Genomic DNA, 72,089 nt, shown 5'->3' on the forward strand with positions numbered 1-72,089 from the left:
TATCGAACTCGCAACTTTCCCCCTCCGTTTCATCTGTCCGAAAATGTGAAACATCGGGAATACTTTCCCGGATGTCCCCCCCCCCCTTCGCTGGTACCACCTACTGCCGCGTTAGGGCACACCTAGCACCGCTCATTGTCATGCCACGCATCGTCATGCTTATGTTTGCATTGTATTTACTGTTTCTTCCCCCCTTCTCTCCGGTAGACTACGAGACCGAAGCTGCTGCTGCCCAGTTCGACTACGGAGTTGACGACCCCTCCTACTTGCCAGAGCAACCAGGCAAGCCCCCCTGATCACCAGATATCGCCTATTCTTCTCTATACTGCTTGCATTAGAGTAGTGTAGCATGTTACTGCTTTCCGTTAACCCTATCCTGATGCATAGCCTGTCCTTGCTACTACTGTTGTTACCTTTACCTGCAATCCTACATGCTTAGTATAGGATGCTAGTTTTCCATCAGTGGCCCTACATTCTTGTCCGTCTGCTGTGCTATACTATCGGGCCGTGATCACTTGGGCGGTGATCACGGGTATATACTTATATACTCTATACATGACACCTGTGGTGACTAAAGTCGGGTCGGCTCGTAGGAGTACCCGCAAGTGGATCGTTGTGGCGGAGCGAAAGGGCAGGTTGAGACCGCCTAGGTGAGAGGTGGGCCTGGCCCTGGACGGCGTCCGCGGTTACTTCAAAATAACATGCTTAACGAGTTCTTGGTATTTGATCTGAGTCTGGCCATTTGGTCTATACGCACTAACCAGCTACGCGGAAACAGTTATGGGCACTCGACGTCGTGGTATCAACCGAAGCTCTTCTTGACGTCAGCGACGGAGCGGCGCGCGCCTAATTGGACTGGAACGCCTGCTAGGCTAGGTCTGCTTTCGGGCGCCCTTGCAACGTGCAGGTGTGCAATGGGCGATGGGCCCAGACCCCTACGCGCATAGGATTTAGACCGGCGTGCTGACCTCTCTGTTGTGCCTAGGTGGGGCTGCGACGTGTTGATCTTACGAGGCCGGGCATGACCCAGAAAAGTGTGTCCGGCCAAATGGGATCGAGCAAGTTGGGTTATGTGGTGCACCCCTGCAGGGAAGTTTATCTATTCGAATAGCCGTGTCCCTCGGTAAAAGGACGACCCGGAGTTGTACCTTGACCTTATGACAACTAGAACCGGATACTTAATAAAATACACCTTCCAAGTGCCAGATACAACCCGGTGATCGCTCTCTAACAGGGCGACGAGGAGGGGATCGCCGGGTAGGATTATGCGATGCTACTTGGAGGACTTCAATCTACTCTCTTCTACATGCTGCAAGATGGAGGCTGCCAGAAGCATAGTCTTCGACAGGACTAGCTATCCCCCTCTTATTCTGGCATTCTGTAGTTCAGTCCACTGTTATGGCCCTTTACACATATACCCATGCATATGTAGTGTAGCTCCTTGCTTGCGAGTACTTTGGATGAGTACTCACGGTTGCCTCTCTCCCTCTTTTCCCCCTTTCCTTTCTACCTGGTTGTCGCAACCAGATGCTGGAGTCCAGGAGCCAGACGCCACCGTCGACGACGACTCCTACGACACTGGAGGTGCCTACTACTACGTGCAGCCCGCTGACGACGACCAGGAGTAGTTAGGAGGATCCCAGCAGGAGGCCTGCGCCTCTTTCGATCTGTATCCTAGTTTGTGCTACCTTCTTAAGGCAAACTTGTTTAACTTATGTCTATACTCAGATATTGTTGCTTCCGCTGACTCGTCTATGATCGAGCACTTGTATTCGAGCCCTCGAGGCCCCTGGCTTGTATTATGATGCTTGTATGACTTATTTATGTTGTAGAGTTGTGTTGTGATATCTTCCCGTGAGTCCCTGATCTTGATCGTACACATTTGCGTGCATGATTAGTGTACGATTGAATCGGGGGCGTCACACCTGCCCCGGCCCCCACCGTGGCCGTCGCCGATGCCCTCGCCGCCCCCGCCGCCGCCCTCGCCGGCCGCCCCCGATGTGAGCCGCCGCCGCCACGGCTCTGTTCAGTGCTTTTTTTAAATATAATGTGTATTATTTTTTTGTTCATTGCATTTTTTTTCATATATATATATAATGTATATATGTATGTGGTAGCTATGTGATGAATGGATGTGGCTATGTATGTATGAATATAATGTTCATAGCATTTTTTGTTTATATATGTTATTTTCATATATGTATTAATTTTTTATTTAGGTTGTTAGTAGATATCGATTTTAGGTTAGTGTAGAGGAAAAAGTAAAATTAGTAAGTACTACTTGATTTTAGAAGTAGTTTATTTTTAGTAAGTACTACTTTATTTTATTTATAGTAAGTGCTTAGTAGTTGAACTAGTTTATTTAATAAAACTACTTTATTTTACTATATGTTGAAGTAGTTTGTTTTTAGTAAGTACTATTTTATTTTATTTATAGTAAGTGTTTAGTAGCTAGTTGAACCAGTTGATTTAATAAAACTACTTTATTTTTACTATATATAGAAGTAGTTTATTTTTAACAAGAAAATTAATAGAACTAGTTTATTTTTTTAGTTAAAGCAATTATTCCCGCATCGACGTCGACGATGCCAATCCCGCATCCTCGTCGTCGACTCGGCGGAGGAGGCCGGTTTGATCAGAGGGGCCATGTCCGGGACTGGGCTCCGCCGGGCTGGTTTTGGGAGGTGCTACCTTCCGGGGGGCGTAGGTTGGTGAGGAGCCAGGCCGTCGTTGACCCGATCCTTGTTTGGTGGCGGTCGCGTGGGCCAGTGACGGTGCCAAGGCTTCCGGACACCGCGGAGGTGGTACGTCACCGTGTCAGCACTTTGGTGTAATGAGAGGACGAAGAATCCCGACTGTTGTCGTGGGGGTCGCTTCTCCTTCATTCCCGTGTGCTAGACATTTTGGTGTAATGCACTCGGGGATGAAAGGAGGAACGACCATCACCAACGGTCGAATGTATACACCACGTGAGCTGAGAGTTTTCAAGAAAAGACTCCACAAACCGATAGTCAACCCGTGATGAATAATAATGATCTAACTTAGGTTTTTTAGTACATATATTTAATTGTAGACGTTTAATATTTGAATTATGAACATAGGAAATGTCGTACTCGGACGACGAAAGTCTCCCGGGGGAGTGCGACTGGTGCCACGACGACCGAGGTCTGTGCGACAGGCCTCACCTGGACGAAGATCGGCGCTTCAGTATTAAGCTGGAGGAGACCTTCGATGTTGAAACGGTACACAACGACGACAAGTGTTATTTTTTCGTAATTAAGCACGACTTCAACTATTTCAACGTGCATTTTTCATCTTTTACAATTCGACTAGCTTATCCCATGCCATGCAAGACGCTACGTCTTGGAGAGGATGGGTTTTGAAACCATGAAAGTATGGAAACAAAGAAAATTCACCTAAGGACCCATCATGATATAGATTTTGAAATAAATCTGTATAATTCTGAGAGCGTAACCCATTTTGGTTGCAAAAATTGGGAAGCATTTTGCAAGATGTATGGTTTTGATGAGGGTATGCTTGTCACCATGGATCTTGGTGATCCTGACATCGAGTAAGACAATATGGACATTTGGGTCCTTGTTGATACGCCTCCAATTCTACCGCTATGTGAGTTTCTCAAACATAGTTATTAGCTAATTTATATTGTTCATTTCAAAATAGTTGACAGCTTATTTTCATTGACAGCTTATTTTGATTGTTCAAACAATGTGCGGAACATGGTAGACAGAACCTACTACACCGATGGCTCTGAGTTAACTTATAAGGAGAAAACTCATCTGGTCGGATTTTGTACTGATATTGAGAATTACAATATCTACAATCAAACTCCTCATCATTATGGTCCTCCATACGTGCCACTAGTGCACGTGTTGAACTACGGTAACTACTATGGAGATACCCTGGTAAGATTTCTTACTATTACGACATCCGTGCATATTTTGCATAGTTCTAAAACTAGTGCATTATCATTGCTAACTATGAAGTTATTACTATGTTTCTCAACAGATAATCCCAGAGGATTGTGTGCCTCATTTGATGTATCAGAATGGTAGCCTTGATGTTTTGAACATACAACCAGGTCATCCTACGAATCTCAACTGTCCATACCGGATTTCTAAAAGAAGTGGAGACATGAAAATCAAAGAATGGAAAAAATGTATGGACAGTCGCAAGGAGGTTCTTGGAAGCAAAAGGAAGCGAAGGGAAAAAATTGGAGATAGGATGATCTCCATTCTCCATAATGGAGAGTCGGGGTCTATATTATTTTATGCTATTTTACCTTAAAGAGGGTATTTAGGTCCTACCTAATACTGATGATCATGTGCTAAGAACAATTAAGTAGGGTTGGTTCGATGACTATGAGGATGATGATCGTATGACTTGTTATTAATAACGAGTAGAAGTTGTATGATGATGATTAGTAGGACTTGTTATTATGATGATGCATGATGCGGGCATGAAGAGTTATTATATATCAGTGGGTGAAATGAACATGGATTGGAATAAAGTGAAGGCAACAAGCATGTGGTGCATGTCGAAAGTAGTACTAATCCAAACTTGATAAAGTTAGGATTAATATTACTTTCGACATGCACCACATGTTGCCGTCACTTTAATCTAAGCCATGTTTAGGCATAGAAGTAGCGTTGGTAAATCAAGCACGGAAATAAGAGAGGACAGTTCTCTATGTTAGCTAGCTTACACACCCTAAATTACCCCCTAAACCCTCCCCCTTTCAAAAAAAAACAAAAACCCCAACCACTGAAATGCTGACGCGTGGATGTCTTTTGGTCCCGGTTGATGACACCAACCAGGACCAAAGGCCCTCCTGCCTGGGCTGGCCGCAGCGGCCACGTGGAGGCCCATCTGTCCCGGTTCGTGTAAGAACCGGGACTAAAGGGCTAGGGCATTAGTAACGACCCTTTAGTCCCGGTTCAACAACCGGGACAAAAGGCCCTTACCAACCGGGACAGATGACCATTTTTCTACTGGTGAGCGGTTAAGGAGTTGCAGATTGTTTTCTAGCTAATCAATTACTCCACAATGGTCTTTTCTACCGAGCTACAGAAATTGCATTGGTACATGGTAATATATTTTTGGTCATATGCTATGTTATCATCTACCTCTAATTACACAACATCTGAGTTGTGAAGAAGCATGACAAGACTTGAAGTATATCAAAAGTTTACAAATAATCTAGCTATTTGAGTGCTTAAATAGTAGGCACATCTTCCAAATCTGTCCACCTTATTTTCCAATATAGTCATCGTGCAAAGATATAAAGGCTCGACTCATGATTGAAGGACGGCGTGGCAAAGCGCGCGTCATCCTCTAGTACCCTCCAATGAGGCTCCTCTAGTACCCTCCAATGAGGCTAATCTATGCCTGCACTGATTAGTTTCATCTAAACACACATCCTAATATATACACCACCGATTAGTTCCACTAAAACTTATGTACTTAGCCACATGATGTCCAAAACTAGGAGTGCTGCAGGTTAACGTAGGACAACATGTGTCATGGGCGTTTGTCATGGGCGTTTCTTTAATAATCGGATATATATATATGCTATAAAAGTGTTCCGATTTGGCTGCTCTTGTCAGTGGGTAATGGTCGTCTCGTCGTAAGCGTGTTCCCTTTGCAGATTTTTGGGAGGCCGTAGAGACCAAGGGCCCCCTGCAAAGTGGTATGGAAGAACCCCTGCTCATGATTAGAGCCTTGGGAGGTAGTATGACCCAGCAAAGATATTGTCGTGATACAAAAATGCTGGACGGCAGCATAAAGGGAACACCGTTCTTATAAAATGCGACTCCATGATGTGGGACCCTTGCCATATTAAATTGTTTGATGGCTACGAGGTACCTAACCAAATTAAATTCCCTAGGACGCTATGAGGTGAAACGGCTCATGGGCGCACAGTTCATCGCTTCTCCTGTCCCATCACAAGTCAAACAGTGAGCCAGGTTGTGGAGTTTGAAGCTAAAGTTCATGTGCGCTGTGTTTGAAGCTAAAGTTCAGTGTGTCGAACAGTTTCTCATACGTTAGAGCAACTCTAGCGGTGGCAGCCTTCATAATATACATGCTTTATACTCCCTTCGTTTTTAAATATTTGTCTTTTTAATGATTTCAAATAGACTACCACATACGAATGTATATAGACATATTTTAGAGTGTAGATTCACTCATTTTGCTTTGTATGTAGTCACTTGTTGAAATTTCTAGAAAGACAAATATTTAGGAACAAGGGGAGTAATATTTTGAAGACTGCGAAGGTTGTACAAACACAAAGTTGTCATAATGTCGAGAAGGGATTTCCTGTGCCGTTTTGAGGACTGGACTGCACTCCACATTCTCACCACGTGTCCTTCACAATGGGGTGCCCACCTCCCCCCCCCCCCCCCCCCCACCCCGCGATCTTGTATTGTAGACGATTGCAGCAAGGCGACCCTCCGTCACCGTTGCTCTTTGTCCTCGTCATCGACCCTCGGAAGCAGACCGTCGATGTGGCTATGGAGCAATACCTTCTACACAATATTGGTGGGCGAGAGACCACTTTCTGCACCTCGCTGCACGTGGGCGACATCACGATCTTTGTTGCTCCTATCAAGCAAGACATCCAAAATTTGGCGATCATCCCGAGTTCCTTTGGCGAGGTCACTGGGCTTTCCACCAACTTCCAAAAGAGCTTTGTTGTTGCTATTCGATGTGGACACCTCAACGTCGATGACATCCTTCAAAATTGGCCGGCCACACGAACATCTTTTCCAATCACATACCTTGGCCTACCTCTCTTTGTGTGGCGACTAAGGAGACTGAATTTCCAACCGCTCGAAGAAGATCGCGGCCAAGCTCCCACCTTGGCAGGGGAGAAACATCGCCACGATTGGCTGAACCGCTCTGGGAAATTTACCACACCACCCCTCTTGTCATCCCAAGTTCTCAATAGTGTCAAAAAAGGTGGAAAGGACCTTCCTGTTGGGGAACGCGGTAATTTCAAAAAAATTCCTACGCACACGCAAGATCTATCATGGTGATGCATAGCAACGAGAGGGGAGAGTGTTGTCCACGTACCCTCGTAGACCGAAAGCGGAAGCGTTATGACAACGCGGTTCATGTATTCGTACGTCTTCACGATCCGACCGATTCTAGCACCGAAAGTACGGCACCTCCGCGATCTGTACACGTTCGGCTCGGTGACGTCCCACGAACTCTCGATCCAGCTGAGTGTCGAGGGAGAGCTTCGTCAGCACGACGGCGTGATAACGGTGATGATGAACCTACCAGCGCAGGGCTTCGCCTAAGCACTGCAACGATATGACCGAGGTGGATTATGGTGGAGGGGGGCACCGCACACGGCTAAGAAAATGTATGTTGTTGTGTTCTGGGGTGCCCCCCTGCCCCCGTATATAAAGGAGCAAGGGGGAGGCCGGTCGACCTTAGGGCGCGGCAAGGAGGGGAGGAGTCCTCCTCCTAGTAGGAGTAGGACTCCCCCTTTCCTAGTCCTACTAGGAGGGGGAAGGGGGAAGGAAGGAGAGGGAGAGGGAGAGGGAAAGAGGGGCCGCGCCCCCCTCCCCTAGTCCAATTCGGACTCCCTTGGGGGGCGCCACCTCCTGGATGCTGCCCTCTCTCTCCCCTAAAGCCCACTAAGGGCCCAATAACTTCCGGGGGGTTCCGATAACCCTCCGGCACTCCAGTTTTATCCGAAACCTCCCGGAACACTTCAAGTGTTCGAATATAGCCATCCAATATATCAATCTTTATGTCACAACCATTTCGAGACTCCTCGTCATGTCCGTGATCATATCCGGGACTCCGAACTACCTTCGGTACATCAAAACACATAAACTCATAATACCGATCGTCACCGAACGTTAAGCGTGCGGACCCTACGGGTTTGAGAACTATGTAGACATGACCGAGACACATCTCCGGTCAATACCCAATAGCGGAACCTGGATGTTCATATTGGCTCCCACATATTGTACGAAGATCTTTATCGCTCAAACCGCATAACAACATACGTTGTTCCCTTTGTCATCGGTATGTTACTTGCCCGAGATTCGATCGTCAGTATCTCAATACCTAGTTCAATCTCGTTACCGGCAAGTCTCTTTACTCGTTCCGTAATGCATCATCCCGCAACTAACTCATTAGTCACATTGCTTGCAAGGCTTATAGTGATGTGCATTACCGAGAGGGCCCAGAGATACCTCTCCGACAATCGGAGTGACAAACCCTAATCTCAATCTATGCCAACTCAACAAACACCATCGGAGACACCTGTAGAGCACCTTTATAATCACCCAGTTACGTTGTGACGTTTGGTAGCACACAAAGTGTTCCTCTGGTATTCGGGAGTTGCATAATCTCATAGTCATAGGAACATGTATAAGTCATGAAGAAAGCAATAGCAACATACTAAACGATCAAGTGCTAATCTAACGGAATGGGTCAAGTAAATCACATCATTCTCTAATGATGTGATCCCGTTAATCAACTGACAACTCATGTCTATGGCTAGGAAACTTAACCATCTTTGATTCAACGAGCTAGTCAAGTAGAGGCATAGTGACACTCTGTTTGTCTATGTATGCACACATGTACTAAGTTTCCAGTTAATACAATTCTAGCATGGATAATAAACATTTATCATGATATAAGGAAATATAAATAACGACATTATTATTGCCTCTAGGGCATATTTCCTTCAGTCTCCCACTTGCACTAGAGTTAATAATCTAGATTACACAGTAATGATTCTAACACCCATGGAGTCTTGGTGCTGATCATGTTTTGCTCGTGAGGGAGGCTTAGTCAATGGGTCTGCAACATTCAGATCCGTATGTATCTTGCAAATCTCTATGTCTCCCTCCTTGACTTGATCGCGGATGGAATTGAAGCGTCTCTTGATGTGCTTGGTTCTCTTGTGAAATCTGGATTCCTTTGCCAAGGCAATTACACCAATATTGTCACAAAAGAATTTCATTGGACCCGATGCACTAGGTATGACACCTAGATCGGATATGAACTCCTTCATCCAGACTCCTTCATTTGCTGCTTCCGAAGCAGCTATGTACTCCGCTTCACACGTAGATCCCGCCACGTCACTTTGCTTAGAACTGCACCAACTGACAGCTCCACCGTTTAATATAAACACGTATCCGGTTTGTGACTTAGAGTCATCCGGATTAGTGTGAAAGCTTGCATCGACGTAACCATTTACGACGAGCTCTTTGTCACCTCCATAGACGAGAAACATATCCGCTGTCCAGTGATCCACTCCTGAATTCCTTTGGTAACTCCCTGCTAAACAAATAGCAAGGCACACATCAGGTCTGGTACACAGCATTGCATACATGATAGAACCTATGGCTGAAGCATAGGGAATGACTTTCATCTTCTCTCTATCTTCTGCAGTGGTCGGGCATTGAGTCTGACTCACCTTCACACCTTGTAACATAGGAAAGAACCCTTTCTTTGCTTGATCCATTTTGAACTTCTTCAAAACTTTATTAAGGTATGTGCTTTGTGAAAGTCCAATTAAGCGTCTTGATCTATCTCTATAGATCTTGATGCCCAATATATAAGCAGCTTCACCGAGGTCTTTCATTGAAAAACTCTTGTCTAAATATCCTTTTATGCTATCCAGAAATTCTATATCATTTCCAATCAACAATATGTCATCCACATATAATATTAGAAATGCTACAGAGCTCCCACTCACTTTCTTGTAAATACAGGCTTCTCCGAAAGTCTGTATAAAACCATATGCTTTGATCACACTATCAAAACGTTTATTCCAACTCCGAGATGCTTGCACCAGTCCATAAATGGATCGCTGGAGCTTGCACACTTTGTTAGCATCCTTTGGATTGATAAAACCTTCGGGTTGCATCATATACAACTCTTCTTTCAGAAATCCATTCAGGAATGTAGTCTTTACATCCATTTGCCAAATTTCATAATCATAAAATGCAGCAATTGCTAACATGATTCGAACGGACTTAAGCATCGCTATGGGTGAGAAGGTCTCATCGTAGTCAACTCCTTGAACTTGTCGAAAACCTTTTGCAACAAGTCGAGCTTTGTAGACAGTAACATTACCGCCAGCGTCAGTCTTCTTCTTGAAGATCCATTTATTCTCGATGGCTTGCCGATCATCGGGCAAGTCAACCAAAGTCCACACTTTGTTCTCATACATGGATCCCATCTCAGATTTCATGGCCTCAAGCCATTTCGTGGAATCTGGGCTCACCATTGCTTCCTCATAGTTCGTAGGTTCGTCATGGTCAAGTAACATGACTTCCAGAACCGGATTACCATACCACTCTGGTGCGGATCTTACTCTGTTTGACCTACGAGGTTCAGTAGTAACTTGATCTGAAGTTATATGATCATCATCATTAGCTTCCTCACTAATTGGTGTAGGAGTCACAGAAACTGATTTCTGTGATGAACTACTTTCCAATAAAGGAGTAGGTACAGTTACCTCATCAAGTTCTACTTTCCTTACACTCACTTCTTTTGAGAGAAACTCCTTCTCTAGAAAGGATCCATTCTTAGCAACAAATTTCTTGCCTTCGGTTCTGTGATAGAAGGTGTACCCAACAGTCTCCTTTGGGTATCCTATGAAGACACATTTCTCCGATTTGGGTTCGAGCTTATCAGGTTGAAGCTTTTTCACATAAGCATCGCAACCCCAAACTTTCAGAAATGACAACTTGGGTTTCTTGCCAAACCACAGTTCATAAGATGTCGTCTCAACGGATTTAGATGGTGCCCTATTTAACGTGAATGCAGCCGTCTCTAAAGCATAACCCCAAAATGATAGTGGTAAATCGGTAAGAGACATCATAGATCGCACCATATCTAGTAAAGTACGATTACGATGTTCGGACTCACCATTACGCTGTGGTGTTCCGGGTGGCGTGAGTTGCGAAACTATTCCGCATTGTTTCAAATGAAGACCAAACTCGTAACTCAAATATTCTCCTCAACGATCAGATCGTAGAAACTTTATTTTCTTGTTACGATGATTTTCCACTTCACTCTGAAATTCTTTGAACTTTTCAAATGTTTCAGACTTATGCTTCATCAAGAAGATATACCCATATTTGCTCAAATCATCTGTGAAGGTGAGAAAATAACGATACCCGCCGTGAGCCTCAACATTCATTGGACCACATACATCAGTATGTAAGATTTCCAACAAATCTGTTGCTCGCTCCATTGTTCCGGAGAACGGCGTTTTAGTCATCTTCCCCATGAGGCATGGTTCGCAAGTACCAAGTGATTCATAATCAAGTGATTCCAAAAGCCCATCAGAATGGAGTTTCTTCATGCGCTTTATACCAATATGACCCAAACGGCAGTGCCACAAATAAGTTGCAATATCATTATCAACTCTGCATCTTTTGGCTTCAATATTATGAATATGTGTGTCACTACTATCGAGATTCAACAAAAATAGACCACCCTTCAAGGGTGCATGACCAGAAAAGATATTACTCATATAAATAGAACAACCATTATTCTCTGATTTAAATGAATAACCGTCTCGCATCAAACAAGCTCCAGATATAATGTTCATGCTTAACACTGGCACCAAATAACAATCATTCAGGTCTAAAACTAATCCCGAAGGTAGATGTAGAGGTAGCGTGCCGACGGCGATCACATCGACTTTGGAACCATTTCCCACGCGCATCGTCACCTCGTCCTTAGCCAATCTTCGCTTAATCCGTAGTCCCTGTTTCGAGTTGCAAATATTAGCAACAGAACCAGTATCAAATACCCAGGCACTACTGCGAGCATTAGTAAGGTACACATCAATAACATGTATATCACATATACCTTTGTTCACCTTGGCATCCTTCTTATCCGCCAAATACTTGGGGTAGTTCCGCTTCCAGTGACCAGTCCCTTTGTAGTACAAGCACTCAGTCTCAGGCTTAGGTCCAGACTTGGGCTTCTTCACTTGAGCAACAACTTGCTTACCGTTCTTCTTGAAGTTCCCTTCTTCCCTTTACCCTTTTTCTTGAAACTGGTGGTCTTGTTGACCATCAACACTTGATGCTCCTTCTTGATTTCTACCTCCGCAGCCTTTAGCATTGCGAAGAGCTCGGAAATTGTCTTATCCATCCCTTGCATGTTATAGTTCATCACGAAGCTCTTGTAGCATGGTGGCAGTGATTGAAGAATTCTGTCAATGACACTATCATCAGGAAGATTAACTCCCAGTTGAATCAAGTGATTGTTATACCCAGACATTTTGAGTATATGCTCACTGACAGAACTATTCTCCTCCATCTTGCAGCTGTAGAACTTATTGGAGACTTCATATATCTCAATCCGGGCATTTGCTTGAAATATTAACTTCAACTCCTGGAACATCTCATATGCTCCATGACGTTCAAAACGTCGTTGAAGTCCCAGTTCTAAGCCGTAAAGCATGGCACACTGAACTATCGAGGAGTCATCAGCTTTGCTCTGCCAGGCGTTCATAACATCTGGCGTTGCTCCTGGAGTGGGTTTGGCACCTAGCGGTGCTTCCAGGACGTAATTCTTCTGTGCAGCAATGAGGATAATCCAAAAGTTACGGACCTAGTCCGTGTAGTTTCTACCATCATCTTTCAACTTAGCTTTCTCTAGGAACGCATTAACATTCAACAGAAAAACAGCACGGGCCATCTATCTACAACAACATAGACATGCAAAATACTATCAGGTACTAAGTTCATGATAAATTAAAGTTCAATTAATCAAAATTACTTAAGAACTCCCACTTAGATAGACATCCCTCTAATCATCTAAGTGATCACGTGATCCAAATCAACTAAACCATGTCCGATCATCACGTGAGATGGAGTAGTTTTCAATGGTGAACATCTCTATGTTGATCATATCTACTATATGATTCACGCTCGACCTTTCGGTCTCAGTGTTCCGAGGCCATATCTGCATATGCTAGGCTCGTCAAGTTTAACCCGAGTATTCTGCGTGTGCAAAACTGGCTTGCACCCGTTGTATGTGAACGTAGAGCTTATCACACCCGATCATCACGTGGTGTCTCGGCACGACGAACTTTCGCAACGGTGCATACTCAGGGAGAACACTTGTACCTTGAAATTTAGTGAGAGATCATCTTATAATGCTACCGTCGAACTAAGCAAAATAAGATGCATAAAGGATAAACATCACATGCAATCAATATAAGTGATATGATATGGCCATCATCATCTTGTGCCTTTGATCTCCATCTCCAAAGCACCGTCATGATTGCCATCGTCACCGGCTAGACACCTTGATCTCCATTGAAGCATCGTTGTCGTCTCGCGAACTATTGCTTCTATGACTATCGCTACCGCTTAGTGATAAAGTAAAGCAATTACATGGCGATTGCATTTCATACAATAAAGCGACAACCATATGGCTCCTGCCAGTTGCCGGTAAGTCCGTTACAAAACATGATCATCTCATACAATAAAATTTAGCATCATGTTTTGACCATATCACATCACAACATGCCCTGCAAAAACAAGTTAGACGTCCTCTACTTTGTTGTTGCAAGTTTTACGTGGCTGCTACGGGCTGAGCAAGAACCGTTCTTACCTACGCATCAAAACCACAACGATTTTTCGTCAAGTATGTGCTGTTTTAACCTTCAACAAGGACCGGGCGTAGCCACACTCGATTCAACTAAAGTTGGAGAAACTGACACCCGCCAGCCACCTGTGTGCGAAGCACGTCGGTAGAACCAGTCTCGCGTAAGCGTACGCATAATGTCGGTCCAGGCCGCTTCATCCAACAATACCGCCGAATCAAAGTATGAGATGCTTGTAAGCAGTATGACTATTATCGCCCACAACTCACTTGTGTTCTACTCGTGCATATAACATCTACGCATAGACCTGGCTCGGATGCCACTGTTGGGGAACGCGGTAATTTCAAAAAAATTCCTACGCACACGCAAGATCTATCATGGTGATGCATAGCAACGAGAGGGGAGAGTGTTGTCCACGTACCCTCGTAGACCGAAAGTGGAAGCGTTATGACAACGCAGTTGATGTAGTCGTACATCTTCACGATCCGACCGATCCTAGCACCAAAAGTACGGCACCTCCGCGATCTGCACACGTTCGGCTCGGTGACGTCCCACGAACCTCGATCCAGCTGAGTGTCGAGGGAGAGCTTCGTCAGCACGACGGCGTGATGACGGTGATGATGAAGCTACCGGCGCAGGGCTTCGCCTAAGCACTGCAACGATATGACCGAGGTGGATTATGGTGGAGGGGGACACCGCACACGGCTAAGACAATGTATGTTGTTGTGTTCTAGGGTGCCCCCTGCCCCCGTATATAAAGGAGCAAGGGGGGAGGCCGGCCCCCTAGGGCGCGCCAAGGAGGGGAGGAGTCCTCCTAGTAGGAGTAGGACTCCCCCTTTCCTAGTCCTACTAGGAGGGGGAAGGGGGAGGAAGGAGAGGGAGAGGGAGAGGGAAAGAGGGGCCGCGCCCCCTCCCCTAGTCCAATACGGACTCCCTTGGGGGGCGCCACCTCCTGGCTGCTGCCCTCTCTCTCCCCTAAAGCCCACTAAGGGCCCAATAACTTCCCGGGGGGGTTCCGATAACCCTCCGGCACTCCGGTTTTATCCGAAACCTCCCGGAACACTTCCGGTGTCCGAATATAGCCGTCCAATATATCAATCTTTATGTCTCGACCATTTCGGGAATCCTCGTCATGTCCGTGATCATATCCAGGACTCCGAACTACCTTCGGTACATCAAAACACATAAACTCATAATACCGATCGTCACCGAACGTTAAGCGTGCGGACCCTACGGGTTTGAGAACTATGTAGACATGACCGAGACACATCTCCGGTCAATACCCAATAGCGGAACCTGGATTTTCATATTGGCTCCCACATATTGTACGAAGATCTTTATCGGTCAAACAGCATAACAACATACGTTGTTCCCTTTGTCATCGGTATGTTACTTGCCCGAGATTCGATCGTCGGTATCTCAATACCTAGTTCAATCTCGTTACCGGGAAGTCTCTTTACTCGTTCCGTAATGCATCATCCCGCAACTAACTCATTAGTCACATTGCTTGCAAGGCTTATAGTGATGTGCATTACCAAGAGGGCCCAGAGATACCTCTCCGACAATCGGAGTGACAAATCCTAATCTCGATCTATGCCAACTCAACAAACACCATCGGAGACACCTGTAGAGCACCTTTATAATCACCCAGTTACGTTGTGACGTTTGGTAGCACACAAAGTGTTCCTCTGGTATTTGGGAGTTGCATAATCTCATAGTCATAGGAACATGTATAAGTCATGAAGAAAGCAATAGCAACATACTAAACGATCAAGTGCTAGCTAACAGAATGGGTCAAGTCAATCACATCATTCTCTAATGATGTGATCCCGTTAATCAAATGACAACTCATGTCTATGGCTAGGATACTTAACCATCTTTGATTCAACGAGCTAGTCAAGTAGAGGCATACTAGTGACACTCTATTTGTCTATGTATTCACACATGTACTAAGTTTCCGGTTAATACAATTCTAGCATGAATAATAAACATTTATCATGATATAAGGCAATATAAATAACAACTTTATTATTGCCTCTAGGGCATATTTCCTTCACTTCCTTTGGGTAGCATCTGATAAGACCACTGGTGCGAGACACAAGGTCAACTATGAAACGGTCTGCCACCCCGCTCACCTTGGGGGCCTTGGTGTGCTCAACTTAGAAAAAATCGCAATGGCACTGCAGTTACGTTGGCCTTGGCTCGAGTGGACTAATCCTAGCAAGCTTTGGGTGGGTGTGGGCAATCCTTGCGATGTCGTCGACATGAAGCTCTTATACGCATGCACTAGTATCACCATTGGAAATGGGGCCAAGGCGATTCACCATGGCTGAATGGTACAAGGCCGAAAGACATTGCCCCGCTCGTCCATGAAGCCTCCATGCGGAAGAAATGGACAGTTGGGAAGGCTCTTGCAGGCAATGCATGGATCCAACAGATCAAGTTAACCGACGATTTTACCATGGAGCATTTATTCGAGTATCTTGAGCTTTCGAAAATGATCTCGCACGTCCAGCTCAATAACAATGTGGAGGAGGCAATCTCCTGGAGGCTGGCGGACAGCTGTACCTACTAGGCAAAATCGGCCTACAAAGCCCAATTTCTCGGTGCCACACTTACTTCTATGAACAAGATCACGTGGAAGACTTGGGCTCCTCTCAAAGTCAAGTTTTTTTTTTTGCACGGTTAGCCATTCAGAATAGATGAACCTTTCACCGTCTGGCTAGGAGAGGTTGAGATAACCTTGAGCTATGCCTCCTTCAATAAATTTCTAGAAGCTACCCCATTAATTCTCGAAGCTAGTGAGGTTTCACACCTACGTCGGTTCCCAAAGCTAGCTTCTTTTCACACCTATCCATAGGGATAGGGATTGTCCCTGGTTATAAAACTCTATCTCCCCCATCCTTTAGAAAAATATTTTGTCAAACCATTCAGATACAAGCCTATGCAACAAGACTGCTAGAGACCCAAGAGTTCCTTACTACCTTTGCTCTCTGAGTTCATCTGGATTCGCGAGAAGGAGCCTCTGGTTCCCCCTAATTCGTGCTCTACGTTTCCGGTTGTTCTGTGTGGGTTAGTACCAGTTTGTGTTTCTGCGATTGTTCAGATAGCGGATTGAGTTTTGCAGCTCCCGTCAGCCATCCCCAACGTACGAGTCGCATCCAACCTTGGCAGGTACAAAACTAGTTATTCCGACTGCTTGCAGCTATTTACCTTGCTATACATACATTTCTTTTTTGCCTGTTGGCTATGTATTTTATATGAAATCCTGGAAATGTGGTAGTTTTATATATTTTTCTATTTTTTAGCATGAATTTTTTTATATTTATAATATGTTTTTTTTATGGAGAATACATGATCCATTTGAACATGATGGAAGTTTTATTATATATATCATGGTTATATGTTTTATGTTGTTTAGCTATTTTAATTCAAGTCAAAATCCTAGTGTTTAAGGCTTGGTGGTGCGTCACAGGGAAAACTTGGCTTCATGGTCCAGAATGGACACGATAATTGCTGCGGGCTGGTTTTAGTGAGAGATTGCGATGTATTTCTGAGCAAACGGGATTGTTCCTACCTCGTGTGGGACAATCGTCCGCTCGGGTTACTCCCATGGAGGAACGTCGTTCTATTTATAACGTCTGTTAAACAGATTACCTGTATATAAGACAGTGGCTCGTGGGCCGCTCGAGATCGACTCGTCGTTTGGCTCGATCCAAGGCCGACTCGAAAAGAAAAGAGTCGAATATGATCACCTTATGTAGCTCGACTGGTATAATATAATTATATAAAACAATCCTTATATTAGAAGGAAATAGGATAATTTATTCATATATTTTGTGTATGATTTTTCTCCATTTATCTAGTACTCCCTCCTGTTATTTTTACTCCGGATACAAGATTTGTGTCCAGTGAAACTTTGCAATTTTCGACCAAAATTATCTTAAAAATTGTCAACATCTGCAATAACAAATATATATATATAATATGAAATTTAATGGCATTGATTGGGTATTGTGAATGTTGATACTTTTTCCTATAAATTTGATCAAATTTGAGGTACTTTGACTTCGGACAAAATTTATATGCAAACTAAAAAGGACCGAAGGGAGTAGCAAACATGGAAACTTAGTTAAGCACGGAGAAAAAAAATTAGACCTCAATATAGTACATGGTCAGACATGTGTGAAATATCTTGTTGTTTGCTTTTTTTTTTACCCAAATTTGAGAGCAGGCGTACATTTGTTTTCTTCTTTTGCTAGTTCATGCATGATCTCTTGCGATTAAGCATGGAAAGAATAAGCCAAACTACCTTGAAAATTATATCATCGTTTTGATTGTAACGATATTTTATAATGGTTTCTTATCTTGTGGTGTGCCCTGTTTTGTTTGAAACATTGGCATGAATTATTTTTAAAAATCAAGTTATTTAACTCTAAACTAGCTCGAGATCGATTCGAGGTACAAGCCGAGCACGAGCCACTTCCTACAGGTTAAACTGTGAGCTTCGTTTAGTTTGAGCTTGCTTGAATTTTAATATAAGTTGAGCCCGGTCTAGCCCAATTGGCTGGAGCTCGACTCGTTTACAGCCTACCTGTACAGCAAAAACCGAAGCGTGGCACGACAAAGAGGCGGTTGGCCTCGCCTCACACCACGACCACAGTGCCTGCCTTTGGCTCATTTGCGTTGGGTTATTCTCGCCGTGCGTGAGGACCATGGATCAGATCGATCGGTCAACCTCACCTCGCACCCACCGGACACGGCAGGAGGGCGCCGGATTACACCGCCGTGCTTTGTCCCTCCTCCCTTCACCGCCGATCGACTGCAGCAGCAGGGGGGGCCGGGACAGGAGAACGAGATTTCGCTGGGCTAGGCTAGACCTAGCTAGCTGCCTCCGCGCACCGGCGTGACCGCGACGTGGACGTACTTCGATCAGCTCGGCTGACACGTCCTCCCCCGCAAAAACCTCTCATGGCAACAGCGCTCTCGACGCGCCACCAACCGCCCGGCACTCGACCGATCGCGCGCCCAAACCCGCGCAGAACGTACGTACGTAGCCAGCACCCGCCCGCCACCCACCAGCCCACGTACGTTCGTTCGCGCCCGAGAAGGCGAAGGCGATCGAGAGCCACCTTATAACAGCCCGCACACTCCGCAGCTCGCAGTTCGTTCGCACACTGTACCTCTCAGACGGCAACGCCGGAGCTCGCCATCGTCTCCATCGATCGCTCCATATAATCCTCTACGCCCGCGTCTGCCTCATCGATCGTCCTAAGTTACTAGCAGGCGCGTCCACGCGAGGCCGACGGAGCACCGGGAGCTGAACGGGAGCCAGGCAGGCAGGCATGTCCGCCGCGGGGCCCAGGGTCGCCGGTGCAGCCCGCAGGCCGTCGTCCCCGAGGCCGCCGTCATCCAGCGCCGGGGGGAGGGAGAGGCCGCCGTCGGCCGGCGCCGGTGGGAGGGAGAGGCCGCAGCCGACGACGCGCCGCGGCGACGAGGACCCGCGGGCGGCCGCCGACAGCAAGGCCTCCAACTCCAAGAAGCGGCTGCCGTCCGCCGCGGCGGCCGCGAGGGGCGCGCTCCCGTCCATGCTGCTGCGCCGGTCCGAGCTGCTGCGCCGCGGCGGGAAGAACGGGAACATGCAGTCGCTCAACGTGTCGTGCGCCTCGGAGGCGTCCGACGACTCCTTCTGCAGCCGGGCGTCCACAGGCAGGATCGGCCGGCCGGCGGGGGCCGCTGCCCGGCGGAGGGCGGCCGGCGGATCGTCGGCGGGGCCCCCTTCCGCTCGGAAGGCGGCCAGCGTTGCGCCGGACGGTGCAGGAGCCGCCGCTGCGGTGGCACTGGGTTCGATGATCGGAGAAGCTGCGGCGGCGCCGGGGCCGCCGAGGTGCCCCTGGGTGACCCGTAACACTGGTAGGTGGTGCAAATTAATCCCGACACTAATCATGTGATTATGGCTTCTTTTCATTACGGCAAGGACAAATTAAAGGCGATGCTAAATGCAGTTAGTAGATGTATAAGTGGATAATTATGCTTTCTCCTTTTGCTATCATGCATGCTATTAACTTCTATATGTTTATACAATCGGTAGCTCATTTTCTAGCTGCGAATAGCAAGTGTATCGGTAGCTCATTTTGTAGCTACGAATAGCAAGTATACTCGTGGTCACACTACTATTAGGAGTACTCTTCTTCTTACAATCCACAAATAGTACTCTTTGGCGTATCCTCTATACCCTAAATACCCTAAATACCCTAATACTAGTCAATGAATTAGTATTTTCTGTTCCCCTAAAGAAAAGGCGAATTCCTATATTTTGGGCACTAAATCAAGATTGAGGTAGACTTCGCAGACTAAAAGCACAAGCAAGATTGGGCACTAAATCAAGATTGAAACTACCTTTTCCGACAAATTTCTGCATATGATTTTCACATATCTACCTTGCACATGTTTTTAGCAATATCAGCACTCAAGAAACTGAAAGGAAAAAAAATTCTTTCTGGGACAAATTTGCACATACGATGTCCAAACGACGACTTTTGGGAACCAGGGGAAGTAATGTACATAGTAAGTGCAGTTAACATAAACCCGCTGACAGTTAGTAAGGATGCACGAGGTCTTGATAAGCTTAAAGGAGAAAAGATAATTGACCGCTCATCAAGGCCTCATGCATCATCATTAGTAACCGTCAGCCGGTATATTCAGCCGTACGTACTATCTAGCTAGCTTAAAATTTACACAACTCTACACGGGGCCTTTCTTTTTGAAAGCTAGTCTGCCCTAGCTATAGCTTTTTGGACCAGGATTATGAGTGGTTGTGACTTGTGATGTTTCCGAAGTATATATACATACATAGTACCCCTCAAAGCAATATATCCGATTTCCTCACGTTTTCAGAATACAGCACTGCGTCTGCTACAGAATTGTACATCGTATTTTCCATGCTAGATCACGTCTATCGCACTGTACGTACGTACTCATGAGAGAGAGACCCTTTGCCTCCGTCTATATCAGCCTGTGAGCTCACGTCCAAACGGAGACCGCTGCATTGATATCAGTAGTATTGCACTGACGTGAACGTTTTACCTCTCCCAGGAGAAAGGGAAAACACCTCTAGGAGTATCTTGTACTAGTACTATAATTAGCATTAATCTGGGGCCGATGATTGCGATTAATTAGACCATATGGCATCATAAACGTTTGGTGGTGCACAATTGACAAATGCGCAATCAATATAAAGATGCACTCAGATGTTTGGTGGCGCGTCCGCTATCCGGCGAGTACTTGTCAATTTTATCTCCCCAAAGGATTCCTTCCATTACCCACTAGCTTGTCGGCACAATATTTCTGAAATCTAATCAAGTTGTTAAACCCTCGACTTAACAAAACCAAGTGGCATGAACTCCTTTCTAGTAGTCCTTAACCGGAGAGCAAGTGTTTCTCTTCAGTGCGATTGGCCAGTGAGAAATTTTAGGTGCAAACACAAATTCGGTGTGGTAAGCAGGCTTAGCTTGACCTGGAATTTCGCATTATGTCGCAAACTTGCGATGCGGAGATCGATGATGGTGGCCCGGGACTTTCACCCCTCTCTGATGTTCCAAGAAAAGAATGGCGTCCCAGGCCCCAGGATATATATCTTTTCTTCTTTGTTCCTTTTCTCTTGGTGGCGATACTGATGTGCTTATCATTGCTCTTCCCTTTAAATTTATGCCAGTTGAGCTTTGCATCTTTTCTGCAGCGCATTAGGCAGCGGAAACGTATTTAATTGCTCCGGTTGTACTCCATTTGCAGTTCCTTTAATGTTGTTAATTTGCTTGCAGCTTTAATCTTCCTATTTGTAGATTTTTGGCATCCTTTAGTTTCACGTACTTTAGCAAGAGCGTAGGACGACAAGAGAACCGTACAAACTACCACATAGTACTTGTTTGTAGCATTAGAAAAGCTGTGTTGCCTTTTCATACTCAACAGTAGTACTACCTGATGTCTGCTGATCATACACCTAATTAACTGTTAGGCTGGGACCTCTGGCCTTTTGGACAAAAACATTCTGGTTACTGTAGCCGTCTAATCAAAACTCTCTCGTCCTTGCTCCAATCTTGCAAACTTTCTAGGATCTTCAACTTTCCGTCACAATCCACCTTGTTTTTCACCTGACTAATGAAATCTTTGATTTTACATCTGTAACAGATCCATGCTACACTGCCTTTCATGACCAGGAGTGGGGAGTCCCAGTGCATGACGACAGGTATGCCCTAAGCCTAATCAAATCATCTCAAGTTAAAATGCTAACAAGCAAATTAATTATATAAAGTTACAACTTTCAGTTCTAAATTCACAGGAAACTATTTGAGATGCTTGTTCTGTCTGGTGCACTAGCTGAGATGGCATGGCCTGTAATCCTCAGCAAGAGGGACGCCTTCAGGTAAGCACTCCTTTTTACCTCTTAACATCCCACCAAACACTCAAATCTCATCAAACACCATGCATGCATTTCACAGGGAAGTGTTCATGGATTTCGACCCTCTACTGGTGTCGAAGCTGAACGAGAAGAAATTCCTGGGGCCATGCAGCCCGGCCAGGTCCCTGTTGTCGGAGCACCGGCTCCGAACCATCGTCGAAAACGCGCACGAGTTACTAAAGGTAATTTCATCCATCATGTCACTCATGCTATCCATATCTGTCCAGATCTTGATCTTGATGGCCTAAACAGCATTGGCAGCCAATTCAATCTGCCCAACAACCATTTTGTTTTCTCTTCTTAATCTTAGACTTAATGCCTCCCACTGTTTCTTTCTGACATTAAGTCTGAACCTCGCTGTTGATAGATCATAGAGGAGTTTGGGTCGCTGGATGAGTACTGCTGGGGCTTCCTCAACTACAAGCCCATGGTCGGCAGGTACCGGTCGCCCCGGGAGGTGCCGCTGCGGACGCCCAAGGCCGAGGCGCTCAGCCAGGACCTGATGCGGAGGGGCCTCCGCGGCGTCGGGCCGACGGTGGTCTACGCCTTCATGCAGGCCGTCGGCATGGCCAACGACCACCTCGCCACCTGCTACCGCCTCGACGAGTGCGCCGCTGCAGAGGCCTCCGACGGCGGCCATGGCGGCACCCTGGTGAAGGAGCAGGAGATGGGCAAGATGTGCGGGATGATGATCGAGTGCGTCAGCCTGGAGAGTTCCATGGCCGCCGCCATGATCAGCATCTCGTAGGCCGTAGCGGCAGCAGCCGGAGATCGTGGCTGTGACTTGTGTATATGGTTGTTTGGTTTGAGGTTTGAGCAATGCGTTTGATTGATTGAGTAGTTGATGTTGAGCTTGTGTGCGTGCGTGTGTGTGAATGAAAAAGATAAAAGATAGGTGTAGCTTTGACAGGGGAAACGGCGGGACGAAGGTTTGATCCACGATTGACGTTAACAATTCGCAGGGTGGTGGAGCCGTCCCGGATATTGTAAAGTTGAGAGATTGTTCTCTGATTGATTGATCTATATATACACACTGAAAACAAAGGGGGTCTGATTCTTGGGCTTTTGTTTGTTTGATCGCTCGGATGTCACTGAGTGAAGATGGAGGCGGAATATATGATAGACTATGTAGGTAAAGTGGACCGTTGCAGCGTCGACGTCGTGCATTTTGGCGCCTTTACACAAATGGAAGAATGGAGCGCAAGAGCAGGACCACGTTTAGGGCAGGATCACTTGGATGTACTCTCTCTAGTTTTAAATCAAGATATAAACCGGTGTTTCGTACAAGGTTGGTCCCTATAAGACACAACTTTGATCATCAACTTGAGTTATTTGTGTGTTTATTTATGCAGCTTCAATCATTTGTGTGTTTATTTATTTTACAGTTTGATAAAATTATGGCATCATGGAAGTATTTTTCAGTCGAATAGCATATGAGTATCAGGTTTCAGTTTGCCTTCGGTCCGTTTCTGCAGCCTAAGACGTAACTGTGGTACTGCCACTGTTAAATTGTTGCATCGAGACACACACAAGCGCGCGCGTGTGTGACCGGAGGGCCCGGGGCAGACCCAAGGGTCACATCACTTTTGTTTCCCTATAGTAAGAAGCAACGGGTAGAAACGTGTAGGACGTGTTTGGTTGCTAGCAATCATTTTCGCCATCTTACATTTGTGGTTCGATTGAGCTTAGCTGAGGTAATACAGCCTCTCCGCCATGTTCTGTGATATGTCTGGTTGCCCACAAAGCAGAAGGCTGTATTAGGGAAGCAACAAAGCCTCAATGTTCGGTTCCTGCGTTTCGGGATTTTGGGCTGGCCTGAAGCGGTTCGATGTGTTCGGTTGCACACATTTAGCTCAATGTTATTATCTTGTACGTCAATATGGCGAGCTTGTAAGTATCATCCTTATCATCGTTGTCATTTCATGTCAAATACGATCACATGTAATAGCAATACGACAATGATGACGAACTAGACGACGAATATCATGTTCTTCAGCCTATTGAACCCGACATGACATACACCCTTGCATCTTCATGATTACTCTTCACTTTAAGAACAGACCTGAGAACAAACCTGGAGTAATCATCATCTGCCTCCTCCCTAGTCTTAAATTCTTTATAGCGACTGTTCTTGTATCCATTCACTTGTTCATGGCATGTCTATCATGAACCGTAGGCTCCTGGAACCCTCCCTGAGTACGCCACATACCACTACATCTAGCAAGATAGAAGAACAAAATCTCAACAAGCTAGACAAGTACCACAACCTATGGGACAAAAGCAACATAAGCATTCATGATTCATATACTAAGTCATCACAAGTTCATCCTACCTACTATGGTGTCATGATACTACCATAAAAAAGATGGTGGAATCCTACCACCACAAGTTCACCATCACCATGTGAGGGGTTAGTATCTACCAACTCAACAAAAATAGGCTATCAAGAGTTTCCATGCCCAAATACCACAAAATGTACATCATCATGCATGCATGCATGTGGCCACCACCAGAGACCCTTTGCACTACACGTAGTAGTGTTTGCTTAGCTAGGTCTTAAGCCATAGCGTTGTGTGCTCCATTGGCATCCCAACAAACCCAAGACCTTGTGCCATGTTGAGGTGGTGGTTAAGAGCGACCGCTATAGCCTTCTCACCAAAGCCAATGTTGTCATGATAGAGCTGTAGAGGGAAGGGTGCACGTCAACATGCTTGCTCTCCCTAATGCAGATGCCACCTCCTTGATGGTGTCAGTCATGCTGCTAAAATTAAAACGCTTAGCTCCTCATCCATTAAGGCACCATCTACCTCTTCCTCTCAAGAGTAGGAGCGTGATCAGTAGAAATCCATTAAGGATGATGGTCTCCGACTCTTGGGTGCATGGATACTCGGTAATAGGCAAGCAAGAGGCTCACTGGAGCCCATGGCATGCTTGTCAATAGATCACTGTAAGATCAAGCAAAACAAGTGTTAGGTTAGCCAACCGCGATGTATCCTTGGTAGTGCTCAACCTCCAACAGAATCGTGAACGTGTCCTGATCCCATTATGTGACACTAAGGTCTCTAAGATTGGACACCTGGATCAATGTCGCACTCCACTTCCTAAGATGGTTATGCACCTGTGTTGAGGACACCTCTGTGCCATACAACTCAAAACCCTTCTTGGCAACAACGTCCATGTGCACCTACTTGAAGCCCTTATTAGCCCTCATCACACTGACAATGATATCATACATCTTGTTCAGAATGAAGGTGGATATAAAAGTTATCATCTCTGAAAGGATCGATATAATTGACTAGAGGGGGGTGAATAGGCAACTAACAATTTTTAGCTATTCTTTACCAAATTAAACTTTGCAACAAGATAGGTTGTCTAGATATGCAACTAGGTGAACAACCTATATGATGCAACAACAACAAGCACACAAGCAAGCAAGGGATAAAACACAAATAAGCTTGCACAAGTAAAGACACGAGATAACCAAGAGTGGAGCCGGTGAAGACGAGGATGTGTTACCGAAGTTCCTTCCTTTTGAGGGGAAGTACGTCTCCGTTGGAGCGGTGTGGCGGCACAATGCTCCCCAAGAAGCCACTAGGGCCACCGTATTCTCCTCACGCCCTCACACAATGCGAGATGCCGTGATTCCACTATTGGTGCCCTTGAAGGCGGCAACCGGACCTTTACAAACAAGGTTGAGGCTCTCTCCACAACTTAATTGGAGGCTCCCAACGAAACCCCGGAGCTTCACCACAATGGAATGTGGCTCCGAAGTGACCTCTTCCGTCTAGGGCGCCCAAGCACCCAAGAGTAACAAAATCCACACAAGAAAGTATGGGGGAATCAAATATCCTTTGGTGGATGTGTAGATCTAGGTCTCCTCCTTCAATCCCTAGCAAATCAACAAGTTTGGGTGGCTAGGGAGAGAGATCGGGCAAGAAAGCTTTAATGGTAGTAATGGAGGAGAGAGAGAGGCAAGAGGTAGGTGGGAGGTAGGAGAAGCAACTCCTTAAATAGGCTCCCCAAGATCCAACCGTTATGTGCAGAAATGCATGGGACCGGTACTTCCGCACTAGACACCGGTACAACCGGTGAATGCGGGGAACCCCTCCTAGGGCACCAGGGCGGTACTTCCGGTGGCGCACCCGGTAGTACCGGTTTATCGGAATAAACCGGAACTGCCGCTCCACTACCGCTCAACTACCGCTTACATCCAGAAGGTTTACACCTCAGGCCGGTAGTTGGAGCGGTAGTAGGGCCGGAGCTACCGCTGGGCCAGCAGTTCCTGGGTGATGGAGTTCGAGGCGGTACAACCGCCCTGGACACCGGTAGTACCGGTTTATCAAGACAAACCGGAACTTCCGTTCCACCACCGGTCTACCACCGTACCCGGTACAGAAGGGAGTCACCCCTGAGCGGTACTTTGAGCGGTGGTCAGACCGGAAGTACCGCCCAGCGGTACTACCGCCATGGGCAAGACTGCACAGGACAGGGGCAGTGGGGAACCTCTCTCTCCTCGAAACGGAGGGTATATGGTGGGTGCACAGAATGTGTACGTGAAGTGATTCACCCAATATCTTCCTACGTGGATTCCCTCTTAATAGTACGGATATCCTACGACCAAAGGAATAAAAAACGTCGGAAACTCCGTCTTCGATCTTTTCCGCATAGAGGGAAGACCTAACCGTCTTGCGCCACACCATGTGTACCTAAGAAAACTATGTCGCACGATTAGTCCACGTGTGTTGTCATCATCACCAAAACCCTAAGGCAAAGGATGCCCTTACAATCTCATTGTGTTCCCCTTCGTTGACCTCCTCATGTGTGCCTTGCAAGTCTAAATGGAGACCTTAGTAGTTATCGCAGGCATCGCCACCACTAAAGATGTAGTGGTACCATCCCTCAAACACATCTGCATCATAAGGCATTTCCTGGAATCCTCAACATAAGAGGGAAAGATTTGGGAGTCAAACAGAACAATGGCTTGACTAAGGTCTTCGTTGGTCATGTTCTACAATGATTAGCATCAGGACTACTGAACAAGAACAATGCATCTATCATAATACCATACTACTCATGGAATGATCATCAAGCTCAACACACAAGCACATCTAGCAAACTAGCATGGATTAATCATGAAACTCAACACACTACTACATGTACCATAGTACCATACTATTCATACTACACATGGACCGATCGTCAAGCTCAACACAGTACCACATCTACCACAGTAGCATTGAAATCAAAGACGAAAAACATGTACTCCCTCCGTTCCTAAATATAAGCCTTTTAGAGCATCTCCAACAGGCGCCCAAGAGCTCCACGCACTAAAAATTCATTTTTTGAGCGCCCAACAGCTCCAGCAGATGCTGTAGCGCTAAAAAAAATTGGGCGCGCGCTGAAAAACGCTATCACGCGCAACATATTTTGGGCTCCGGATTACGCGCGCTTCACAATTTGCACTGTCTGCTTTTTGGGCGTGCGTCTTTGGGCGTCTGCTAAAGCAATGTTGGTCCCGGCGCATTAAAAATGCTACAGTGGCACGCTATAACTTTTATTGGGCACGAGATTTTTATGTGGCCGTTGGAGATGCTCTTAGAGATTCCAATATAGACTACATATGGAGAAAAATGAGTGAATCTGCACTCTAAAATATGTCTATATACATCTGTATGTAGTCCGTATTAAAATCTCTGAAAAGCCTTATATTTAGAAATAGAAGGAGTACATCTACCACAACAGCGTTTACTTCATCAGTGCCGATACGCAAAACCTACCATGTTATCACTAGTATATGATCTACCACGTCCTCACACAACATCATGTGTAGCATATTAAGCAACAACAAGTAGAGAGTGATTGAACTTACAACCATCAGAGGAGCAAGGAGGAGAGGAGGAGGAAGAAGGATCGCCACCGCAAACCGGAGAAGATGGCGATGCTCGTCGATGAAGAAACTTCCCGGGAGAAGATGGCGATGCTCGTCGATGAAGAAACTTCCCGGGAGGAAGAGCTTGAAGGGATGAAATGGGTGGCGGGGGTTGGGGCAGTGAGCCAAAGGGGGATAAATAAGGCGAGGCAATCGACGAGACGTGACCCTGTTACTCCTGCCAATTTTTCGGAGACGTGTGCAAGCTCGTGCCATGTCCCCGCTCGAACAAACTCGGCGCCACGTTCCCCTCTCTGCACCGAGAAAATATGCAAGTGAAAACTGCTGATTCGATCGTTCCTCGCGAGCCAACTGAGTATTGCCTTGCAGGCTGAATAATGCTCACGTGCTGTCAAACGGGCAAAAATCACACCACCATGGCTTCACAAGACGTGTGCTGGATAGGGGACCAGGGCAGGATGCACACAACCAAAACACGCCAATAGCTTCTAAACAACACCAGTTGCCCAAGTACAAACTCACAGCCTTGCAATATACGGAAATCTGCTGTATAAGATCCGGTCATCATCAAGCAAAACGAAGCACAAAATCAGTCAGGCCAACTGCAGACACATGCATTACTGCACCACTGCAACACACAGGTTAAAATCTGCATGAAGTTCGACACAAAGTGTAAAACTGCTGATCTAACAAGGGCACAAAGTGTAACATCACCCAGTGCAAAACTGCTGATCTGACTACAGCAAACGAGGGAAATTTACAGCTTTGCAGATGAACCACACCAGTTCGAGGGGACGATTGTCTTGCACATCTCCAGTCCGAGGAGGTGATAGCCTACTTATTTCGTGGATGCTAACCTATAACTATGTACAAAGCCTGAGTTTGTTTGACCTTCACTAGCGGTTGCAATTCTTACAATAGTGAAGAGCTTTACTCATTGGAGCAGAGCAATGGTAACAGAAGTACTGTTTACACCTTCAAAAGAGACCAAACAAAAAAACTGTTAGTGATGCTATGAAGTCTGAAAACATATCAGATGTGTTTACTGCTTAAAGAACATGTAAGATTTTATAACGAAAAATCTTGCAGATTTTCTTTTCAAACATACTATGAATGTAGATTTGAGATTTATAAATAGCCCTAATGTTTGATTTAATATTTAAACAACCCCAATTGGTCTGACTTTTGTTCATGTGTGATGGCAGGTAGTCCTGACTTGTTTACTCAAAGTTAAAACTGCTGAGACAAACTGTGGCAGTGGAGATCTAATGTAAGATGAACCAAATCAACAAACTCGCAATAGGAACTATGCGAGATAAACTAAAACAACAAACCCCAATACACTCCCAAAGGAACTAGCAAAAAACAAATTTCCAGAACCGTATAACTTGATAGGTAATGCTTAGTGTAAGAAAAACTAAAATAAACAAACTCCCAACAGGAACTATGCAAGAAAAACTAAAACAACAAACCCACTACACTCCCAAAGGAACTAAGCAAAACACAAATTTCTAGAACCGTATAACTTGGTAATGCTTAAGTTTCCTGGTATTATAATACCAGACACAGGTCCTTAACACATCTAACAAGCTATTGGCTATTATAACTGGTTTCACGAAATATCTCTCTAGTTACTTTAAATAACTACCCGTGGATCTTATTTGTATAAAACACATCTTCAACCAGAGTATATAATCTGCAGGAGGTGGGCTCAGAAGAGTGGATTTTGTGTACACTGGGGCACGTGCACCCGGTTGATTTTAGAAAATGCCCTTTTATAAGTTCTACAGGACTGGATATTTTTGGGTAGATGTACATTGATTGATGACTTCTGATCCTGTACACTTTGGGACAATATAACAGTCTGTGATAAACAAAAAAAATGCATACATTGTTTTCTTGGAACACATTTTCAAGCCAGATAACGTTGATTGACTACTGCGTTTTCCAGTAAGAAAGAAAGAGACATAATTTTCATATTCACACTTCACAGATTAATGTGCATGCACAAAATAACAGATTTTTTGGAACTTAGAAGTAGGCAAATGCAACCTAGATGTGTGCCGGCGCACTGTCTGTGGACTAAGGGTGAAAAATTGTCAAATACCACCCCATTAACAGAATACCATCCAGTTCTGTTAGAAAATAGAAGTTGTCTTGCAAATGATTTTTTCCCTGTTTTATCCCCATTTAAATACCCGCAAACATTCTCACTCTTATATAAGGGGGTCCACTAAGTCATTTCCTCGTGTTTTTCCCAAATAGATGGCATCCCTAATCAATGTGCACTGTTAGAATAACACGAGGGAGTATAATGAACATAGCCCTATAGGAACTGCTATTAACAAGTAAAAGTTCATTTAAAAGGTCACAAGCCAAATCAGTTGCTACCCATAGCCATATAAGTAAAATGTGCACCCAGAAATACAGCAAAAAAATGGCAGGGTTGCACACTCAGCATAGTACATACTGATTAGGTATATTATGACAGACCTTAAAGAACGACTTATTGTTTAACTTTGTAATCATGGCCATCCTTCCACAGTACCAAGCAAAGAGAGTGAGTATCACAGCTAAAGGTGGAGAAAGAAAGGTATTCTTAATTAGGTTCGACTTCTGTAAACCGAAGGGCAGATCTGCCTTGCCTCTTTATAGTGCACATGAACAAAATTGGAAGAGGAATATTTTGTGTTGGGATGTTTCTATCATCCATTACGTTAGTCCAAGAAAGGGGCATGAGTTGCAGGGGGAACATGATTAGACAGATAAACTACCTGCACTTCATGAGCAAGCACCCATCGATCTTCGAGACGTACATCTTGCAGCTGGGGCACCTCTGCCATTTCTTCTTGTTAGCCAGTTTCTTAAGCATCAGATCAGTCTCCCCCTTCTCGTCATCCCCAAGCTTCCTTAACTCCTTACACTTGATTCCGTCATGCCACGGCACACGGCACCGTGCGCAGAACATCCGATGGCAATGTGGGCACTCGGTGTCCCTGATTTTCACCGTCCTGTCATTGTCTTTGATCAGCAACGCGGAGCAATCCTTGAAAGGGCAGTAGTACTTCTCATTCCCTAGGGACTGCTCGCACAGAGTAACACTCCAGCGATCGAAAAGCTCCTGGGGAATGATATCTCGGCATGGCTCGATCTCAACGAAGCCCTCTGTGCATTCAGGGTCAGGGCAACCTATCGATTCCACGTTCTCGCCGATCTTGGTGGCGACGTACCGCCCGACGCAGCCATTGCAGAAGGCATGCGAACAGTGGCTCACGATAAACTGCTCTGAAACCTGAACCTTCTCCATGCAGATGGCGCACCTGAAGCGGTTGCGCTTCCGCCGCTTCCCCGAACCGCTCGGCTCATCTTCCACATCGCAATAAGATTGGAGCAATCAGGCAAATAGCAAGCGCATTTTACGCGCATCTGCATTGAAAATCGAAAAGCGAATCTGTAGATGTATTACCTTCCAACAACTTGCGCTTCCCCTTGCGGTCGCGAGGGGACTCTTCGGTGGATTTCTCGGAGGTGCCGGCGACGTCGGGCCCGGACGGGGACGCCGAGGAGGAGGCGGAGGAGGAGGTCGGGATGTCGGCTGGGGCGCGGGAGGACTCGATGGAGAGGAGGATGGCCTCCTGCATCTGCATCTCCTCGGGGTCGAACGAGTCGCCGAGGAACGTAATGCCGTCGTCCTCCGCGGAGGAAACGTAGATGGGGAAGTGCGGATCGTCGGCGGCGGCGGGCGCCTCCATGTCCATGGCCGGCGAGGAGTGGTGCTCAGCCAGCGGCGGCGGCTCGTGATCCTTCCGGTCCGTTTGGTCTGGGGAAGCGGGACCCGTGTCTGCGTGGCGGTGGGGTATTGTGGGACGCGTGGACGGGTGGGATTCCTTGATGCGAGAGCCAGGGAGAGAGGGCGTGGAGGTTGGACGGTGGGGATCTCACAAGTCCGTGCAGATAGATCATTCTGGTTCCTGATTGATTTCAGCAAACAGAGAAGATCGCTAGTATCCAGAATGTATAAATTTCCAAACATTGTGCATTACTTGGTCAACACTGTTGGAAAAGAAATCAGCCTCCGGCAAAAACAAGGAAGAAAATCACCCGTATTTGTTTTTTCTTTCATAATACTATCTCTGTAACTAAATAAATATAAAAACTACCTCCATTCCAAAACCTAAGGTGTGTTATGGTTTTTCAGAAAGTTAAACTTATGCATGTTTGACTATGGTTTTAAAAAAGGTACTAATATCTATACTATCAAATTTGTATCATTCGATCCATCACAAAATGTATTTTTATTTTATTTATTATGTATTACTGATGTTGATAGTTTGTTTTATGATCTTGGTCAATCATACATATGTTTGACTTTTATGAAAATTGACGCACCTTATGTTATGGAACAGAGTATTATCGTACGTTAAGTCTAGGGTGAAAGTATTTAAGGAAACAAATGCACATCGCTTCCTCGAGTTGTAAATGGGGTGCTAAGCTTGATACCCATGTCCGCGCAAGTGATATGCTAAGCGGGATAGTTGCGGAAGTTTATATATTATTAAGTGGGATATGTGTCTTTTGTAGGATAACTACTTAACTCATGTTTGTCATGGAGTGTTCACTGCTCATTACAACATATTGTTGTTGGACACAAAATATTCATTATTCATTACAAGATACTACTGATGTATCATAGTTCTTTTTTATCATCTGGATATAACAAGTAACTTAAACCATCAATCTAAGGTTGTTGCATCTAAATAATTCCATCGCAATGACATGAGTACAATAAAATTTCAAACACACCCGAAATACAATCCCCTACTAGATTTCTATTTCTTTCATGTTTATGAATTATCAGATCTTCATACATAGGTGAGGAATTAGCACTCCGATGTCTCCATTGTGAGTTGCAATCTTCAGGTAAGTGGTATTAGTTATGCACAAATCTATGGACTAAAAAAAGCAAATCACTCTCAGAATGTCCAACATGAACAAAGCATATAAAAGCAGTACCAACAGTTAACATAGTAGCGAGTGCATTTGTTTGATAACATAAATCATTGAGCTGGCATGAGCTAAAAGCAACAAAATCAAAGTTATGCTTACAAGCTCTAGCTATTTTCCTTACATTTTCTTGTGCAACTATAAGATGCCGAGAACATGACCGAGCACAACAACAATCTTTAGTAGTTTAGCAATAGTCATTGGGAAATCGGAAGTGCACAACTCTATAGACTTAGATGTCCTTAGGAGTACAATTGCTACTGGAACCAGGACAAAGAATCCTTTTGCTTAGTTCCACACAAGTACTCACTACATACCCAGATGTACTAGCATATAAAACCATCAGGACCAGGAGTTTTTTTTGGGGGGGGGGATCATCCAGATGTAGCATCCTCACTAAAACTTCCTATATAACCATCAAGACTAGGACATCGACCAACATATACATCATGTATTTCACAAGAAAATCACTAGTAATACTACATGCCATTGGTTTGGTTGCATGTTTGAATATTTTGTTGGTAAAAGTAGGCAACTATTGGTCTGAAAAAGATCACCACGTAGTTGTTTTCCGTGGCAAAAGCTAACAAAAAGTATTAGAGAATTTCCTTTTGCTGCTCTGGAAACAAGTAAGAGGGCATGCATGGAATAATCAATGTTGGAATTAGTGGTGATGACAAAAGATGAAATGTGTCCAAGTGGTTGATAAAGAATAGTAATGGATACAATAATCTAATTAAAACCTGGGTGGGGCGATAACTCTCTTTTGATCTTCAATATAATGATCTCTCTGGAGATCCATCCGTTGCAGTTCTTGTGATGTATTTGTTGGGATCCGATGAATTGTGGATTTATGATCACGATGTTCATTGAATTTATTCAAATCTCTTCAAATTCCTTTGCTATGTAATTCTATAACTATGTATGCTTTCCGATCTATGAGTCTTCTTTGGCCAAGTTTGATAAATAGATCTTTGGAGGGAGTGGTGCATAGTAGTAGGTTCAATCTTGCGGTGATCTTGTCTAGTGACAGAAAGGACGAAGGCATGTATTGTGTTGTTGCCAGTAAGGAAAAAACGATGGGGTCAATCTTATTGCTAGGTTTCTTCTGTCTACATTATGTCATCTTGCTTATTGTGTTATTCTGTTTCTTGTAAACTTAATACTTTGAGATGCATGTTGGATAGCGGTCTTGGGGGTGGAGTAATAGTAGTAGACGTCAATAAGTTTAACGGTCTACTTATCACAAACCTAATGCCTATGTGAGATTATGCCATGAATGACCATAGTTATAGTTTGTGTTGTTCTGTCAATTGCCCAATAGTAATTTGTCTATCATGCCACTACATGCTTTAGAGTGAGATGCCACTAGTGAATCTATGCCCCCAAGTTTATTTTCCATTAATACAAAAACTCCTACAATTGCTCTCTTCACTCTTTTACTTTCTTGTCGCATTTCCCTATCGTTTTTTGCTTTTAATCTTGTAACTAGCAAGAACAAGGGATTGACACCCCCTTGCATTTGTTGGTGCAAGCAATTTATTTGTTTGTGTGCAGGCACTGCCAACGTTGTTAGCTTGGTGCCTCCTTCTGGTTCGATAAACCTTGGTATGCAGAATGCATCATACACACCCATCATTTGAACTTTCACATACATACTTTCATCTCTCCATTTTTTCTGTAAATATCAACACATGGAGATGACACCTCCATAGTGCACACACTTAACACAAACAACTACTATAAGTCTACAATTGTCTGCAATACAATACTAAATTATGGGTTGAAGCTTGAAGCAATTCAAGATTTTATCTTTGCTTGTTCACAACTCGAAGCTTGCTTCTTCAGGATAATTGATGATAATCTAATAACAAACAAAAAATGCCATGTTAGCCATAGTTTTTTATCATAGAATAAATAATAAATAATCCTTTAGCAAAAAATCCTTGTATCAGAGAGGCATGCATTACAACACTCTCGATGATTTTTTTATTCAAGTACATCGTATACACCTCATTCTCGCCCCTTTTCTTGCTCTAATGATGCATCTTTCTGTCTTTCTCGGTCTACAAAACACAAAATAAAGAAATTAGGAAACTAACCATGGTTATGATTTGTGTGAATAAAAAAATAAAAATTTACTAACTTGTAGGCCCGAGTCAGTCCTGTAAGCAAATCAAAGCCTCTACGGTGGATCTTGGGCGGGCATGGCGAAGGTAGACAGCCATGGCGGAGCTATACAGTGGCGTGCCCTAATCCCCACTGCATCATTGCGACGAAGTGGGTTAGTGGGGCACCACAGGATAGCTCAGGCATCCCACATCTTTGAGTCCTCTACTTGTGAGTTCCACGAACGCAATAGTGTGGGATTTTATGTGGTCATCATGAGCAACCAACGTTCACTTGCAACTTGATCGCTACCTGCCACAGTCCCATGTGATAGGTGTATCTCAGTTTTTCAATTCATTTCAGACCCTCTTCCAGTGCTCCACCTTGTACTCAAACCATGCCACAAGCACCCACTCTTAACACATGTGCACTAGGAGCGACCTAATACAATCATACAATTATCCACCCAAGTCATTAATTTCCTAAGTAAAACAACAACATTCCATTGGTTTCTTTTGTTTCCCTTGCATGCGGATACAAGTGCTACAAGAACCGGGGAGTGCATTTGTATATAATAAAAATCATTTATAGTGTGCATTTTATGCCCTCGCTTTGTCCAATGACTATTGCGTCGTTGGCGTGGACTACAGGGGATGTTAAAGATGAAAACAAGGGGAGGAAGTTGAATTTGATTTCATGCTTCTAAAACGGAGGTTCAAATAGTGATCCGCCTAAATATATATGCTCTTCATGATTTGACCGATGAAGCCCACATGAGTGAAGGTGATCTTGTCAAACACCTCTCACGCCAGCGAATAGAACCCACTGCACATGACCTTTCTAACTCCCCACCATGCATTACCATCATGGCCCCCATACCCTTGCTTTGTCATGTACAACCATCACGGCCTTTTCTCTTGCCTTTGGCAACTCATACACATTTGCTTGGTCTTCCTCCTTCAATGTTTTCCGAGTGTAGGCTTTACCATTTGACAGATCAATAGGTTTTATGGTAACATCTTTATTCTTTTCTCTTAGAACATCTTGTACTTTGCAAAAAATATTTGTCCCAATATTCCATTTCCCTTTTTTTGCAACATTTATTTTCATGGTCGAAGTTGTATAAAGTTTATGCGTTGTAGTATATCTCATTGTTGAAAACTTGAAGCTAGTGCTTTTCATTGTTGTAGCTTATAGTTTTTATATGTTGCGGTACATTCATTTCATTTCTTGCATACTATGTTTGCATTGTTAAAATTTAGTAAGTCGGCGTAGTATGCATTTCTATTGGTTGCAAAGATTTGTCTTCCTTTTTGCAGTACACTATTTCCATTTGATGCAAGGTTTTGCTTTATTTTGCAAATATACCTTTTTTTCATTCATTCCACCATGATGTTTTTGTTGGTAGTAATACTTGTTTGATGTTGTAGTATGGTTTATCATTTAACATAGGGTTACATAGCAAATAGTTTCCAATGTTGCAGTATACTCGCTCCTCTAGTTGCACCATTAATGTTGGGACTTGAGCCGGGCTCTTTTGGCATGACACGAGGCTTGACCCATAGCACGATACAACCCGTCGGTTGGTGTGTCGGACCAGCATGACTCGAGATATGCTGAAATTTGAGATGGGCTCTAGGCCCATATAGCAATTTCTGAAAAATCTCTAAGGGCCCATGTGGGTTATATGGCACTAGGTGTAGTGGGAAGTTTAGTCCCACCCCGGAAGTGGAAGAGCAGTTGGACCTCCTTATAAGGGTTTCTCTTCTACATGCTATTGGAGCTTGAGAAGATAAGAGGCCCTCGCGCACTCCTCCTCTGCCGCCACGCCACGCCTCGTCACGACGCGCCGCGCCGCGCCGCGGGTTGCAGAATTGAGCCGAGCCGAGGTCACACCTACGCACTTATTTTGGGCCACGATCTGAGGCGTCACGGACTCGGACGTGGGTCGAGCCCACGTCTCTCCACGCGGCTGCGCCTATATAAGTGTGCGGTGTCTCCTAACCCTAGCCGCCACAAACAGATCATATCTGCTCCACGCGCACGCCCACCGTCGTTCCCTTGCTGCTGCTGCCGCCGGTGACTCCATTCCAAAACCACGCCCTTCTGGTTCCTGTACGGGGTGAGGGGCGAATAGGTTTTTGGGCAGCGATTACGCGACTGCTCACTTCCGATCGTCTACTTCCTCTACGTCCGCGTCGCCTTCATCATCACCATGTCCACCGACGCCGAACGTGCCGCCGCCGAGAAAGCTGAAGCTGACAAGAAGGCCGCCGAGGACGCCGCTGCTGCCACCAAAGCCGCGACCTCTGCATGTCCTACTGGAGGGTATAACTCGTTTATCCCGCTCCTACTGTTTTCTGTTTTAGCCATGCTAGCATTATACGTAGATCTTTCTGCAATTAGCGTAGTATGTGCTAGTTTGACTGAATGTCAGTATGCGTTTATTTGTGTCAATGCCATGCTAGTGATTTACTCGTGGATTAATTTAATTGAGAAATTGCCTACTTACTCAACAATCCAAAAACCTATTATGTGTAGGAATTTTTCGGCAAGTGGCTTTGCCGCTGCACTAAAACCGGATAAGTTTACCGGTACATACTTTAAGCGTTGGCAGACTAAGACCACGTTATGGCTCACGGCTATGAACGTGTTCTGGGTCACCGGTGTCTCCACGGGAACGATTGCTCCTGAACAGGAGAAGGCGTTCAAGGAGGCTACCGTTGCGCAACAGAGCAGTTCTTAGCGTGATCGGAGATAAACTGGTCGACGCATATTTACATGTGCACGTCGCCAAGGACTTGTGGGAGGCGCTCGAATCTAAGTTCGGGGCAGCCGATGCCGGGAGCGAGATGTATATTATAGAGCAGTTCCACGATTACAAGATGGTTGAAAACCGTCCTGTATTGGAGCAGGCTCATGAGATAATATGCATTGTTAAGGAGCTTGAACTTCTTAAGTGCGAGTTACCGGGCAAGTTTGTCGCGGGCTACATAATCGCTAAGCTCCCTAATTCCTGGAGGAACTTTGCCACCACTCTGAAACATCAGAGGCGTGAATTCTCTGTGGAGGATGTCATTGGCCATCTGAGTGTTGAGCAGAATTCAAGGGCAAAGGACTCGCACGAAAAAGGGGCCGAAGGGACTTCTGTCGCCAACATGGTGAACCAGAAGAACTTCAACTCCCACAAGCCCAAGGGAAAGAACGGTGTCCAACACAATACCGACTTTAAGAAGAAGGGCAAGAAGACCTTCAAGAAGAACAAGAAGGACGAGGGCTGCTTTACTTGTGGTTCGGTTGAACATTGGGCCAACAAGTGCCCAAACAAGTACAAGAAGTCAGGACAGGACTCCAAGTCCGTCAACATGATTGTGGACAACAATGAGAATGGTGCACCTGGTTACGGTAATTTATTTACTGTTTTTTCAGTGTTTTGGCCCACCGATTGGTGGGTGGACACAGGTGCAGGTGTACATGTGTGTGCTGACATGTCATTGTTCACTTCTTACCAGGTCACAGGCCACGGGCCGTATTGATGGGGAATGGCGCGAGTGCTTCTGTTCATGGTGTTGGCACGGTTGACCTGAAGTTTACTTCAGGAAGGATCATGCAGCTGAAGAACGTGCAGCATGTCCCCGCCATCAAGAAGAACCTCGTTAGTGTCTCCCTTCTATGTAGAGAAGGGTTTAAGTTGGTTTTTGAGTCTAATAAATTAGTTGTTATGAAATATGGACTCTTTGTTGGAAAAGGTTATGAGAGCGGAGGGATGTTCTGTCTTTCCCTCGCAGATTTTTGTAATAAAGTCGTGAACCATGTTCATTCGAATGTTAATGAATCTGAAGTTTGGCATTCACGTCTTTGTCACATTAGTTTCGGTGTTATGACGCGGCTAGCCAAGTTGGATTTAATCCCGAGTTTTACTTTAGCCAAAGGTTCTAAGTGCCTTTCATGTGTGCAAGCTAAGCAACCTCGCAAGCCTCACAAGGCCGCGGAGGAGAGACACTTGGTACCATTAGAACTCATACATTCTGATCTTTGTGAGATGAATGGTGTGTTGACTAAAGGTGGAAAGAAATACTTCATGACATTGATAGATGATTCCACTAGATATTGCTATGTGTATCTGTTAAATACTAAAGATGAGGCTCTACACTACCTTAAAATCTATAAGGCAGAAGTTGAGAATCAACTTGAAAAGAAAATTAAACGAGTCCGGTCAGATCGTGGTGGAGAGTACTTCTCGAGTGAGTTTGATTCCTTCTGTGCGGAACACAGCATTATTCATGAGAGGACACCTTCCTATTCACCCCAGTCAAACGGGGTTGCCGAGCGGAAAAACCGTACTCTAACTGATTTGGTTAACGCCATGTTAGATACATCGGGTTTATCCAAGGCATGGTGGGGGGAGGCTATATTGACGGCATGTCATGTCCTGAATAAAGTTCCGACAAAGGATAATGAGATCACTCCCTATGAGAAAAGGGAAAAGAGAAGGACAACACTCTCGTACTTGCGCACTTGGGGATGTCTGGCGAAAGTCAATGTGCCGATCCCCAAAAAGCGTAAGCTTGGACCCAAGACTGTGGACTGCGTTAATTTGGGCTACGCTAAGAACAGCGTTGGCTATAGATTTCTAGTAGTGAAATCTGAGGTACCTGACCAGAAGGTCGGTACAATTATGGAGTCTAAGGATGCTACATTCTTCGAGGATATTTTTCCTATGAGAGATATGCAAATCACTTCTAGACAAGAATCTGAGGAGACTCCTGAACCTGCCATCCCTATGGAATATTATGAACAAACACATGATGAAAATCCTGAGGAGGATGACAAGGAAACCCTTGGTAGGGGCAAGAGACAAAGGACTGCAAAGACCTTTGGTGATGATTTCTTCGTGTACCTCGTGGATGATACTCCCACTTCTATTTCAGAAGCGTATGCCTCTCCAGAAGCTGACTACTAGAAGGATGCGGTCCGTAGCGAGATGGATTCCATCATGGCTAACGGAACATGGGAGATCACTGAGCGTCCCTATGGTTGCAAACCATTAGGATGTAAGTGGGTGTTCAAGAAGAAGCTTAGGCCCGATGGTACGAGTGAAAAGTACAAGGCTAGGCTTGTGGCCAAGGGCTATAACCAGAAAGAAGAGGAAGATTTCTTCGACACTTATTCACCTGTGGCTAGACTGACCACCATTCGAGTATTACTCTCGTTGGCAGCCTCGCATGGTCTTCTCGTCCACCAGATGGATGTTAAGACGGCTTTTCTGAATGGAGAGCTAAACGAGGAAATCTACATGCAACAGCCAGATGGCTTTGTGATAGAAGGTCAGGAAAGAAAGGTGTGTTGGTTGCTGAAATCTTTATATGGCCTAAAGCGAGCACCTAAGCAATGGCATGATAAGTTTAATACAACCCTGACATCTGTCGGTTTCGTTGTTAATGAGGCTGACAAATGTGTATACTATCGCCATGGTGGGGGCGAAGGAGTTATACTGTGCTTGTACGTTGATGACATACTGATATTCGGAACCAACCTCAAAGTCATTGAGGAGGTCAAGTCGTTTCTGTCTCAGAACTTTGAGATGAAAGACCTTGGTGTGGCTGATGTTATCTTGAACATCAAGCTACTGAGAGATAATGAGGGTGGGATTACACTTCTGCAATCCCACTATGTTGAGAAGGTGTTGAGTCGTTTTGGATATTCGGATTGCACACCATCTCAAACACCATATGATCCTAGCGTGTTGATTCGAAAGTCCAAAGGCACGGCTATAGATCAGTTGAGATACTCTCAAATCATTGGTTCACTGATGTACCTAGCGAGCGCAATGAGGCCCGACATCGCGTTTGCTGTGAGCAAACTGAGCCAGTTTGTTTCCAAACCGGGTGATGTACATTGGCATGATGTTGAACGAGTTATGCGCTATCTGAAAGGTACTATGAAATATGGACTTCACTATACCAGAGACCCGTCGGTACTTGAAGGGTATAGTGATGCAAATTGGATCTCTGATGCTGATGAGATGAAGGCCACAACTGGGTATATGTTTACTCTTGGAGGTGGCGCTGTTTCCTAGAAGTCTTGCAAGCAAACGATCTTAACGAGATCGACAATGGAAGCAGAATTAACGGCATTAGACACATCTAGTGTTGAAGCGAGATGGCTTCGAGATCTTTGATGGACTTGCCATTGGTTGATAAACCGGTTTCGCCTATCCTTATGAACTGTGACAATCAGACTGTCATCACCAAGGTGAAGAGTTCAAAGGACAACATGAAGTCCACCAAACACATAAGAATGAGATTAAAAGCTGTCAGAAAATTAAGAAACTCCGGAGTGATAGCGTTGGACTATGTCCATACGGCTAAGAATCTAGCAGATCCCTTTACGAAAGGGCTATCACGTGTTGTGATAGATAATGCATCGAGGGAGATGGGTATGAGACCCACATGAGTTGCCATGGTAGTAACCAAACCTATGTGATCGGAGATCCCGTGAATTAGGACCTGGGAAAACAAGCCAGTGGTGAACTGAGGAGAGTAACTATACTAACCCACTCCGTTGGAGATGCAATACTCTCGATACTGTAGAGTAGGATGACTACTGTCTTAATGTGTTCCGAAGCTTATATAAGCAAGATGCTATCCTACAGAGCGATCTTTGGAGGAACACACCTATATGAGCCAGACTGCTAGTCACAGTCTATGAGATTGGGGTGATCTCTAGTAAGCTCATGAATAGGCCAGGAGTGTGACTTATATGCTCCACCCGAGGGGTCAGCCTTCGGCAGCCCAGTACTAGTAAGACATGTGGTGAAACTTCTTTACGCCAAACTGACAATTCAAGGCATAGTCCATTGTTCAGTTGTGAAGGAGTGTAGCTACTTGCTCTAGGTGAAGCTCAACCTTAACAGGTCTTCACTAAAACACTGGTATATCGAAACAGTAATTGGAACAGAGGACACAATGGGCCCTCGAGATCTGGTGGGGGATTGCTGAAATTTGAGATGGGCTCTAGGCCCATATAGCAATTTCTGAAAAATCTCTAAGGGCCCATGTGGGTTATATGGCACTAGGTGTAGTGGGAAGTTTAGTCCCACCCCGGAAGTGGAAGAGGAGTTGGACCTCCTTCTAAGGGTTTCTCTTCTACATGCTATTGGAGCTTGAGAAGAGAAGAGGCCCTCGCGCACTCCTCCTCCGCCGCCCGCCTCGCCACGCCACGCCACGCCACGCCTCGTCACGACGTGCCACGGGTTGCGGGATTGAGCCGAGCCGAGCTCACACCTACGCGCTTATTTTTGCCAGTCACTAACGGAGAGTTCTCTGACAGCTGGGCCACGATCTGAGACGTCGGATCGTGGGCTGTCACGGACTCGGACGTGGGTCGAGCCCACATCTCTCCACGCGGCTGCGCCTATATAAGTGTGCGGTGTCTCCTAACCCTAGCCGCCACGAACAGATCACATCTGCTCCACGCGCACGCCCACCGTCGTTCCCTTGCTGCTGCTGCCGCCGGTGACTCCATCCCGTCCGCCGCGTACACGGTCGACGGGAGAGCAGGTCTCCGAAACCACGCCCTTCTGGTTCCTGTACGGGGTGAGGGGCGAATAGGTTTTTGGGCAGCGATTACGCGACTGCTCACTTCCGATCGTCTACTTCCTCTACGTCCGCGTCGCCTTCATCATCACCATGTCCACCGCCGCCGAACGTGCCGCCGCCGAGAAAGCTGAAGCTGACAAGAAGGCCGCCGAGGACGCCGCTGCTGCCACCAAAGCCGCGGCCTCTGCATGGCCTACTGGAGGGTATAACTCGTTTATTCCGCTCCTACTGTTTTCTGTTTTAGCCATGCTAGCATTATACGTAGATCTTTCTGCAATTAGTGTAGTATGTGCTAGTTTGACTGAATGTCAGTATGCGTTTATTTGTGTCAATGCCATGCTAGTGATTTACTCGTGGATTAATTTAATCGAGAAATTGCCTATTTACTTAACAAGATACCGCGCCATGTTGGACCAGGGATTTTGGCAAATGGGCGGCACGGCACGGCACCGTGTAGCATGCCAGCACGGGCACGTCACAACACCAAATAGGCCCGAACACAGAAAGAGTGCACAGTATGTATTGCAATGACTTGTTGCACTTTTGAAGCGACACATATGTATTGTACACATGTTGTCTCATTGCAAGAATAGTGTACATTTAGTATCAAGCTCAGAGACGTTCTGTTGTTTTTTTAGTTTTGTCATGTTTGTTACATACTTACATGAGTAGCAAACCTCCACACCACATGGCTCTATGGATGCGTGACACACATACCTCTGTTTTTTAAAAGCTCTCCTTTCAAAGAATACAACTGCTCAAACCTACTGCGATATGAACACTTGCTTAAAAGGAAACTAGCTTTGCAATTTGGAATTCAAGAAAGGTATTCACGTTTTGCACCTAGTCCATTGGGTTTATGATACGCGGTTGAGCCATTGGGTGGCACTAGGGGATTAGCTAAATTAATTAAAAATTTATCACATGATTTTGAACTCTACACAACATACTGCATATTGGGAGGTCATAGATCCACACACACAAAATTAAATTGAGAGAAAGACATCTGCCACAAGGTTGCGTGGAATTTCATTGATCCAAATCCAAGAGTGTTTCCCACGATATAGGACCACATCAGCTGCCTTCTAGTAGCTCCTTCGCACAAGTAACCATAACAAATTTACAGAAAATCACAAGCCCAAGCTAGTCTCAATCATGACACGATAGACGTGCTATAACTACTTCTCAAAATGGCATCAGAGATGCAGGGGCATTGCTCACTACATCAGCACTGGTAGTAGTAATTTCCTTCCCCTCAAGTACCCGTTCGACTTGAGCATCGATCTTCAGATCATTCACCATGCAGATCAGTATGCAGATCAATAAGCAGTACGCCTGCCGTAGCAACGATGTCCACCACTCATCGTGGAGCCGCCGCAAAGGTAGCAGAAGGAGTGCCCGCACCTGCAGATCACAAACAAGAAACTGGCCTAGTTTGTACCCCGTGCGTGCACATGAACGTAATTTTCTTGTTCGCTGCAGATTCAGGCAGAGTTAGTTGGTAGTTTATATACCTGCACCTCATGTGCTGGTAGCCGGCCACCCTTTCGACGTACATCTTGCACCGGGGGCACCTCTGCCACTTCCTCTTCTGCGCGACCTTCCTCAGCAGCAGGTCCTCCCGCCCGCGCTCGTCCTTCCCGAGCCGCTGGAACTCGGCGCAGTCCACGCCCTCGTGCCACGGCACCTTGCACTGCACGCAGAACATCCGGTTGCAGTGTGGGCATTCCACGTTCGTGAGCGCGGCCGCGCCGCCGTCGCCGGGGCCGGGGTCGTCGTCGATCAGCAGCGCCGAGCAGTCCTTGAAGGGGCAGTAAAACTTGTGGTCCCCGAGCGCCAGCTCGCAGAGCGCGGCGCCCCACCGCTGGAACAGCTGAGGCGGGACGATGTCGCGGCATTCCTCCGGGTGCAGCACGCCGTCCTTGCAGCCCGGGTCGGGGCAGCCCATGGACAGCAGGTTGTCCTCGACCCTCGCCGCGATGTACTGCCTCACGCAGCCCGCGCAGAAGGCGTGCGCGCACCCGGCGACGGGGAAGCGCTCGACGCCGGGGAGCGTCTCCATGCAGATTGTGCAGTAGAACTCTTTCATGATCGTGGCGCTGTGGGAACCTTCGCCGACCTCGAGCAGGCCGCCGTTACGTGGTTTTCTCCACTTCCCGCTGCCTGTCTCTTTGATGAAGATCAGGCTGTCATCGTCATCTACATCTATGACTTCATGCCTATCATTATCATCAATATCTATGACTTGATGCGGCGACTCCGATCGTAGTTTACGCTTGCCTTTGCGGTCTGTCATGTCGACGTCGGTTCCGGAGAGGGAGGCCGAGGAGGAGGGGATGCATGTCGGGTCGCGCGAGAGGCCGATGGAGAGGAGGATGGCCTGCTGGATCTGGATCTCCTCGGGGCTGCTGGAGGAGCCAAGGACTGTCACGTCCTCCTCCTCGTCGGATGAGATGTAGATGGGGAAGGATGGACCGTCGGTGGTGGCGGAGGCCGCCATGACAGGCGACGAGTGCTGTTCAGCCAGCGGCGGCGGTGCTGCCTTGCTTCCCATCCGTCTAGGGTCGTGGACTGCGGCCGTTAGCTAGGCGGAGAATGTGGACGGACGGGTGCGGTCACTTTCTTTTTTGAGGGAACAGAATCGTCAGAAAATCCTAATTTTGCGGTCTCCTAGCGATGAATTAACTTGTTATTATCCTTTACTTTTTGGAACGAAAAAGTACTGCTATCTTTTGATAGTTGTGAGATTTTTAGTATTTTATCTATATCTTTTTTTAACACAGTACAGGGATGCACATTTATAAATATGCACATACACTTATCCATGTGAACGCACGCACGCACACCCTATCCTTATGAGCATTTTTGAGAGACTGAGCCGACACAATATCTGAAGATTGCCGAAGTCACCACATGTTCCCATATAGTCGACGGGAACGTATCCCCTATTGAATGAACATCGTTGAAAAGACTAAAATAATAGTCCAGGAAAATGTGAGCACCAGCGTCAAGTGTGGAAACCCTGATGGGCTGGTTCCACCACAAAGAACCTAACCATCTCAGTTAGACTCAACTCGCTATATTTTGCCTTTATCTATATATCTATATCTATACATATACAAATATAAAAAGGCCCAAATGGATAAACCGACTAATTTCAGCCATAAAATTAGGACAATCCAATGACCTAGATTAACCAAATGGCGAGCAGTCAACATGTTTAACATGCAATTAAAATTGTATTAAATATCAAAGTCGGTGATAATCATACAATTAACATGCAAAGAATATCCTACATAATATTTGTGTGCAATTAATATATTCCCTAATATTAACGATTGCACGTTCGCATTACTAGTTACAGATGGGAACCACACAGATATTAGGCGATTCCCCTGTCATTTAAGCAATCACGTTATCATTTTTTAAAAACTACCTCGAGTTAATTACAAATTGAGCATGAGCCAACTACCACTTTTTGCCATTCATGATAGAATCTTACAAATCAAATCATTCAAAATAGAGTACCATATATTCAAATTGCATCTAATAGTTGCCCCCCCCCAGGGGGACACATGCGACGACCTCACCACCCTGCCTAGCAACCCTCCAACACCTCCTCCCTCTCAATTTCATTGGTAGCCTCTGGCAGACATTACCCGCGTGGATCAGGCGGCAACCAGGTATGTTCTTTACTTTCTTGTGTGCTTGCTTTCCTCCATGGTGTGGTGTGGTTGCTTATCCTTCTACTCCCATCGACATGTTTCCCATTGATGAATACGAGCGAAGACATGGCTTGGTTTCGCATGTTTGCGGTGGTTAGGTGGCTTGGTTTCGCATGTTTGCGGTGGTTAGGCTCCCTTCCAAGGGACTGTGAAGGTGGTAACACTAGTAAGGCATTAGTTTCGTGGCAAAAAAAAAACTGGATTCGACGGGGATTGTTGACAGTGATGTGGGCGCCCCTCCCCTCTTGGGAGGCATTACCGAAGAGTGTGTCTTTCATCATTGGGCCGTGTCTGATCGGTGTGGGGACAATGGTAGTGGTCGTTGGTAGGGGTGGATTTTTTCTGAGGTTAGGCGAGGCAGTCATGTGCGGGTCTAAACGAAAGCTTTGTGGTCGACAGGGGTCGATGCCGGCAAAGACGACACCAATTCCCTTCTTGGTGGTGTTTCCGAAGATCTCAGTCTCTTTCTCTCCCGATGGAGGTCAAGTTAAGTGGCAGTCGAATGTTCGGAATCCACGCCGGGGTTGTGTTGTGTTGTTTTTTTAATCTTTTTTTCTTGTTTCAGTTGGTTTTCGACCTGATTTCCCTTATAAATTGGGTCATTATATATTTTTTCCTTTTCCTATCTCAACGAAATTGGCAAAGCACCCCCGTCACATCGTAAAAAAGAAAACAATCTCCATATGTGTTGATATTAAAAGTGTGAGTTGGGTTTCATCCATATAACATCAGTACGGTAGCATGCATCTCATGGTCCAAGGTTGTCTAGTGATGTACTTCGTTTGCATATTTCATTTGGATATTAGGTTTGCCTTAAGTCAAACTATGTATAGTTTGACCAAATTTATATTGAAAAAGGTGAACACTTGTAATACCAAATAAATACTATATATATATATATATATATATATATATATATATATATATATATATATATATATATATATATATATATAAGTATATCTCATGATGGCTCCAATGATATTGATTTTGTATTGTAGATGTTGATTTTTTTTATAAACTTGGTCAAACTTCAAAAGGTTTCACTTAATACGAACCTAATATACGAAGTAAAAAGAAACTGAGAGAGTATTATCTTCAGTAATCTCACATAAATTAGGACACTTAATCCTATTATAATGAACAAAATCCCGTCAATAACGTAAAATCACCCGAAAAGTACATTCCAACCCCATTTTTTTATTGCTTTCACAAATATTTCAAACATCTATACACCAATTTCACATGTGATCAGATACGAATGTATTTGAGAGTAGTTACAAGTACATTCCAGATCAATGACAATTGTGTTTCAATAGTTCATATGTTCAAAATTTCAACTTCCAGAGACATTTCGATTGAAACTTCAAACATAATTTCCATATACATTTTAGAACAATAGTAGACATATTTTATAATATTAAAAAAATATTTTACTTAACTTTCTCACAAACACACAACCATTTCAGTTAAAATTGAAGACATTTCACACAATTTCCAGTTGCATAGGTTTCAGTAAGTTTTCAGCATAAATTTTCTATCGGTTTTTTAGAGGTTTTCCCATCGGTTTTAGAAAGTAGTCATGCTGCAATGCAGTTTAGTCAGAAACATTCTACATACATTTCACACAAATTAAGTCAAGTCCATCTGCTTAGGAAATGTTTCACGAAGTGAACCATACCGCTCATATGAAATCTGGATATAAACTGAGGTTAGGAAAATGCAACATAATACCAACTTCACGTATACTATTCTTCATAAGAAGTCTACTAAGGTTCTCTCTGCCGAGGCTACAACCCTGGCTGAAGGCCTAAAGCTTGCTAATACTGTGGGAAGTAATTCTATTTTGGTACAGTCTGATAGCCTGATCTTGGTAGAGGCTCTCCAAAACAATTCTGGACACTCAACTGAGGCAGCTCCAATTCTTGAAGAGTGTCGGTTACTATTAATTAACTCCGGGAAGGTCGTGATAGAGCATTGTCATCGCGATTGTAATAAAGTAGCTCATGTCCTGACGCAGAATGGTCGTGTTGTTCCACCGAATTGTGGTTGCACTCACATCCGGCTTTTATTTCTGAACTATTAGCGGACAATGTAAGCGTTGTTTAAATTTAATAAAGCTAGCCATGATGGCCTTCCCCTAAAAAGGTGTCGATGATATTTATCTCTTGCGAGGTTAGGAACAAGTGAAATATACGCAAGTTTATAAGAATATCATCACCATTTAAGGGTGAGGTCCAAACGTGTGTGATGTAGCTAGGTGCAAACTATTTGAGAGTACCCATTCTCCGAAAAAGTAGCCTTTTTTCGCTTGGGTCAGAACGTCAAACAATTTCTTTCAACTTGTGACTTGAAGCTTGAATTTAATATGTGATGTCCATAGCGATATAACATTCAAGTCAACTAGAAGTAGAATAAGAGTTCCTAATTTGAAATGGATGGTTGGATCGGAATTTCAATGCTATGTCGATAACTAAGGCATGTACATTTGATTCAATGGAGAGAAAACACATCTACCACTTACACAAAATCATTTATTCCTAAATAACTACCACTATCTCCTTTTCAGTTTATTAGGCATACGTGTATCCCCAGATTAACAATTCAACTAATATAATAAAGTAATATATCCAAAATTTATACCACTAGAAAATATACCATTTTAAGTTTCTAATGATATTTTTTGCAATATATAAACTGTACTACGTTGTTCAAATTGTTAATCTAGGGATACACGCCGGCCTAATAAAATAGGAAGGAGGTAGTAATTTTTTCTATCCATGCAACCTTTCCACAAGTCATGCATGCTTAACGCCCATGCTTAACACATAGTTTCTCATTGTTGTCATCTCCATAGGCCACATTGAAAGGATCGATATAGTTGACTAGATGGGAGGTGAATAGGCAACTAACTATTTTTAGCTTTTCTTGACCAATTTAAACTTTGCATCAAAGTAGGTTGTCTAGATATGCAACTAGGTGAGCAACCTATATGAGGCAACAACAACAAGTACACAAGAAAGCAAGGGCTGCAACACAAAGTAAGCTTGCACAAGTAAATGTACGAGATAACCAAGAGTGGAGCCGGTGAAGACGAGGATGTGTTACCGAAGTTCCTTCCCTTTGAGAGGAAGTACGTCTCCGTTGGAGCAGTGTGGAGGCACAATGCTCCCCAAGAAGCCACTAGGGCCACCGTATTCTCCTCACACCCTCACACAATGCGAGATGCCGTGATTCCACTATTGGTGCCTTTGAAGGCGGCGACCGAACCTTTACAAACAAGGTTGGGGCTATCTCCACAACTTAATTGGAAGCTCCCAACGATACCACGGAGCTTCACCACAATGGAATATGGCTCCGAGGTGACCTCAACCGTCTAGGGTGCTCAAACACCCAAGAGTAACAAGATCCGCAAGGGATTAGTGGGGGAATCAAATCTTGGTGGAAGTGTAGATTCGGGCCTTCTCAACCAATCCCCAAAGAATCAACAAGTTTGATTGTCTAGGGAGAGAGATTGGGCGAAAATGAGCTTTGGAGCAATAATGGAGCTTGGGGGAAAAAGAGGTAAGTCAACTTAGAGAAGAAGACCTCCTTTTATAAGGGGGAACAAATCCACCCGTTACCCCCCATTCAGCCCCGCACAGAGCAGTACTACCCTTGGGGGTAGCGGTACTACTGCTGGGGGCCGCGGTACTACCGCTCCCCTATGCGGTACTACTGTGTAGGTAGAGGGAGACAAGAGGCGGAGCAAGATTTGGACCCAGGGCGGTACTAGTAGCGGTGGTAGGGGCGGTACTACCGCTTACGAGCGGTACTACCGCCTCTACTGCCGCTGCCAGTGCCGCAAAACCCGACACGAGAGGCGACACCCTCGAGTCAAGGCGGTAGAAGCTCAGAACAACAGCGGTACTACGACTGAGAGCCCCAGACGGTACTACCGCTGTGGAGCGGTACTGCCGCTTGTGGCTCTTGAGCGGTACTACCGCTGGGACCAAATTTCACACAAGATGCAACGAGGGATCCTCCATCAAAGCGGGAAGGCTCAGTGGGTGCAAAGGGGATGTGTACGTGTTGATTCGACCCTAGCCTTTCCAATGCGGATCCCCTCTTGATAGTACGGTTACTCCTACGAAACGAGTGCACCAAAATTGAAACGAAAGAGTTACACCGTCTTCGCTTAAAACTCCGAGGGGAAGGAATCGTCTCGTGCCAAAGGATGAATCTCTGAAATACTCAACGCACACGATTAGTCCGCAAAGGCATTGTCATCAATCACCAAAACTACTTAGAGAGAGACATGCCTTAACAATCTCCCCCTTTTTGGTGGATTGATGACAACACGGGATTTGCACAAAGGTAAGACAAGAAAGTAAATGAATCCCAAAACTAAAAAATATAGACGGAGCTCCCCTGAATGTGTGCACCTAATTAGAGGTGCCTTTGGAATGCAAGGCACACACATTAGGATCAACACTCCCCCTATATTTTATAGTCTGACAGCATTAGCAACAGGTAATGGAACATATATAGCTCGGATGTATTAGAGTAGGAGTGAGCAAAGTATATAATAGGATAAGCATGCAACTCACATACTACCAAGGTACTCGACAAACTAGATAATAAAAGGATAAGGTAGCATATGTATCACATCATATGATAGGGTACCAGGTCTCACAAGCACAAACCAAACAAACGCAAAAGACGAGAAAAGAGTTTGCGAGAAAGACAAGCAAGGCAAACAAGCCACACAAACACACGCTCGCAACTCAACAACGACAAATCCCTAAGCTCTCTCCCCCTTTGGCATCAAGATACCAAAAAGGCAAAGAGCACTGCTACGGCTCTAGGTGATAGCAAACTGAGGATCTCCATCATCATATCCCAGCAGGATTGTCTGCACCGCCATCATCAGTAGGAAGCTGCTCGGTGTCTGAATCGGTCCACGGACAGTGCTGCTGAACCCACTCCTCCTCATCGGTGATCTTGCCCTCAGAACCGCTGGCAACGGTCGCACCCAACTGACGCATGAGCTCCTTGTGACGGCTCCTGGCCTTCTTCTCAGACACATGAGTCATGTACTGACTATGGGACTCCATGCAGAAGAGTTTCTTCATCTTGCTCTTGAGCTTCTTTGCCCATGAGGGCTCTGCTCCAGAGGGCTCATAGTCATCGTCATCATCAGCATCAGCCTCTGCCTCCATGTCAGCAGCTCCAGATGGAATCCCAGACCTCGGAGCCGAGGTGCCCCAGTTCTCCTTCTTCCTCGGACGCTTGATCTCATGAGATACTAACTCCCCAGTCTCCAGCACCACATTAAGATAAACACGAGCCCAGGCCTTCTCAAGAAGCAACATGATAAACGGTCCATAGATAAGGCACTTGCGCTCAGAAATGGCGGAGACCAGTTCAGACCACATGACATGAGAGATATCCAAGGATTCTCCAGTGTTTTCTTCCTTCTCATGCTGACAGAAAAGAAGCATGTCCACGAGAAATAAGTGAACCATATCCAAGTTCCCAATGCGAGGAAAGAGGGTCTCCCTAAAGATGCGATGGAGTATGTCCAAAAAAGCAGGCGGCTCATAGGTCTCCTTCTGAGTCTCGGGGTGAATCTTCAAAGTACAGTATGGCCAGAGAGATTGCTTGTGAGTGGAAGTTGCATTGCAGTGAGGGTGAAAGCCAACTGGGCTCTCAAGACCGTGATCTTCAACTCCAAGTAACTCCATGAAGGCCTTCCACTTGACAGAAAGCAGCTTGCCATTTGCCATCCATGTCAGAGTTCTTTCCTCATCTGTTCCAAGATGGACCATGGCATAAAACTGAGCCACCAAATCAGCATCAAAGTCCTTGTTGAACTGCATGATCCTGAGAATGTTCAGCTGAGAACACATCTCAAGGGCTTCGCCAAAGTAGGCAGGATCCTTCTCCATATAGTCAGTGTCGATGGCCCGAACATCAACATAGTGATTCTTCTTCGCTTTGATCACATCAAAGTAGATGGCCCACTGAAAGCGGTTCCAGAAAGGACGGTTGACCAAAGTGGGTTCTTGATCTTCCGTATATGGGTGCCATCGGCGCTTTTCGCAGAACTCCTTTGCAGACATCTCATTCACAGACTTGGCCCTAGGCTTGGGCTTGACCGCAATCTTCTTCTTCGGCTGAGGAGGAGGAGGAACACTTGATGAGGCAGCCACTGTCTCAGAGGTGCGGTAGCGCTTTGAAGTTGAACGCCCGGGGTTGACACGGCGCACATGTTGCTCAGAAGGGTCATCACCTGGAACCAGGCACACGGACGCAAGGAACAACAAGAAAAACGAGCATAAGCCACCAAACAAAACAAAAATGGATAGAAATTTGGTAAGAGTATGATGGAAGTGGGCATCCGGCGGTAGTACCGTGATAAGTAAGCGGCAGTACCTCCCTAGCGGTATTACCGCTCCAGGGGAGCGGTAGTACCGCTCCAGGCGGGGGAACGGCGGTTCGCTACTACCGTGGCCAAATCCGGCACTACCGGGATGCCAAATTCAAAAATAATCCTACCAAATATCAATCCAAACAGTCTAGACGCCTTCTCCAACCTACTCAAGCCTTGATTTAGCCAAAAATCTAGAGATGCGTCAACTATTGCCCCTAAACATGAGATCTAAAAACTAGGCACAAAGAGAAAGGGAACGGGGGCAATACCGGCATCCATGGCAAGAGAACGGGGTGGGATCGATTCCACCGAAGGAAATTGAGAGGGACGGCCCGGAGACAGCGGCCAACCGGAGCCCTCCCGCGGCGAGTCGGCACTGGAGAGACGAGGAGAGCGAGTGGGTTGTGCTAATGGGTGTGGGGGAGAAGAAAACTCCCCCTGCCCTGACATAACCCCCTAGTCCCGCCCCGCAGCGGTAGTATCGCTCGGGTGGGCGACAGTACTGCTTGTTACTCACAAGCGGCAGTACCGCGCACCCCCAGCGGTAGTACCGCCCAGCCAAGACTCAAAGACTATACACTAAAAAGGGCTTAGCTCAAGAAGAAAAACCGACAAGAAGAGAGAGCAAACACAAAGGCAATAAAAACACCAGCGAGAGGACAAGAAGCACACACCTCTCCAAGAGAGGGCGGTGGCCGAGGCCACCTATGTTTGAGTCAAGAGGTATGGTGCCGCGAAGATTTTAACCTTGGGCCCATGACCAAAACTCATCTTTGAAACACAAGTACCATCAAAAAAATGGCTAATGTGAAAGACTTGATCAATTTATGCATAATGGGGGGAGGGAGAGTTCATTGAGAGAACAACACTCCCCCTATGTCCATGCCTACACCTAAACAATGTTGGAAATATGCCCTAGAGGCAATAATAAATAGGTTATTATTATATTTCCTTGTTCATGATAATCGTTTATTATCCATGCTAGAATTGTATTGATAGGAAACTCAGATACATGTGTGGATACATAGACAACACCATGTCCCTAGTAAGCCTCTAGTTGACTAGCTCGTTGATCAATAGATGGTTACGGTTTCCTGACCATGGACATTGGATGTCGTTGATAACGTGATCACATCATTAGGAGAATGATGTGATGGACAAGACCCAATCCTAAGCCTAGCACAAGATCGTGTAGTTCATTTGCTCGGAGCTTTTCTAATGTCAAGTATCATTTCCTTAGACCATGAGATTGTGCAACTCCCGGATACCGTAGGAATGCTTTGGGTGTACCAAACGTCACAACGTAACTGGGTGACTATAAAGGTGCACTACAGGTATCTCCGAAAGTGTCTGTTGGGTTGGCATGAATCGAGACTGGGATTTGTCACTCCGTGTAAATGGAGAGGTATCTCTGGGCCCACTCGGTAGGACATCATCATAATGTGCACAATGTGACCAAGGATTTGATCACGGGATGATGTGTTACGGAACGAGTAAAGAGACTTGCCGGTAACGAGATTGAACAAGGTATCGGGATACCGACGATCGAATCTCGGGCAAGTAACATACCGATTGACAAAGGGAATTGTATACGGGATTGATTGAATCCTCGACATCGTGGTTCATCCGATGAGATCATCGAGGAGCATGTGGGAGCCAACATGGGTATCCAGATCCCGCTGTTGGTTATTGACCGGAGAGTCATCTCGGTCATGTCTACCTGTCTCCCGAACCCGTAGGGTCTACACACTTAAGGTTCGGTGACGCTAGGGTTATAGAGATATTAGTATGCGGTAACCCGAAAGTTGTTCGGAGTCCCGGATGAGATCCCGGACGTCACGAGGAGTTCCGGAATGGTCCGGAGGTAAAGATTTATATATGGGAAGTCTTATTTTGGTCGCCGGAAAAGTTTCGCACTTTATCGGTATTGTACCGGGAGTGCCGAAAGGGGTCCGGGGGTCCACCAGCCCCGGGGGGGCACATGGGCTGTAAGGGGGTGCGCCTTGGCCTATATGGGCCAAGGGCACCAGCCCCAAGAGGCCCATGCGCCAAGAGATAAGGAAAAGGGAGAGTCCTAAAGGGGGAAGGCACCTCCGAGGTGCCTTGGGGGGAAGGACTCCTCCCTGGCCGCACCCTTCCTTGGAGGAAGGGCCAAGGCTGCGCCCCCCTCTCCCTTGGCCCTATATATAGTGGGGGGGGGAGGGAGGGCAGCAATATCTAAGCCCTGGCGCCTCCCTCTCCCTCCCGTGACACCTCTTCCTCCCCGCTTGCGCTTGGCGAAGCCCTGCCGGGATCCCGCTACTTCCACCACCACGCCGTCGTGCTGCTGGATCTCCATCAACCTCTCCTCCCCCCTTGCTGGATCAAGAAGGAGGAGACGTCGCTGCTCCGTACGTGTGTTGAACGCGGAGGTGCCGTCCGTTCGGCGCTAGGATCATCGGTGATTTGGATCACGACGAGTACGACTCCATCAACCCCGTTCTCTTGAACGCTTCCGCTCGCGATCTACAAGGGTATGTAGATGCACTCCTTCCCTCTCGTTGCTAGTGAACTCCATAGATTGATCTTGGTGATGCGTAGAAAATTTTGAATTTCTGCTACGTTCCCCAACAAACAAGACATCACGATGAGTATGGTGGGATGTGCAAGGGTTCAAGCCACATTGCTCGAATCAATGATATTTAGCTCATGCCTTAACTCACGAAATCTTGCTTCATCCAAGGGCTTCGTGAAGATATCTGCAAGGTTATCATGGGTGTTGACATAGTTGAGCTCAATCTCCCCTCGCCTAATGTGATCCCGGATGAAATGATACCGAATCTCAATATGCTTTGTCTTGAAGTGTTGCACCGGGTTGAGAAGAATCTTGATGGCACTTTCATTGTCACACCAAAGAGGCACTTTGTCACAAATGACACCGTAATCCTTTAAAGTTTGCCTCATCCATAGAAGTTGTGCACAACAACTACCGGCCGCCACATACTCTGCTTCGTGGACGAGAGAGACACACAACTTTGCTTCTTGGAAGACCAACTCACCAAAGAGCAACCAAGGAATTGGCACCCTCCGGAAGTGGACTTCCTATCCACTTTGTCTCCCGCCCAATCCGAGTCCGAAAAGCCCACCAGATTTAAGTTAGCTCCTCTTGGGTACCATAAGCCAAAGTTTGAGGTATGAGCCAAATATCGAAAGATTCGCTTGACCGCCACAAAGTGGCTTTCCTTAGGTGTGGCTTGAAACCATGCACAAATTCCCACACTCAACATGATATCCGGTCTAGATGCACAAAGGTAAAGCAAGGAGCCAATCATGGAGCGATATACCTTCTGATCCACCGCTTTACCATTGGGATCAATGTCAAGTTGGCATTTGATGGGCATTGGAGTGGAAGCCGGCTTGACATCACTTAACTTGAATCTCTTGAGCATGCCTTGAGTATATTTGGCTTGGTTGATGAAGGTTCCTTCTCTTCTTTGCTTGATTTCATACCCGAGAAATAACTTTAACTCTCCCATCATGGACATCTTGAACTTCGAGGTCATGAGAGCGACAAATTCCTCATTGAAAGCTTTGTTAGGGGAACCAAAGATAATATCATCAACATATAGTTGGCATACAAACAACTCCCCTTTGACCTTCTTAGTAAAAAGAGTGGGGTTGATTTTCCCAATTTCAAATCCACGATCTTGTAACAACTCGGTAAGGTGCTCATACCATGCACTTGGGGCTTGTTTAAGGCCATATAGTGCCTTATCGAGTTGGTACACATGATCGGGGAAATAGGGATCCTCGAACCCCGGGGGTTGCTTGACATACACCAACTCATTAATAGGACCATTAAGAAAAGCACTCTTCACATCCATTTGTTGCAACTTGAAGTTATGATGAGATGCATAAGCAATCAACAAACGAATAGATTCAAGGCGAGCAACGGGAGCAAAGGTTTCACCGTAGTCGATACCCTCGACTTGGGAGTAGCCTTGTGCTACCAACCGAGCCTTGTTGCGAACAATAATTCCATGAGAATCTTGCTTGTTCTTGAATATCCACTTGGTTCCAATGACATTATGGTTCCCCGTTGGCCTTGGCACCAATCCCCACACCTCGTTGTGCTCTAAGTTGTTGAGTTCTTCATGCATGGCATTAAGCCAATCCGGATCCTCGAGCGCCTCATAGACCTTTTGGGGTTCAACATAAGAAACAAATGCGTGATGTTCTCAATAGTTTGCCAATTGTCTACGAGTGCTTACACCCTTTCTTAAGCTTACAATCACATTAGTCATGAGGTGACCCTTGGTAGTGAGCTTGGATGCAAGCTTGGCGGCACGACGCTCCAATTCCTCCTCAGGAGTGAGTTGAGGAGCGATAACTTGATCATCTTGAGCGCTGTCTTGAGCTTGTTCTTGCTCTTGATCTTGAACTTGCTCGGTGGTGAGAACTTGACCTTGGGCATCACTTGGTGGTTCACCACCATCTTGTAGTTGATCTTGCCCTTGATCTTGTTCGTTTGGTTGAGGGCCTTCACTATGTTCTTCGGAAGCGTGTGGGTATTGGGTTGGTGAAGGTTCCACTTGAGTGGAACATTGTCCTTCTCCTTCGGACACAAGGGGTTCCTCAATGGGTAGGATATGACCAATTCCCATTCTTCTTATGGCTTGGGGAGGAATTTCATCACCTACAACACAAGTACCACTTTGCTCCAATTGGGGGCCGTTATTCTCATCAAACTCCATGTTACACGTTGACTTATTGAGGACACGGTAAGCATGAGAGTTTGTAGTATAACCAACAAATATGCCCTCATAAGCTCTAGCCTCGAATTTAGACAAATGAACACCTTTCTTGAGAATGAAACACTTACACCCGAACACCCGGAAGTACTTGAGGTTGGGCTTGTTACCGGTGAGTATCTCATATGGAGTCTTGTTCAAGCCTTTGCGGAGATAGAGCCGATTGGATGGATGACACGCGGTGTTGATGGCTTCGGCCCAAAAGTTGTATGCAGACTTGAACTCCGCCATCATGGTCCTTGCTGCATCCATCAACGTCCGGTTCTTCCTCTCCGCTACACCATTTTGTTATGGGGTGTAGGGTACGGAATATTGATGCTTGATCCCCTCATCACTAAGAAACTCATCCAAGGTGTAGTTCTTGAACTCGGTGCCGTTGTCACTTCTTATCGTCAAGATCTTTGCATTGTATTGGCGTTGAGCTTCATTCGCAAAGTCAATGACGGTTTGTTGGGTCTCACTCTTCCTCTTGAAGAAGTATACCAAAATGTACCTTGAATAATCATCCACAATCACCAAGCAATACTTTCTACCCCCAAGACTATCAAAGTATGGAAGCCCAAAGAAATCCAAGTGAAGGAGCTCCAAAGGCCTCTTTGAGTAAATGATAGTCGTGGGAGGGTGAGCCTTCTCATGTAGCTTTCATTCGATACAAGCACTGCAAGCACGATCTTTGGCAAAACTAACATTTGTTAGTCCACGGACATGGTCCCCCTTGAGAAGACTTTGCAAAGATCTCATGTTGACATGGGCTAAACGGCGATGCCAAAGCCATCCCACGTCAACTTTAGCCATTAGGCATGTCGCGGTCTTAGTGGGTCGCTCCGAAAAGTTAATCACATAGAGACCGTTCTCGACATGCCCAACAAAGGACACTTTAAGAGTCTTGCTCCACAAGAGGGCCACGATATCAATATCAAATAAAGTGGCAAAGCCCATGAGTGCAAGTTGATGAACGGAAAGTAAATTGTATGCAAGGGACTCAACAAGCATGACCTTCTCGATCGTGAGATCATGAGAAATGACAACCTTGCCAAGTCCCAATACCTTAGAAGACAAGGCATCACCCCACTCGACATTGGTGGGCATAGATGGAATCTTGTGCACGTCCACCACCAAGTCCTTGCTTCCGGTCATATGATTTGTGGCTCCACTATCGAGCAATCATGATCCCCCACCGGAAGCAAACACCTACAAGAGATCAATGCTTGGTTTTAGGTACCCATTTTGTAAAGGGTCCTTTGATGTTAGTAACAAGGGTCTTAGTGAAGGAAATATGCCCTAGAGGCAATAATAAAGTTGTTATTTATATTTCCTTATATCATGATAAATGTTTATTATTCATGCTAGAATTGTATTAACCGGAAACTTAGTACATGTGTGAATACAAAGACAAACAAAGTGTCACTAGTATGCCTCTACTTGACTAGCTCGTCAAATCAAAGATGGTTAAGTTTCCTAGCCATAGACATGAGTTGTCATTTGATTAACGGGATCACATCATTAGAGAATGATGTGATTGACTTGACCCATTCCGTTAGCTTAGCACTTGATCGTTTAGTATGTTGCTATTGCTTTCTTCATGACTTATACATGTTCCTATGACTATGAGATTATGCAACTCCCGAATATCGGAGAAACACCTTGTGTGCTATCAAACGTCAAAACATAACTGGGTGATTATAAAGATGCTCTACAGGTCTCTCCAAAGGTGTTTGTTGGGTTGGCATAGATCGAGATTAGGATTTGTCACTCCGAGTATCGGAGAGGTATCTCTGGGCCCTCTCGGTAATGCACATCACTATAAGCCTTGCAAGCAATGTGACTAATGAGTTAGTTGCGGGATGATGCATTACAGAACGAGTAAAGAGACTTGCCGGTAACGAGATTGAACTAGGTATTGAGATACCGACGAACGAATCTCGGGCAAGTAACATACCGATGACAAAGGGAACAACGTATGTTGTTATGCGGTTTGACCGATAAAGATCTTCGTAGAATATGTAGGAGCCAATATGAGCATCTAGGTTCCGCTGTTGGTTATTGACCGGAGATGATTCTCGGTCATGTCTACATAGTTCTCGAACCCGTAGGGTCCGCACGCTTAACGTTCGGTGACGATCGGTATTATGAGTTTATGTATTTTGATGTACCAAAGGTTGTTCGGAGTCCCGGGTGAGATCAGGTACATGACGAGGAGTCTCGAAATGTTTGAGACGTAAAGATCGATATATTGGAAGCCTATATTCGGACATCAGAAAGGTTCTGAGTGGTTCGGGTATTTCTCGGAGTACCGGAGAGTTACGGGAATTCGTCGGGGAGTATATGGGCCTTATTGGGCTTTAGGGGAGAGAGAGAGGGGCTGCCTAGGGCAGGCCGCGCGCCCCCAAGGCCTAGTCCGAATTGGACTAGGGGTAGGGGCGGCGCCCCTCCTTCCTTCTCTTCTCTCTTCCCCTTCCTTCTCTCCTACTCCTACTACTTGGAAGGGGGAATCCTACTCCCGGTGGGAGTAGGACTCCCCAGGGCGCGCCATAGTAGAGGGCCGGCCCTCCCCCTCCTCCACTCCTTTATATATGGGGTAGGGGGCACCTCATAGACACACAAGTTGATCATTGATCTCTTAGCCGTGTGCGGTGCCCCCCTCCACCATAATCCACCTCGGTCATATCGTCGTAGTGCTTAGGCGAAGCCCTGCGCCGGTAGCTTCATCATCACCGTCATCACGCCGTCGTGCTGATGAAACTCTCCCTCGAAGCTCTACTGGATCGTGAGTTCGTGGGACGTCACCGAGCTGAACGTGTGCAAATTGCGGAGGTGCCGTACGTTTGGTACTAGGATCGGTCGATCGTGAAGACGTACGACTACATCAACTGCGTTGTCATAACGTTTCCGCTTATGGTCTACGAGGGTACGTGGACAACACTCTCCCCTCTCATTGCTATGCATCACCATGATCTAGCATGTGCGTAGGAATTTTTTTGAAATTACTACGTTACCCAACACTTAGGAACCCAAATAGACCATTTGATGTACTCATAGGGAGAACCAACGAATTTAGCATAAACATGCCCATCACTAGCTCGGCATAACACATAGGAAGGGTTAAAGTCGTCGGCTTTGTTGGAAGGAGTGGCATTGCCCTTCTTGACACCACCACCCTTTACATTGTTCTTCTTTTCCTTGGAAGCACCCTCTCCCTCCTTCACAAAAGTTTGCTTAAGAGGAGGAGGTCGTTTGGCCTTGGCATTCTTCTTCTTGTTCTTAGACTTGGGTGCGAACCCAATTCCCTCCTTGGCCACAACTTCCTTTTGATTGCTCAAAAGCTCATTGAGGTTCTTCTCACCTTGTATGCAAGACACAATGCCTTTCTCAAGTTGCTCCTTCAACTTTGCATTCTCCTCCACAAGATGCACATGCTCACAACATGGGTTAGTAGCATTATCAATTAAGACCATATGAGGAAAAGTGGCTTTTTCCTTAGTTAGCTTTACTTGGAGTTGATCATGAGACTCTTTGAGGCTAGCATGAGCACCCTTCAAGGCTTTGTGTGCCTTGTCGAGTATATCAAACTCCTCCTTGAGCGTAGCAAGATCAACCTCAAGTTTGGCCTTCTCGGAATTGAGCACACGAGATACGACAAGAGCATGATCAAGATCTTTCTTCAATTTAGCATGGTCATCGTTGTGTGACTCCTCAAGAGCCAAACGATTAACGCGCTTTTCCTCAAGCGCATTAGAGAGATCCGATATCCCATCGGCATAGTCCCGACTATGCCCCTCTAACTTAGAGATGGTTTCTTCGTGAGCCTCGATCATGTCATTGGCTTCACCAAGTTGTTCCAAGAGAGCAACAAAGTGCTTCTTGGATTTACCCTTGAGCTTACTCATAAAGGACTCAAATTCATTTTCGTCCACATTAGACCCCTCACTTTCATCGATGCAATCCATCAAAGAAGTATTAGTAATGATGGTAGTTTTGATGTTGGGGGTTACCTTGTTGGTGGCTTTAGCCATGAGGCACTTGGCGGTGATGTTCTCATTGGGTGAGTCGAAGAGGGACACCTGTGGAGTTGTCGCAATGGCAACGGAGGCCATGGCAACCGACTCACCATCTTCCTCATCATCATCATCCTCATTGTACTCTTCTTGTGCCACCAACCCCTTGGGAGGAGTCTTCTTGTTGAAGTTGCTCTTGTTGGGGAAGGACTTGGGCTTGTCTTTTCGGATGAGCTTGCCACCATTTCTTCCCTCTTCTCATATGGGCACTCCGCAACAAAATGGCTCACATTGCCACAATTATAGCAAGTCCTCACATGTTGCTTGCCCTTCGCGCCACTTGAGTTGTTCTTGTTGAAGTTGGCCTTGTGTTCTTCTTGCTCCAAAATTGCCTTGAAGCAAGAGCCATGTGCTCATGATAAGCATATTTCGTATCTTCGGGGTTGCTCTCCTCTTCTTCCTCTTCATCCTCTTCTTCCACACTAGACTTGGCCTTCAAGGCAAGGTTGGGCATCTTTGCTCTTTGAGAACGCAACACCGCATTGTCGGCGGTCTTGTCCAAGATCCTCATTGCCACAAACTCATCCAACACTTCACTTGAGGACAAGGTGTGGAAGTCCGGCCTTTGACGGATGACGGAGGACATGGCCTTGAGGAACTTGCGCTTGATTCAATTGTCATCCGTATCCTTGCTCCCATGATCTCTGAGTGAGACCACGAGAGTGGTTAATCTCCGGTAAAGCTCACGAGATTCTTCATCTTCATTCATTACAAACTCATGAGCTTCATCTTGCACCACTTCATAGTTGGAGCGTTGAATGCTTGCGCTTCCCTTGTAAAGGGAAACGACATGGTGCCATGCTTCCTTGGCCACGGTGAAAGGTCGGAAATGTGCAATATCTTTGGACGGAATTGCATCTTGGATGATGAAGAGAGCATTCTCATTGAATTGATGATCTGCGGCTTCTCTAGGGGTGAAGTTGCTTGGGTCATGCAGATAGAAACCTTGCTCAATGATTCTCCAAAGATTAGTGTTAACGTGATTTAAATGACGCTTAAAGCGATAGACCCAAGAGTCAAAATCCTCATTTTTTACAATCTTAGGAGGAGAACCAGCATGATTTAAATGAGTGGAGGGAACCGGTCCTCCATAAGTAAGAGGTGGTTCAACATGGGCATAGATGTCGTTTCCACTTTTACCACTAGGCAAAGGAACTTTATCACTAGTAGCTTCCCCCTTGTCGGACTTAGCATCTGTCACCTTGTTAGTGGGATCAACCACATACAACGGTGCGGTGGATAATTTAAGACTGTCAAGAAAGTTCTTAAGCATGCTTTTGACCTCGGCAGTCATGGAGGTTTTCAATGTATCCAAAGCCACATTGAACTCCTCACATGAGACCGAGGTTCCCCCATCAGCCGTAGACGAGGACGGAATCACACGAGGGTGCTCCTCCTCATCGTCTACGGTGTCAACCATACTCTTCGGACGGCAAAGTCCTTAATAAGAGACGAGGCTCTGATACCAATTGAAAGGATTGATCTAGTTGACTGGAGGGGGTGAATAGGCAACTAACTATTTTTAGCTTTTCTTGACCAATTTAAACTTTGCATCAAAGTACGTTGTCTAGATATGCAACTAGTTGAGCAACCTATATGATGCAACAACAACAAGTACACAAGCAAGCAAGGGATGCAACACAAAGTAAGCTTGCACAAGTAAAGGTACGAGATAACCAAGAGTGGAGCCGGTGAAGACGAGGATGTGTTATCGAAGTTCCTTCCCTTTGAGAGGAAGTACGTCTCTGTTGGAGCGGTGTGGAGGCACAATGCTCCCCAAGAAGCCACTAGGGCCACCGTATTATCCTCGCGGCCTCATACAATGCGAGATGCCGTGATTCCACTATTGGTGCCTTTGAAGGCGGCGACCGAACCTTTACAAACAAGGTTGGGGCTATCTCCACAACTTAATTGGAGGCTCCCAACGATACCACGGAGCTTCACCACAATGGAATATGGCTCCAAGGTGGCCTTAACCGTCTAGGGTGCTCGAACACCCAAGAGTAACAAGATCCGCAAGGGATTAGTGGGGGGAATCAAATTTCTCTTGGTGGAAGTGTAGATCCGGGCCTTCTCAACCAATCCCCAAAGAATCAACAAGTTTGATTGGTTAGGGAGAGATATCGGGCGAAAATGAGCTTTGGAGCAACAATGGAGCTTGGGGAAAAAGAGGTAAGTCAACTTAGAGAAGAAGACCTCCTTTTATAAGGGGGAACAAATCCAACCGTTACCCCCCATTCAGCCCCGCACAGAGCGGTACTACTGCTGGGGGTAGTGATAACCCACAAGTATAGGGGATCAATTGTAGCCTCTTTCGATAAGTAAGAGTGTCGAACCCAACGAGGAGCTAAAGGTAGAACAAATATTCCCTCAAGTTCTATCGACCACCGATACAACTCTACGCACGCTTGATGTTCGCTTTACCTAGAACAAGTATGAAACTAGAAGTACTTTGTAGGTGTTTTTGGATAGGCTTGCAATAAAGTAAAGAGCGAGTAAATAAAAGATAGGGGCTGTTTAGATGAAGACACAACTAAATTAGTAAAGAGCTTTTTGTTACGAGAAAGTTATTTGTCCCTAGGCAATCGATAACTAGACCGGTAATCATTATTGCAATTTTATTTGAGGGAGAGGCATAAGCTAACATACTTTCTCTACTTGGATCATATGCACTTATGATTGGAACTCTAGCAAGCATCCGCAACTACTAAAGATCATTAAGGTAAAACCCAACCATAGCATTAAAGCATCAAGTCCCCTTTATCCCATACGCAAACAACCTACTTACTCGGGTCTGTGCTTCTGTCACTCATGCCACCCACCATAAGCAAATCATGAACATATTGCAAACCCTACAGCGGGAATCCCTCACGCTTGCGCGACACGGAGAGCACCATAGGACAACACCAATAATAAAACATGCAACTCAAACCAATCTTGATCATCAAATAGCCCATAGGACAAAACGAATCTACTCAAACATCATAGGATAGCCATACATCATTGGGAAATAATATATAGCGTTGAGCACCATGTTTAAGTAGAGATTACAGCGGGTAAGAGAGAGGTTACACCGCTGCATAGAGGGGGGAAGAGTTGGTGATGATGGCGGTGAAGTTGTTGGTGAAGATTGCGGTGATGATGATGGCCACGACGGCGTTCCGGCGCCATCGGAAGAGAAGGGGAGAGGGGGCCCCTTCGTCTTCTTCTTCCTTGACCTCCTCCCTAGATGGGAGAAGGGTTTCCCCTCTGGTCCTTGGCCTCCATGGCATGGGAGGGGCGAGAGCCCCTCCGAGATTGGATCTGTCTCTCTGTCTCTCTCTGTTTCTGCGTTTTCCTCTGCTGCCCTTTCACCGTTTCGTATATATATATATGGAGATCCGTAACTCCGATTGGACTGAAACCTTCGCCGTGATTTTTTACCAAAAATTAGCTTTCTTGCGTCCTAAGAAGGGCATCAACCGCCTTACGGGTGGCCCACGAGGGTCAGGGGCACCCCCCTGCCTCGTGGCCACCTCGGGCACCGTCTCGCGTGGATTTTTCTTCCGGAATTTTCCAAATATTCCAAAAATAAGCTCCGTCCGTTTTTATCCCGTTTGGATTCTGTTTGATATGGATATTCTGCGAAACATAAAACATGCAACAAACAGGAACTGGCACTGGGCACTGGATCAATATCTTAGTCCCAAAAATAGTATAAAAAGTTGCCAAAAATATATGAAAATTGAATAATATTGGCATGGAACAATCAAAACTTATAGATACGACGGAGACGTATCAGCATCCCCAAGCTTAATTCCTGCTCGTCCTCGAGTAGGTAAATGATAAAAAAGTTAATTTTTGATGTGGAATGCTACCTAGCATAATCTTGATCATATGTCTAATCATGGCATGAATATTAAGACACGAGTGATTCAAAGCAATAGTCTATCCTTTGACATAAAAACAATAATACTTCAAGCATACCAACCAAGCAATTATGTCTTTCTGAAATAACATAGCCAAAGAAAGCTCATCCCTACAAAATCATATAGTCTGGCTATGCTCCATCTTCACCACACAAAATATTCACATCATGCACAACTCCGATGACAAGCCAAGCAATTGTTTCATACTTTTGACGTTTCTCAAACCTTTTCAACTTTCACGCAATACATGAGCGTGAGCCATGGACATAGCACTATAGGTGGAATAGAATATGATGATGGGGGTTATGTGGAGAAGATAAAAAGGAGAAAGTCTCACATCGATGCGGCTAATCAATGGGCTATGGAGATGCCCATCAATTGATGTCAATGTGAGGAGTAGGGATTGCCATGCAACGGATGCACTAGAGCTATAAGTGTATGAAAGCTCAAACTGAAACTAAGTGGGTGTGCATCCAACTTGCTTTCACATGAAGACCTAGGGCATTTGAGGAAGCCCATCGTTGGAATATACAAGCCAAGTTCTATAATGAAAATTCCCACTAGTATATGAAAGTGATAACTCAAGAGACTCTCTATATGAAGAACATGGTGCTACTTTGAAGCACAAGTGTGGTAAAAGGATAGTAACATTGCCCCTTCTCTCTTTTTCTCTCATTTTTTTGTTTTCTCTTTTTTTTCTCTTTTTTTGGGTCTTCTCTTTTTTTGGCCTTTCTCTCTCTTTTTTTTTATTTTTTTTATTTTTTCGTCCGGAGTCTCATCCCGACTTGTGGGGGAATCATAGTCTCCATCATCCTTTCCTCACTGGGGCAATGCTCTAATAATGATGGTCATCACACTTTTATTTACTTACAACTCAATATTACAACTCGATATCTAGAACAAAGATATGACTCTATATGAATGCCTCCGGCGGTGTACTGGGATGTGCAATGATCTAGCATAGCAATGACATCAAAAAAACGGACAAGCCATGAAAACATCATGCTAGTTATCTTACGATCATGCAAAGCAATATGACAATAAATGCTCAAGTCATGTATATGATGATGATGGAAGTTGCATGGCAATATATCTCGGAATGGCTATGAAAATGCCATAATAGGTAGGTATGGTGGCTGTTTTGAGGAAGATATAAGGAGGTTTATGTGTGATAGAGCGTATCGTATCACGGGGTTTGGATGCACCGGCGAAGTTTGCACCAACTCTTGAGGTGAGAAAGGGAAATGCACGGTACCGAAGAGGCTAGCAATGATGGAAGGGTGAGAGTGCGTATAATCCATGGACTCAACATTAGTCATAAAGAACTCACATACTTATTGCAAAAATCTATTAGTCATTGAAACAAAGTACTACGCGCATGCTCCTAGGGGGATAGATTGGTAGGAAAAGACCATCGCTCGTCCCCGACCGCCACTCATAAGGAAGACAATCAATAAATAAATCATGCTCCGACTTCATTACATAACGGTTCACCATACGTGCATGCTACGGGACTTGCAAACCTCAACACAAGTATTTCTCAATTTCATAATTACTCAACTAGCACGACTCTAATATCACCACCTTTATATCGCAAAACTATTGCAACGAATCAAACATATCATATTCAGTGATCTACAAGTTTTATGTAGGGTTTTATGACTAACCATGTGAATGACCAGTTCCTGTCATCTCTCTAAATAGATATAAGTGAAGCACGAGAGTTTAATTCTTTCTACAAAAGATATGCCCACGCTCTAACAAATATAAGTGAAGCAAAAGAGCATTCTACAAATGGCGGTTGTCTATGTAAAGAGAAACAGGCAATCCAAGCTTCAAATGATATAAGTGAAGCACATGAAGCATTCTATAAAGCCATACTCAAAAGATATAAGTGAAGTGCAATGAGCATTCTATAAATCAACCAAGGACTATCGCATACCATCATGGTGCATAAAAGGAAAAATGAAAACTAAATGCAAAAGACGCTCCAAGATTTGCACATATCACATGAATGAAACGAATCCGAAAACATACCGATATTTGTTGAAGAAAGAGGGGATGCCTTCCGGAGCATCCCCAAGCTTAGACGCTTGAGTCTCCTTAAATATTTACTTGGGGTGCCTCAGGCATACCCAAGCTTGAGCTCTTGCCTCTCTTCCTTCCTCTCACATCAAGACCTTCTCGATCATCGAACACTTCATCCACACAAAACTCCAACAGAAAACTCGGTAAGATCCGTTAGCATAATAAAGCAAATTACTACTCTAAGTACTATTGCAAACCAATTCATATTTTGTTTTTGCATTGTGTCTACTGTAATATAACTTTTTCATGGCTTAATCCACTGATATAAATTGATAGTTTCATCAAAACAAGCAAAGTATGCATCAAAAACAGAATCTGTCTAAAACAGAACAGTCTGTAATAATCTGAACATTCACCATACTTATGATACTTCAAAAATTCTGCCAAAATTAGGAAAAATAAAAAATTTGTACAGAAAGACAGTGCAAAAAGTTTCCGAACCGTTTGACATTCCAGTAAAAAATTAAAAATCATGCACTACAGCCAAAGTTTCTGTCCTGCACCGTACAAACCAACAAGCATTGTAAACATCCTAAAGGCAAACCTTGGCACATTATTTTTATAATACAATGGAATTGTACAAGGGGATAATTATTTTTGTTGAAAAGTTTCTGTAATCAAGATTCACAAAGTTTCCGTGAGCATGAACAAAGTTCAAGGAGCTCTCCCACTTCAACAATGCTTGTCTTTCTCACTTTCACTTTCCTTTTTGAAAAAGTTTTGGGTTCCCCTCTTTATTTTTGTTGTTTTTAAACTATATGAAAGCACTCAATAGAAATAAATGACTCTCTAAAACTTTTGGGTTGTCTCCCTGGCAGCGCTTTCTTTAAAGCCATTAAGCTAGGCATATAGTGCTCAAGTAGTGAATCCACCCGGATTCCAAGGTATATCAAAGCCAATTTTAATTAGCAATGATTTGTAATTTAGTAGTGAGCACAAAGCAACATATATCATTTAATGATGAAGTCTAACTCTCTTCCTATGCATCAGCATGTCATAAAAGAACAATTCATGCACACATAGTAAAGGCAAATGCATAGTATAAACAGTTTCTTGCAATTCTATCGTGTTGGAAACATATAGAGGTGGAGATATAGTTCCTCTCTCATAATAATTGCAAGTAGGAGCAGCAATCACATGCATATTATACTCATCAAAATCATCATGTGTAACGGTAAAAGGCAACCCATCAATATAATCCTTAATAAGTGCAAACTTCTCCGATATAGTGTAGTCGGGAGAATTCAAAAAGATAATAGGACTATCATGCGTGGGTGCAATAGTAACAATTTCATGTTTAACATAAGGAACTATAGCAAGTTCATCTCCATAACCATAATTCATATTGGCATCTTGGCCACAAGCATAGCAAGCATCATCAAAAAGGGATATTTCAAAAGAGTCACCGGGATCATAGCAATCATCCTTCGGTAAGCACGAAGGGAAATTAAACAATGTATGAGTTGAAGAGTTACTCTCATTAGAAGGTGGGCATGGGTAGCTAATCCGCTCTTCCTCCTTTTGTTCTTCGCTCTCCTCCTCATCTTTTTCATCCAATGAGCTCACAGTTTCATCAATTTCTTCTTCCATAGATTCCTGCAAAATATTAGTCTCTTCTTGGACAGCGGAGTAGTCCTCAATATATGGTTCAACATAGGAATTAGAAGCATAATTATCATAGCAATATTTAAGTATGGAAAAAATTTCAGATTTGTAAAGAGTAGCATCATACGTTTCAATCAAAGAAGCAATTTCATAAGCACCCTTAAAAGCAACAAATTCTTTAATTTGTTGAACATCATAGTAACTATAAACACCCTTAGCATACGAAGATACGATTCCATTATCAATAAACTCACATTGGTAGGGAAGGTGTTTCTTAGGGTTTTCAGAACAACAAGTAACATCATATATTTCACATAAATTCCAAGCATAGCATTGCAAACGATGAATTTGACCCAATAGAACTTTCCCTTTTTCTCGGTGTCGCACATAACAAGCATGCTCATCTAAAGATTTGCCCTCAACTAAGCTAGTTGGGGTTTCAGCCCGAGCACATAGGGATCGAAGATGATCCAAGTAAAAAGCTTCAGGAGTGTGATAGATTTTGAGTGGTTCTTCAACCATTGGTTCAGTAGGTACAACTAATTTTTTTGGTATTTTGCGTTTCCTACCCATAACTAAAGATAGAAAACAACTAAGAACAGCAAATAAAAATTACTTAGTGATAAAGCAAACAAGCACACACGAGAATATTCACCCCACGCTGACTCCCCGGCAACGGCGCCAGAAAAAGGTCTTGATAACCCGCAAGTATAGGGGATCAATTGTAGCCTCTTTCGATAAGTAAGAGTGTCGAACCCAACGAGGAGCTAAAGGTAGAACAAATATTCCCTCAAGTTCTATCGACCACCGATACAACTCTACGCACGCTTGACGTTCGCTTTACCTAGAACAAGTATGAAACTAGAAGTACTTTGTAGGTGTTTTTGGATAGGCTTGCAAGAAAGTAAAGAGCGAGTAAATAAAAGCTAGGGGCTGTTTAGATGAAGACACAACTAAATTAGTAAAGAGCTTTTTGTTACGAGAAAGTTATTTGTCCCTAGGCAATCGATAACTAGACCGGTAATCATTATTGCAATTTTATTTGAGGGAGAGGCATAAGCTAACATACTTTCTCTACTTGGATCATATGCACTTATGATTGGAACTCTAGCAAGCATCCGCAACTACTAAAGATCATTAAGGTAAAACCCAACCATAGCATTAAACATCAAGTCCCCTTTATCCCATACGCAAACAACCTACTTACTCGGGTCTGTGCTTCTGTCACTCACGCCACCCACCATAAGCAAATCATGAACATATTGCAAACCCTACAGCGGGAATCCCTCATGCTTGCGTGACACGGAGAGCACCATAGGACAGCACCAATAATAAAACATGCAACTCAAACCAATCTTGGTCATCAAATAGCCCATAGGACAAAACGAATCTACTCAAACATCATAGGATAGCCATACATCATTGGGAAATAATATATAGCGTTGAGCACCATGTTTAAGTAGAGATTACAGCGGGTAAGAGAGAGGTTACACCGCTGCATAGAGGGGGAAGAGTTGGTGATGATGGCGGTGAAGTTGTTGGTGAAGATTGTGGTGATGATGATGGCCACGGCGGCGTTCCGGCGCCACCGGAAGAGAAGGGGAGAGGGGGGCCCTTCGTCTTCTTCTTCCTTGACCTCCTCCCTAGATGGGAGAAGGGTTTCCCCTCTGGTCCTTGGCCTCCATGGCGTGGGAGGGGCGATAGCCCCTCCGAGATTGGATCTGTCTCTTTGTCTCTCTCTGTTTCTGCGTTCTCCTCTGCTGCCCTTTCACCGTTTCGTATATATATGGAGATCCATAACTCCGATTGGACTGAAACCTTCGCCGTGATTTTTTACCAAAAATTAGCTTTCTTGCGGCCGAAGAAGGGCATCAACCGCCTTACGGGTGGCCCATGAGGGTCAGGGGCGCGCCCAGGGGGGCAGGGGCGCCCCCTGCCTCGTGGCCACCTCGGGCACCATCTCGCGTGGATTTTCTTCCGGAATTTTCCAAATATTCCAAAAACAAGCTCCATCCGTTTTTATCCCGTTTGGATTCCGTTTGATATGGATATTCTGCAAAACATAAAACATGCAACAAACAGGAACTGGCACTGGGTACTGGATCAATATGTTAGTCCCAAAAATAGTATAAAAAGTTGCCAAAAATATATGAAACTTGAATAATATTGGCATGGAACAATCAAAAATTATAGATACGACGGAGACGTATCAGGTAGCGGTACTACTGCTAGGGGCCGCAGTACTACCGCTCCCCTACGCGGTACTACTTTGTAGGCAGAGGGAGACCAGAGGCAAAGCAAGATCTGGACCCAGGGCGGTACTAGCAGCGGTGGTAGGGGTGGTACTACCGCTTACGAGCGGTACTACCGCCTCTACTGCCGCTGCCAGTGCCGCGAAACCCGACACGATAGGCGACACCCTCGAGTCGAGGCGGTAGAAGCTTAGAACAACAGCGGTACTACGGCTGAGAGCCCCAGGTGGTACTACCGCTGTGGAGCGGTACTGCCGCTTGTGGCTCTTGAGCGGTACTACCGCTGGGGTCTGCGGTACTACCGCTGGGACCAAATTTCACACAAGAAGCAATGAGGGATCCTCCATCGAAGCGGGAAGGCTCAGTGGGTGCAAAGGGGATGTGTACGTGTTGATTCCACCCTAGCCTTGCCAATGCGGACCCCCTCTTGATAGTACGATGACTCCTACGAAGCAAGTCCACCAAAACTGAAACGAAAGAGCTACACCGTCTTCGCTTAAAACTCCGAGGGTAAGGAATCGTCTCGTGCCAAAGGATGAATCTCTGTAATACTCAACGCACACGA

At 45.2% G+C, this 72,089-nt stretch overlaps 3 protein-coding genes across 3 annotated transcripts; 1 reads left to right on the top strand and 2 right to left on the bottom strand.

Annotated features, from left to right (window-relative positions):
* Positions 1-18,722: 18,722 nt before the first annotated feature.
* Positions 18,723-23,126, top strand: LOC109773999 (uncharacterized). Its single transcript, XM_020332720.4, has 5 exons — positions 18,723-19,537; positions 21,812-21,869; positions 21,963-22,046; positions 22,123-22,264; positions 22,450-23,126. The coding sequence occupies exons 1-5, from the start codon at positions 18,970-18,972 to the stop codon at positions 22,828-22,830; spliced, it is 1,233 nt and encodes a 410-aa protein (XP_020188309.1). The 5' UTR covers positions 18,723-18,969; the 3' UTR covers positions 22,831-23,126.
* Positions 23,127-28,565: 5,439 nt separating this feature from the next.
* On the bottom strand, positions 28,566-31,818 carry LOC109774001 (uncharacterized). Its single transcript, XM_020332721.4, has 3 exons — positions 31,439-31,818; positions 30,747-31,338; positions 28,566-28,947 (listed from the first exon to the last, which is right to left on the bottom strand). The coding sequence occupies exons 1-3, from the start codon at positions 31,728-31,730 to the stop codon at positions 28,869-28,871; spliced, it is 963 nt and encodes a 320-aa protein (XP_020188310.1). The 5' UTR covers positions 31,731-31,818; the 3' UTR covers positions 28,566-28,868.
* A 12,187-nt stretch (positions 31,819-44,005) lies between these two features.
* Positions 44,006-45,240, bottom strand: LOC109774007 (uncharacterized). Its single transcript, XM_020332726.1, has 2 exons — positions 44,201-45,240; positions 44,006-44,090 (listed from the first exon to the last, which is right to left on the bottom strand). Exons 1-2 carry the CDS (start codon positions 45,238-45,240, stop codon positions 44,006-44,008), a joined length of 1,125 nt encoding a protein of 374 aa, XP_020188315.1.
* Positions 45,241-72,089: the final 26,849 nt, after the last annotated feature.

This window comes from Aegilops tauschii, chromosome 5 (genome assembly GCF_002575655.3).
Source record: "Aegilops tauschii subsp. strangulata cultivar AL8/78 chromosome 5, Aet v6.0, whole genome shotgun sequence".
Classification (NCBI taxonomy): domain Eukaryota; kingdom Viridiplantae; phylum Streptophyta; class Magnoliopsida; order Poales; family Poaceae; genus Aegilops; species Aegilops tauschii.

Bases quoted from the DNA above. Each gene is read 5' to 3' on its own strand.
- LOC109774007 (XM_020332726.1), bottom strand. From the start codon at position 45,240: ATGGGAAGCAAGGCAGCACCGCCGCCGCTGGCTGAACAGCACTCGTCG. The intron at 44,091-44,200 runs GTATATAAACTA...TGTGATCTGCAG, and splicing joins TACCAGCACATGAGGTGCAG to GTGCGGGCACTCCTTCTGCT.
- LOC109774001 (XM_020332721.4), bottom strand. From the start codon at position 31,730: ATGGACATGGAGGCGCCCGCCGCCGCCGACGATCCGCACTTCCCCATC. The intron at 31,339-31,438 runs GTAATACATCTA...GCGATGTGGAAG, and splicing joins GAAGCGCAAGTTGTTGGAAG to ATGAGCCGAGCGGTTCGGGG. The intron at 28,948-30,746 runs GTAGTTTATCTG...TCTCTTTTGAAG, and splicing joins TGCTTGCTCATGAAGTGCAG to GTGTAAACAGTACTTCTGTT.
- LOC109773999 (XM_020332720.4), top strand. From the start codon at position 18,970: ATGTCCGCCGCGGGGCCCAGGGTCGCCGGTGCAGCCCGCAGGCCGTCG. The intron at 19,538-21,811 runs GTAGGTGGTGCA...CATCTGTAACAG, and splicing joins CTGGGTGACCCGTAACACTG to ATCCATGCTACACTGCCTTT. The intron at 22,047-22,122 runs GTAAGCACTCCT...TGCATTTCACAG, and splicing joins AGCAAGAGGGACGCCTTCAG to GGAAGTGTTCATGGATTTCG.